Source organism: Hibiscus syriacus, unplaced genomic scaffold (assembly GCF_006381635.1).
Source record: "Hibiscus syriacus cultivar Baekdansim isolate YM2019G1 unplaced genomic scaffold, ASM638163v2 tig00110332_pilon, whole genome shotgun sequence".
Classification (NCBI taxonomy): Eukaryota; Viridiplantae; Streptophyta; class Magnoliopsida; order Malvales; family Malvaceae; genus Hibiscus; species Hibiscus syriacus.
Window position 1 is genome coordinate 6,622,044 of NW_024062688.1, and position 61,181 is coordinate 6,683,224.

The 61,181-nt window shown below is 34.9% G+C and overlaps 5 protein-coding genes, 1 long non-coding RNA gene and 1 pseudogene across 8 annotated transcripts; 4 read left to right on the forward strand and 3 right to left on the reverse strand.

Annotated features, from left to right (window-relative positions):
• Positions 1–8,290: 8,290 nt before the first annotated feature.
• Positions 8,291–9,487, forward strand: LOC120120037 (probable CCR4-associated factor 1 homolog 6). The gene is made up of 2 exons (XM_039139792.1): positions 8,291–8,333; positions 8,574–9,487. Exons 1-2 carry the CDS (start codon positions 8,291–8,293, stop codon positions 9,404–9,406), a joined length of 876 nt encoding a protein of 291 aa, XP_038995723.1. The 3' UTR covers positions 9,407–9,487.
• Positions 9,488–10,812: 1,325 nt separating this feature from the next.
• On the reverse strand, positions 10,813–12,407 carry LOC120119168 (annotated as a pseudogene).
• A 4,510-nt stretch (positions 12,408–16,917) lies between these two features.
• Positions 16,918–19,180, forward strand: LOC120119193. Its single transcript, XM_039139056.1, has 2 exons — positions 16,918–17,212; positions 18,954–19,180. Exons 1-2 carry the CDS (start codon positions 17,050–17,052, stop codon positions 19,031–19,033), a joined length of 243 nt encoding a protein of 80 aa, XP_038994987.1. The 5' UTR covers positions 16,918–17,049; the 3' UTR covers positions 19,034–19,180.
• A 675-nt stretch (positions 19,181–19,855) lies between these two features.
• On the reverse strand, positions 19,856–25,840 carry LOC120119598 (magnesium transporter MRS2-1-like). 2 transcript variants are annotated; one of them, XM_039139410.1, is made up of 6 exons: positions 25,720–25,840; positions 24,632–25,236; positions 21,635–21,763; positions 21,226–21,546; positions 21,093–21,140; positions 19,856–20,455 (listed from the first exon to the last, which is right to left on the reverse strand). In XM_039139410.1, the coding sequence occupies exons 2-6, from the start codon at positions 25,217–25,219 to the stop codon at positions 20,225–20,227; spliced, it is 1,317 nt and encodes a 438-aa protein (XP_038995341.1). In that variant the 5' UTR covers positions 25,220–25,236; positions 25,720–25,840; the 3' UTR covers positions 19,856–20,224. The 2 variants fall into 2 exon arrangements, with proteins under 2 accessions (XP_038995341.1, XP_038995342.1); XM_039139411.1 differs by having other exon boundaries at positions 24,632–25,228; positions 25,720–25,832.
• On the forward strand, positions 22,499–42,181 carry LOC120119600. Its single transcript, XR_005515848.1, has 3 exons — positions 22,499–22,608; positions 36,195–36,197; positions 42,170–42,181. It is a non-coding gene; the product is annotated as an uncharacterized LOC120119600 (long non-coding RNA).
• On the forward strand, positions 28,792–35,521 carry LOC120119596. Of its 2 annotated transcripts, XM_039139408.1 has the most exons (8): positions 28,792–28,985; positions 29,667–30,967; positions 32,537–32,635; positions 32,947–33,036; positions 33,564–33,647; positions 34,115–34,186; positions 34,273–34,569; positions 35,070–35,521. In XM_039139408.1, exons 2-8 carry the CDS (start codon positions 29,674–29,676, stop codon positions 35,285–35,287), a joined length of 2,154 nt encoding a protein of 717 aa, XP_038995339.1. In that variant the 5' UTR covers positions 28,792–28,985; positions 29,667–29,673; the 3' UTR covers positions 35,288–35,521. The 2 variants fall into 2 exon arrangements, with proteins under 2 accessions (XP_038995339.1, XP_038995340.1); XM_039139409.1 differs by lacking the exon at positions 32,947–33,036.
• LOC120119599 (protein MANNAN SYNTHESIS-RELATED 2-like) lies at positions 37,053–40,060 on the reverse strand. The gene is made up of 6 exons (XM_039139412.1): positions 39,900–40,060; positions 39,193–39,343; positions 38,961–39,031; positions 38,334–38,419; positions 37,594–38,173; positions 37,053–37,332 (listed from the first exon to the last, which is right to left on the reverse strand). Exons 1-6 carry the CDS (start codon positions 39,999–40,001, stop codon positions 37,054–37,056), a joined length of 1,269 nt encoding a protein of 422 aa, XP_038995343.1. The 5' UTR covers positions 40,002–40,060; the 3' UTR covers position 37,053.
• Positions 42,182–61,181: the final 19,000 nt, after the last annotated feature.

A 61,181-nucleotide genomic window follows, 5' to 3' on the forward strand; every position in this document is an offset into this window, starting at 1 on the left:
ATAAGGAATTTGGATAAGAGAAAATAACCTCAGTGACCAAAAATGCCTTATAATATACGATTTTAACCAACTTTTTTTGGATTTGCCAAAATGACCAACTAAATCGCAATGCGATCGATAATTCGCAACGCGATCTCCGGTATCGCAAATCAGTTTCCAGATTCGCAACGCGATTCTGATTATCGCATTGCGATTACGTAAATCGCAATGCGAATACGTAAATCGCAATGCGAATCTGACTATCACAATGCGAATTTGACTATCGCAATGAGATTCTGACTATCGCAACGAGATTCTGACTATCGCAATACTGAATTTCAAATTTGCAACTCGATTTCTGAATTCGCAACAGGTTTTAGTTTCGCAACACAAATGTTTTTGGTATATAACTACGCAGCAGCAACAACTCATAACCTAAATCTCTAAATCGCAACTCATTCCATCTCCATCTATCACTCTCTCTGGCGACATCCGTTCCTATATCCAACAACATCCTTCCCTATCCGGCAACAGGTTTTAGTTTCGCAGCTCGTTTGTTTAGTAAATTAATTTACAATAATGAAATCATCTAATGTTGATCATGTTTGGACAGATTTGTGTTTTGGAGGGTCATGGGAGAATGTTCATGGTGTTTTACAATATATGTCTTTACCCATGAATCTTCAACTAAACTGTCATTAAAAAAGTTAACTTATGAAACTCTAATGTTACGTGTTGCAAATAAATTGAATTTAGAGCCCCTAAGTGGATTTAGGCTATCTTATCAGAGAAATGGTAAAGTTTATTTGTTAACCGACAATGAAGATGTTGAACGATTCATTGTTTACATTAGTGTTTCAAGTGATGATGTTACATTGTATGTTGTTGAACCTAGAAGTAGTGAAGTTGGGTCAGTAGCGGGTAGTAATCAACTAAGTTTTTCAACCCTATTTTATGGTGCTCAAAATTTAATGGTTCCACCACAATTTCATCACCAAGCAAATATTGTTTCACCACATTTCCAATACCAAACACAATCTCAAAACCCACAACATTTCCCTAATCCAAATCCCAATCAACTTTCAGCACCAAATTCCAGTTTTCGTATTGACCAATTAGACGATGATGAGCCAACAGAAAAAATTATGAGTACTAGTCAGTATTCGAAATTTGATCTTGGTCAATACTCGGATTTTGATGATTTTTCAGAAGAAGAAACAGACCCTGCGTGTAGTGATTTTGATATTGGTCAATACCCAAATTTTGATGATGAAACAACCATTGCCAAGGAAGATGTTGTTGATGATAATGAGGAGGAAGTTACGACTGTAAATGAACATGTTGAACATCCATTCTGTAATTCATATAACCCTGAAGAAGAAGAAGAAGAAGAAGAAATCCCCAAAGAAAAGTCCCCGAAGAAAATGCCACGGGAGTATAACTGGAATATGCCAGAATTACTTCAGATACTGGAAGAAGAGTTGGTAAAGATAGCAGTTGATTGTTACACAAAAATTATTCGTATCAAGAAAGATGATTGTTTTGATACAAAGGAAGACTTGAAGATAGCTTTGTATACGAAATGTGTAGAAGATGGCTATCAACTAAAAGTTAACAAATCAAGCAAAGATCGTTTCGAAACAAGGTGTATGATTGACAAAAACTATACGTGGCGTATGATTGCAAAGAGGATAAAAGATTATGAAATGTTTCAAGTTAGGACTTTTATTGATAAACATACATGTTCAAGAACCCAAGTTTTTCCTCACCATAGACAGGCAAACAAAAAGGTGTTGGGTGGTTTTCTGGCTGAGTTAATGTTTTTGAATGGCAGGGTATATCGGGGACATGAAATTATGACTGACATGAATGCTCGGTTCAAGATTAGTATCTCATATTCTCAAGCTTGGAGAGCCAAATGTTATGGCTTGGAATTGTTGAGGGGGTCGCCAGAAGCATCGTTTGCCCAACTGCCGGCTTATTGTCACAATTTAAAGCTGAAAAATCCTGGGTCGGTAACTCATATCAAAACAGATAGAGATGGACGCTTTGAGTTGTTGTTTATCGCCATTGGTGCTGTGGTTAGTAAATCAATATAATTTTGTTAACTTATTTTTGTTAGTTACATGCATTTCACATTTAAATGATTATATTTCTTGTGTATATGATTTTGTAGATTCGTTCGTTTTTTACTTGCATGCGCCCAGTTATTATAGTTGACGGAGCACATTTAAAAGGTCGATACCTTGGAGTAAACTTATTAGCAGTAGCCATGGATGCTAACAATGGGATACTGCCAATAGCTTACGGGGTTGGCAAATCTGAAACCTCTGATTCATGGACATGGTTTATGGGGCATCTTAGGGATTGCATAGGTCCTATTAGCAATCTGACAATCATATCTGATAGGGCAAACTCAATTGACAACGCTGTTAGAAGGTGTTTTCCATATGCTTTTCATGGACTTTGTGGTGTTCATTTGTATAGAAATCTAAAATCAAGGTCTGTTGGTATAAAAAATCACAAATGGACATACTGGAAGGCTGTAAAAGCTTATCGGGAAGTGGATTTTAATAAGCATATAAACTGTTTAAGACGTGTTTTGCCTCAGTGTGCTCAAACACTAGAAGATGTCGGGTTTGAAAGATGGTCAAGAGTACATCAACTTGGAGCAAGATATGGTTTCATGACGTCTAATAGTGCAGAATCAATCAACGCTCTAAGTCGTCATTCCCGGAAATTACCCATTACTATGTTAATGGAGTTTTTTTGAGCCTCTATTCAACAGTGGTACTACAAGAAAAGAAACCATGCAGGTATTATTTCATTAAATTCGTAACTTATCATATATTTTACTAAGCATTATTTATTTAAATTTACAGGAACATTGGAACATCGTGTTACACCATGGACTGGAAAAAAGATAACGAAACGTGTTGTGAAGTCAACGTCATGGAGAGTTGAACCATGTTCAAACACTTTGTTTGAAGTATTGGATAATAACTTAAATGGGCTTGTCGATCTAAATGTAAAGACGTGTAGTTGTATGAAATGGCAAACATCTGGTTATCCGTGTGGCCATGTTATAAAAGTTTCTCTTCATCTAAACCAAGATGATTCAAGCGCATACGCTATGGATTGCTACACTACAGAAGTATATCGACAGACTTATGTCGAGATTGTCTACCCTATTCCACATCCTTCTGAGTGGGACATACCAGATGACTTACAAACAGTTTTTCCACCAGCCATGGACAGAAGGCTACCTGGCCGACCAAAAAGTCACGATCGTATACCGTCTAAGGGTGAAGAGAAGAAGAGATTGACATGTAGTCGGTGCAAGGAAAGTGGTCATACAAGGTTGACATGTGGATCACCAGTGCCATCACAATCATCTTTTCCTCTACCAAAATATGGATCCTCATCAAAATCCCAATCACAACCGGCTTCACCTTTTGGGACTGTTAACTTAGGTGATTTTTAAATGCAAACGTTGTATTATGTGTATATTATGTGTGAACTTTTAACATTTTCAGTTAGGCATGTATTAGTAACTTGAGTTTGAACATTGCTATGATATGTTCAGTTGTTATCAATTATTGAATTCATACTGTCATATACTATTGTCTTTAGGGATGGGAGCTGAAGCTCGACGAGAAGCCAATGAGTACGGTCCAAAACAGGGATAAACACCTGCATAGAAATTTAATAATTCAAATTGCGCACTTATTTATGAACACCTTTAAAATATTTAAACAAATATACTAACCTTATCGACCTGCCACCATGCAGGATAAAGTTTAGCTTGTCCATTAGCCAACACATATGATTCCTGTCGTTGATTCTTCAAGTGAACTACGTGAAAAGACGTCGGCATAATTGTATATCGCGTTTTTTTTAATATTTTTCTTCAATTTCCTTACAATTAGAAGACGTGTCACCCATGCATCAATATGCTGTTTTACAAAAAAAGACATATATTAGTGAATTACATAAATTTTAAAAAAAATTAATCAAACTGAAATATAAGAAGAAATATAAGACTTACCCCCCATCGAAATAGCTGTTGTCTTTAACCCCTAATAATACACCCCACCAAGACCGTTCAATCAACAAATGCATATCATTGTTGAGTTTGTATATGTCAGCGTAACACCCTTGGCTCCGCTCATGTAGATAAAAATCAACTGCGGTCTTAGCCCAAAGAGTATTATCCAGAATTGTTTCCGGTAGTTGTTTCCTCTCCACTTCATCTGCCGGAATGGTACTGGCCGGTAACTTATACGAAAGCCAACAGTCATCCATCATGTCCGGCACGTGAGGGGGCTTCTCAATAATTCGATATATTGCGCCATGTGAATCGGGCTCTAGAATGTTGGGAGGGACCTCTTCAACGATGACAGTGGCCTCTTGAACGGTGGGAGGGGACTCTTGAGGGATGATAGGGGCCTCTTGAACGATAGGGGAGGCCTCTTGAACGATGACAGGTGAGTCGGGTTTTTTCTTACGGATTCTTTGCACTATTGGGGTGAACAGAGACGTAATGGCAAGTGCATGCCGTCTGATGCGTGAACTCCGTCTTGCAAGAAAAACCCGACGTAGAGCATCCACCTTAGCAGGCCGCTAAAAATAAATTAATACATAAATCAGTAAATAAACAGACATGATATTAAACAGTGAAAACAAAGACAAATATATTTCAAACTTGCACGGTATTCACCCAAGTCATTATTATATCATTGTTCATAAAATGCATCAGATAACATTCTAGAAGTAAGCACTTATATAAACATTTAAAAGGACAACATATAGGTTTAGTGCAGGTTCAATGACAACATAAAGAGTAGTAGTTTATTCTTGAAACTTAAATTTTCAACACTGTGAAGTTAGTATTTATCTTTTGGTTGAAGTAATGCAATTCATTCAAGTTTCAATTTGCAGAAGAAGAATAGAATCTGAAACTTAAAATCGCAACGCAAAAATGACTATCGCAACGCGAAAATGACTATCGCAATGCAAAAATGACTATCGCAATGCGAATTTGACTATCGCAATGCGAATTTAACTATCGCAATGCGATTTTCATTTCGCATTGCGATTCTTTCGTTGCGATAATCAAATTCGCATTGCGATAGTCATTTTCGCATTACGATAGTCATTTTCGCATTACGATAGTCATTTTCGCAATGCGATTTTGTTGTTGCGATTTTCATTTCGCATTGCGATTCTCTCGTTGCGATAGTCATTTTCGCGTTGCGATAGTCATTTTCGAATTACGATAATAAACTATTCTTCTTCTGCAAATTGAAACTTGAATGGATTGCATTACTTCAACCAAAAGACAACCAAAAACAAATACTAACTTCACAGTGTTAAAGAATAAACAGTTAAACAGTATTGGCAGCAACCGAATGAATTTACTAAGCAATCTAAGTGAAATTACGAGTAAATTTATCATCAAGTTAAATATGAAAAATATTAAACTTATCTCGTTGCGTAGAGTATGAACCTCGTTCTGCAACGATGCTACAATCTCACGTAGAGCTACTACCTCACCACGTAAAGTAGACACCTTAACACGCCATGCATCATTGCCATCGCGTAAAGTACCTACCTCCTCACGCAAGGCATTGATCTCATTACGTAACTCCCCTAACTCATCCCGTGGAGGTGGAGGTGGAGAACAGGGAGATAAACATCGTGGCATCTTTGCCGGTCGCCTATCATGAGGTGATGGTGGAGAAGAGGCTCGATGATGTGACAGAATAGGTGATGACTCTCGTTGTGAAGGTTTATATTCGGGTCGATCAGGTGATGGCTCTGGGTGAGGTGATGGCTCTCGAAGTGGTGACTGCTCATCATCCGTGCCATAAAAAAAAGCTTACTAGCTTGCCACCAATCAGTGGCAAGCTCAGCTTCCATGGGTGTCAGCCTCTGTAATAGAGTGTTGGCCTCCTAACAATATAAAACCTCAAACAAAGTTAAACGTATACTAGTAATAACTTGTTTATAAACATATGGTAGTATTTGTGTTAACTTACATTATTTATTGTAGTATACGGTAGTAAATCTTCCCATTGCTGCAAGGACTGTTTCCTCTTCCAGGAAATAGCCCTAGGAATATCATTAGAAGTTTTTAATACATATGTCTGCATGGCGGGAAAGGCCTCAAATATCCAAATCTACAAATAATATAATAACAAACATTAGTAATTGTTAAAGAATTAATTATAATTTTGGAAACATTATATAAAAATTATTACCTTAAAGGCCCAAATAAAGCCTGACAAAGTGTATTTGGAACCATCGCCACGCAAACTTTTCCGATCATTAAAGGCAGACGACAACTTATTCCATGTAGCTCTCCATAGATACGAACCCCACGGAAACAAGTTCCATGCATTTAGGTCCTCTACCAATTTAATTAGATCATTAGGAATAGGTTGTCGGGCCTCTCTGCCTAAAAAGTCGGCTTGCAAAAGTATTAGAAGGCATACTCGGACAACATCGACGTCATTCATCCGAGTAAAACCATCTTTCTTATTCAATAATCTCGTCAAGTCGTACACGTGTAAATTTGACTTCTCCGTTGACAGCTCAGGAAAAACCCAGGAAAACCATGATAGGCGGGTAATATGTCTAGTGTACCGATCTACATCATCGTGTCCGAAGCGTAAACTGGTGATTAAGCAAAACTCCTCCCGCCCAAAACACGTATACGCCGGTGGAAAATCAAACCATATATCTTCATCACGACGTTGTATAGTCTCTGGTAGATCGCTAGTCATGGTTTGAAGAAACAGATGGGTCAACATAGCATCTCCACCCGGATATTGTACTTTCAGCCATGGCCCGAAGCAAGTATCCTCAAATATTTTTCTTTGTGCAGGTGAAAGCTTCGACGCAATTGTTTTGGCCAGGCTTACTTTATTTCTTAAGGTCAATTGAGCCGAATAAAAGTTCTGTAAAAACAATAAACATACCAATTTAGATATACCAAAAACTACACTGTGAAGATATGAACAATAAACATAAAGAGTAGTAGTTTATTCTTCAAACTTAAATTTGCAACACTGTGAATTTAGTATTTGTTTTTTGGTTGAAGTAATGTAATTCATTCAAGTTTCAATTTGTAGAAGAAGAATAGTTTCTGAAACTTTAAATCGCAACACGAAAATGAAAATCGCAACACGAAAATGACTATCGCAACGCGAATTTGACTATCGCAACGCAAGAATCGCAACGCGAAATGAAAATCGCAACGACAGAATCGCATTGCGATAGTCATTCTCGGTTTCAAATACTAAAATTGAAAGAAACTTAAATGGATTGCATTACTTCAACCAAAAGACAAAACAAAGACAAATACTAACTTCACAGGGTTAAAGACTAAACAGTTTAGCAGTATTGGCAGCAATCGAATGAATATAATAAGCAATCTAAGTGAAATGGTTAATCTATTATTGAAAACACCAATAAACTTATCATCAATTTCAATATGAAAAACCTAATAATAATGCAAAAATTTCAAAATAAAAATAATTAAAAAAACTAACCCTCGGTGGTTGATTTGGTTGATTTTCCATTTCTGACCGTGAATGATTTCGCCGGAGATGGAGACTGATATCGTCGGAGATGGGGACGGATGTCGCCTTAGAGAGTGAGAGATGGAGATGAGACTGAGTTGTGATTTAGGGTTTTAGGTTATGAGTTGCGATTACGGGATATACTGTGGACGGTTCAGTGTTCTGATATATTAATATATTCGTGTTTGGAATTTGAAAAAAAAATACGCGTTGGATACGAATGGCGCTATGTAAATCGCATTGCGATAGTCAGATTCGCATTGCGATTTACGTATTCGCATTGCGATTTACATATTCGCATTGCGATTTTTCAAATTCGCGTTGCGATTTACGTATTCGCATTGCGAATTAGGAAAATCGCAACGCAAATTTGGAAAATCGCAATGCGATAGTCAGAATCGCGTTGCGAATCTGGAAACTGATTTGCGATACCGGAGATCGCGTTGCGAATTATCGATCGCATTGCAATTTAGTTGGTCATTTTGACAAATCCAAAAAAAATTAATTAAAATCGTATATTATAAGGTATTTTTGATCACTGAAATTATTTTCTATTTGGATAAAAGAATCCAACAACGTTTGACTAATTATACGAGGGATAAAGATTAAAAAAAGTCGGTAAGAATCGGATCCCAACAGATATGTGGTGCAAAGCGAGGGGGCATAATCGCCTATAATTAAAAAATCTGCAATTAAAATGAGAGATTCTCTCTCTCTTTCTGTTGATGAGGAGAGGAGAGGAGAGGAGAGGAGGTGCGGTGACCAAAGGCAAAGCTTACAAGCCACCTCCCTCTCTCTCCGTTTAGATGATCTGTAAAAATGTCGAATTGATAAACAATCGATTCATCTCATAACTGAAACCCACCCTCTTTATCCCAGGAAACAAACAAACGAACAGAAGATACCTTTAAACCATAACCCAACCACCCCATCTTAAGAATAAAGGGGGGGGAAATTCAATCCCTGTTTTAGGCCCTCCACCCATTCCCAATCCAAAACCGTGTTGAGAGAGAGAGAGAGAGAGAGAGAGAGAGAGAGAGAGTGTGAGAGAGAGCGATTTAATACAAATCCATGAGGTGTGGAACGATAACCTCGAGGAAGATTTCGCTTTGATTCGTGAAATCGTCGATGATTACCCGTACATTGTCATGGACACCGAGTTTCCGGGCGTTGTATTACGTCCTGTGGGCAATTTCAAGAGCTGCTATGACTATCACTACCAAACTTTGAAAAACAATGTTGATACGTTGAAGTTGATTCAATTGGGTCTTACCTTTTCAGACGAAAAAGGGAACTTGCCTACTTGTGGAACTGATAAATATTGCATTTGGCAGTTTCATTTTTGCGAGTTTAATGTCGATGAGGATGTCTTTGCTCGTGATTCTATTGAGCTTTCGAGGCAAAGTGGGATTGATTTCAAGAAGAACAATGAGAAGGGTATTGATGCGATGAGATTTGGTGAGCTTTTAATATCTTCAGGGATTGTTTTGAATGATAGCGTGCATTGGATTACTTTCCAGAGCGGTTACGATTTCAGTTACCTGCTTAAGGTGTTGACTTGCCAGAATTTACCAGATACACAAGCCGGGTTCTTTAAATTGATCAATATTTACTTTCCCACGCTCTATGATATCAAGCATTTGATGAAGTTTTGTAATAGCCTGCATGGTGGATTGAACAAGCTCGCAGAGTTGTTGGAAGTTGAAAGAGTCGGGATTTGTCATCAAGCGGGTTCGGATAGTTTGCTCACAGCTTGTACATTTAGGAAACTCAAGGACAACTTCTTTAGTGGTACTCTGGAAGGTGTGTTGTATGGTTTTGGTGTTGAGAATTCTCATTGATAATGAGAAGTAATAGGGGGACAAAATTGGATAACCTTTTGTTGTCAGTATGAGTGTGCCTCATACTAACACTTCAATATACTCTTCTGGCAACAATTTTCGTAATTTTTTAATATTTTCGTATGCTTATTATATTCATTCTTCTTTCACTGCACCACAGCTTCTATAGTTTATACAGCTACTAATGATGCGTTTATGTGAACATATCTTGTGAGAGCAAATTAAGTGAATGATGGAATATAATCTTTATTTAAACAGTTTTAGCTATGTATTAGCACAATATTTATGCCATTATCTATGAGCTGCTTTTGTTGTTGCATAAACCTAAAGGCTAAAATAATACCTTTTGATTCAGTTTAATGTGAGAATGTTTCGGTTCTTGTCTCAAGGTCCCTGTATTCGTATATATCATATTGTCCTGAACGAGATTACTTCTCATGTTGTTTTGCTTTAAATGCCCTCATCTCTGCATCCCTCCCCTCACTTTCCTTTCCATCTATCTGCATCTTCTTCTCCACTTTTCCTGGATTGTCTATACATTGCATAGGCCTTGTATGTTTTCCGCAACTTGCCTGTAGACACATCTATCCATAAAGAATTGGTATACAGTCTGATAAATAAGTAAAAAGAGCCACCATTTGATGAAGATTTATTTGGAAGGGGTCATGTCATCTCTTTGATACGTGTATTGACATTTTCTTTACTTTCGTACATGCAGTGCCAGCTAAATCACAGGTTTTCTTTTGTTAATATCAGATTGTGAAGTGATAATTTATGCAGTTTTTGACCTTTAATAACAAATTATTCACTGTCTTCATTTTCTCGGAGTTTAAGAAATAGTTGTTATCATCAGCCTCTTATTCTTATCCTGATGTGCCTGCTAGTTTTATGCTTGTGAGTGGTGATGAAGCCTTGATCTAAGTATAAGGTTGATCTGTATAGGTAAGATCCATTTAGTAGGTTCTTTTCTCAAGGGATGAGATTATGGACCTTGCGGTTTTGGAAAAATGGATCCAATCTGACATCTGCTTGAATGCTTTCTGTTGTAACTTGTCAATTCGATCGGAAACATTAGTGACAAAATTTAAAGTATTTATAATTTGATGACAAAAAATTTCAATTTTTTTAATATATTTTTAGGTATTTTTGTATTTTATATTAGTGATCTATTATCATCTCTAAAATCTTAGAATTTTAACATAAATTCTGAAAAGTTTACACCCTGATATAAAATCATACTCCGTCCCTGTGTACTGGTCTATTGATATCAAACCATCAAAGGATTCAAAAACAAGCAAAGTTGTAGAGTTTACATTTTATGGATTATGAAAATGCAAACAGATTAACAACTGTGAAAGGAAAAAGTCGTGCCAGTTCATGTTTCAGCGATGCCTTTGATCTTATTCTGGTGCAGTTGCTGAGTCTTACAAATATAGTTAATCAGAAAACAAATACAGTCAAAGAAGCTCACCAGCATTTACATTTAGCCTACAGTATCTTGATAAACATGATTCATTTCCAAAAGGGTGAGCTTATTCAGAATCACAACAGAATGTCTGTCATTAGCTAATTGTCTCCATGAACCTGGTGCAATTAGGATAACGGTTTTGCACGTGTAGCCAGATTTTCAGTCGATTCGATGTGGATCATAAATAGATATCCTAGTGACCAGAGGAGAATGTATTGTAAGGGTACCCAAGACAGGCATGCAACAAGACTCATGCTGCTCCCAACATATTGGGGATCTTTAATATACCCGAAAGGGAATTCCGTCACCCATGGAATATTCTTTCCAAAGCGTACGCTAGTAAGTTCCCGATTCACCAAGCAACTGGTACACCCTATAAAACAGAATTCAAGTTCACTTCTTCTACACTCGAAGCAACATAGCACCAAATCAATCCAACTCATTCCAAATGAAGCCAATATACCCACACAATTGACATTCCAGAACAATATGATATACAGAGAAATACAAAGTGACAAACAATATAAACTAGTTTTGCTTCCATGCTAAGAATAATAGTTTGGATTTTGGACATCAAATAACCAGTGCTCTACATCCCACCCGGGTCAATCAAATTGTCACTACTCCCTGCATCTTAAGGATCATGTTTAAGATGTTTATCCAAAGAAGCAAATCAGGCACCATAATAATAGAAGGCAAACAACTCTTACAGCGATGCCTCGACATCTAAAGTGACAGTTCAATAAACTTTCTCCCCCCAGATTTCAAGATAAGAGAGTTCTGGATGATCAAATAGTCAGATCAACAATATTATATACATCCACAATCATTTGCCAGTACAAAAGAAATCAAAATCTTAATCCTATAGGAAAACATAGTAAGACACTAGAAGCCCCATCATATATAGAAAAACAAGCATGCAATAACTTAGGGCTTTCCACCTAGAGAAACCTTCACCGTACATTTTCGAATTCGGGAACACTAGCCATCCAATTGAGTAAAACTAGCACCCTTAACATATGGTTAATCGAAAATTATCGAGTAAAACAAATAATTAACAAGCTTTAGAATCTATTTATTTAAACTTATGTGTTTGTATGATTTCTTTAAGCACCTCACCTTCAGCTATTTGCTCCTTGGACTTGGAAAATCATATTGCAAATTCCAGAACCCATTGATAACAATAATAGAAAACACCCAATGATACATAAACAGAGAGAGATTAGGTGACGGACCTGAAGTTGAGGAACTGACCGAAGGCAAAGAGGGGACAAAAGTAGAGAGGGAGAGGCCAAGAGAGGGAGGAAACTGAGAAGAGAGAAATGAACTGAATGAGCTTCATGAAATGGGAAACAAGAGCCATTACCTTTGATGGGTCTCTTCCTTTCCCACAAAGGTTCACCCATGACTGTGGGTATGTCCATAACATGTAGTAAAATGGGAATGGCACCAACACCCCTATGCCTGCCGAAACGCCCATCTTTTCTTTTTCTCCTCTGGGGGAAAGAAATGTGATTTTCTGCTTTGTTGCCTGCTAGGTTATACGTTTTGATGTCTGTTTATTGGGTTTTAAAGGTTTGTTTTTGGGCCTTTGTGGAACTTTACTTCTTCTTCTTATTCTTCCATAAAAATCGAATTCAATTCTCTGCATATGTTCTTCTGAAAATTTGATACTTTCCCCAGCCATGGAAAAGATTTTTGATGAAATTGGCACATATGAAACTTAAGGACTGATGAAATCCTTCAAATTGTCAATGATTCCAGCTGCTAAGTTCTCATCTTAGATTATGAACAACAGACTTGAGGATTATCAAATTCTCTGGCAGACGACGGACATTAAATTATTATTTTATGAATAAATTATTTTATTTGTTTTATAGGTTTGGTTGAGTTGGGATTCTAAGAGCATATAGCTAAGAATATAGCCAACTAATATTTCATTTTTACAAAGGATTAAGCAAATGATTAAATATATCAATATTGTCATTCAAATTTCATTTGAATTTTATCCCGCACTGAATCGAGATTATAAAATTTAAGTTGAATTAAATATAATTATTTGAAATTATGTTTAAATTATATTTAAAATGTTATGGTATCAATTGTTTTTAATTAAAATAATTTTTTTAATCATATATATATATATATATATCATATTTTGTCATACATATAAATAAATTTTATAAAGTTATTTAACAAATAGACTAAACTTATATGATATATTTGTAATGTTATTTTTCTGAAAAAATGAATTTTGAGTAAAAAGTATTGATACGGTACATAGGAATTAAATGAAAGAAATTATAAAAGAGTTATATTTGAAAGGTCAAATTGAATAAATAAAAATGAAAATAGAGAGATTAGAATATAAAAATAGAAAGAATATTGTAAATAACAAAATTAAATTTACACGTATATTTTGTAATTGTTGAAGAGTATATGCTTTCTGATTTGATAAAAAGATTTTTGTATAAAACTATTTATAGTTGATAACTTAAACATATCTGCAGTTTATGAGATTACGACAAATAATTATCTTTTTTCTACGTGGGAGTAATTCTAAAGTAAAAATATAAAAAGATGTTTGAGTAAATCTCTTTTAATTAATGTTTTAAAAAGTAATTATTTAATCATAAATATTATTAATTTATAATAAATTGATCATCATTCTGTTAACTGTACGTAATAAATCACGGATATGACATGTTAGTGTGTCTCTTTTGACATCATTTATTAACGTAAACCCATGTTGACCGATTTCACCAACTCATGTTCTCTTCGTCTTCTCCATCTCCTCCGATCAAAAGTCCAACGACAACCCTTTGCGCCTCTATTCATGGCCACCAAAACGTCACCTCTATATATCGGATTTGGTATTTAAGACCAAACCGCTCCTTTTTTTCTTCAGAGAACCGTTTCTTCTTTTGAAACTTTGTAAATGCTCGATTTTGTCGGTTTTATTTCATTTTAGTTTGGATGTAAGTTCAAATCTTACAATTAGAAGTCCAGCCTATAGAGCCCAATCGTTTCTACAAAAATTTTTGTGTTGTGGGGATGGCACGGACGGAGAGAGGCAACGTTTAAGTGGCAATGAACAAAGGTGGAGAGGGTAAAGAGATGAAAAAAAGTGAAAATGTTTAAGAATTTGGGAAAGATAAGCTTAGAAAAAAAATGGTGAATTAAAGAGAAAAAAAATGGTCTCTCGGCGTTCCCCACAAATGAGGCTATTCCTATGGCTGTTTTACAAATAGAAACTTATGACCAACCATGGGAGATTTCGAAGATCCATTGGCCATCTTCCCTGCTGTCCGATTTGTCATGATCGCCAGGAAACCATTATCCATGTGTTGCGTGATTGCATATCTACCCGTGTTGTTTGGACCATTATGATTCCTCAGTCCATGGCTGATGGCTTCTTGCATTTGAATCTGCAGGATTGGCTCTCGGTTAACCTATATTCTCACACAACAGTAACGCAATGGAGCTTAAATTGGCATATTTTTTTTTTGTCTCGACCCTCTGGCAAATTTGGAAGAATCGTAATAATAAGGTTTTTTCTAATATCTCCCCCAGACTAATGTTGTTTGTAACATGAGCATAACCTGGGCTCGTTTCTATACTGAAAGAAATGTTTTTCCCGTCTCTGAAAGTGTTCCTACTACTGCCCATGCTCACTGGAATGGTCTGGATCAAGGCTGGATATGCTTGAACGTAGATGGCGCAGTTTCCAATCAATCAGGTCTGGGAACGATTGCAGGAGTGTTCCGAGACTATGAGGGATCCTGGATGCTTGATTTCAACAAAAAGATTGATGTCACGCGACCCCTTCAAGGGGCGATCTATATCAGCCTTCAGGTTTATTGGGAGAAAGGCTTTGAAGTTCTCTCGATCCAAACTGATTCTCTCGAGGCAGTTCACTCACCTCCTAGAAGTAACAGATGTTATGTCTAGCTCCCTCTCTCTTGTTCGAACCATTACCAACCTCCGTCGGAAAGCTTGGGTAACAAATATTCAATGGACTCCTCGTCGGAATAATGCCCAAACAAACGCCTTAACTAAGCTTGCTGACTCCGGTGACTATAGTACTATTAAGTTTACTTAATATTGATAAGTCCAACTGCGTTTGATCATTGATGCAAGGCTTTCCTTATGTTTTCATCTTTCTTAATTCAAAAAAGGCAAAAAAATGGTCAGAGTAGGCTAAAATAATCTCACGTGATCAAATAATGTTAAAAAAGTCGGACAAACATACTAAATCAATATTCCGTTACTCCAATTGCAGCTAAGAGTGCAATTTATTCTAAATCGATAATATTAATAATCATTTTTTTACTTTTAAAATATAAGTGGTGAAAAGAAAATTTTATTTAAATATTAATGACCATTTATATTGTTTATTCAAACTAGCAACTGATTGAACTGACACACGTATACATGCAACATATATTAATCTCAGTCTTTGATTTCCCCTCATCCAATGATCTTAAAGTGGTGTAAAAATTTGGTGTAAGTGGATCCTAACCACATATATGTGTGTGTGTGTGATAGGATTCTGTTACATAATGTAAAACTCTTTTAATTTTACACAAATTTAAGACCATTAAATAAGTGAAAACATATGACTGAGATTAAAAAGTAGGAAATGTGAAGATATTTACTGAAAAAAATAAAGAGTCAATGTCATCTATCTATTTTCAATCATCCTACGATTATAAATTTGTGTAAAATTAAAGAATTTTACATTGTGTAAGTAAATCTTAACCCTATATATATATTTAGTGCTTTTTTTAATATATCGTAGACTAAAATGAAATCAAAGAAGTAGGTGAACAAAACTTGTTGATGGGAACAAATGGTTAATCGCAACTATAGATGATTTAACCTTTTTTATTTGGATTAAGAGTCATAATCAGTGGTTAGACGACCGTTGGTTGATGTCGAAGTTTTTTTTTTATCTCCACAAGGAAATAGGTAAGATATGAATGAAAAGGAGATGGTTTCATCCCTTCTCTCGATCTTGGTCGAGAGGTTTTACAATGATTCCTAGTGTTGGTGTTAGACATAAAGTCATAATAGTAACTCGTAGGTTATTAGCCTAAGTGTATTTCATTAACTGACAATATATTTGGTTTTGGTAGATCATGTAAGTTTGTCAAATATCATGTTAGTGATTATGACTTTTTGAGGAGCATTAGGTATTTGAGATTCTTTTTTCGGAGGCTTTAAATTGATGGTACATATATGGTATACACAGAGATCATTCGACAAATGAGCAATATTTGTCACTCGTTAATCGAAAAAATGTCATAAAGTGATTTCACTTGAGATTTTGATGTTGAATCATTATGAAATTTAATAAGTCGCAATGATTATTTTTTAAACAACTCAAAGACTTAAAATAAAATAAAAATTATAGTTGAGATATTAAATATGTAATCTACCTATTAATTGGGGTCATGGGGAAATGCCTCTCATGTCCAAGCGTAGGGACGTCCCTTTGTATTGTCCATGCTCCAATTTCATCTAAAGAGGTAGAAAGAGAACATACGAGTCCGTTAAAAGAAAACTTATTCAAATTCTTAGGTTTTTGTATAATGGTTACTTTTAACTTTCATTTTTCTTTTCAATAAATTGTTGAGTAATTTTCTCACAATTTTCTTATTTAAATGTGATCTTTTAAAAATTTATGTGTATGAGTTATTATGATCGTAGTCATATGAATATATTGATTTTGATTATAATTATATTTTAATAGAATATAAAATAAAAATATTTTTATTCGATAATCATATGCATACAGTATTTTTATTCGATAATTTATTTTTCATAAATAATTTTAATCTATCACAATATCTATTAACGAATATTTAAATAAACACTTGTACATAGAGAGGAAAAAATAAAGAGGAAAAACTCCACCATATAAAAATAACTATACTATGAACAGGCATGTGAGTTAGAAATTCTGAATACAAAATAAAACTTGTCCAGGATAAGGTTAGAGTAGAATAAGGTATCCCGACATAACAACCAAACACTCCTAGAGAATTACCTAAGCAGCGGCAAAGCCTTATTAAGATCTGCAAACACCGAAGCAGAGACCTAAAGAGAAATCAAAGTAAGCATAAACGAGAACAGCTAACCCAAGTAGTTAATTGCTTGGTTTAGGGGCGAAATGGGAAACGAAGCAAAAACCGCAAACACCGCCGCCAACTTAGGAGGAGGATTCCGGGCGAGAATGGAGCACTACATATACAGCGGTGAAAAGAAGCACGTTATGGCTGGCATCGCCATCATCGCCTTCGTTTTTGGTGCCCCTTGGTTTCTCATGAATCGAGGTGCATTTTTATCTCCCCTTAATTATTTTTCTTTCAGCTTTGCTTTCACTTTTTGGGTTTTGAATGAAACATTGAACTATATATATTTGCAACCTTGAGACGGTTTTATGGTTACTGTAGACTTGATACACGAAAGCAAAGTTTATATATAGCATCATTGGTTTCTTTTTCTTGTTTGCTTCCCCCCCCCCAATTCCTGTATCGGGTTTACATAAAAGTTAGCAGTTGATTATGAAATTATTGATGGGTTAAATTTCCTGCATGATTTGAGTAAATGAATCTGCTTTTTTTCTTCTTTTTGGAAATGGTTCTAAAATTTCTCTGATGCTAAAGAATCTTTTTGTAGCCTATGGAAACTGGGATCTCATACGTTGTGCAAGTAATGTGATAGAACACATAAATGTAGCATTCATTTTGTTTTCAAATTCATGGTATTTTGGATGTCTATTTCGTAGTAGGTTTAAAATTCATACAGATATTTGTGAATATAAAATCATATGTGCTTTTCAGATGTATATGTATAGTTCTATTCAATCTTAACTAATTTATATATAGTGTATGCATTTCATTCTCACTGTTGATATAGTAAATTGGAATCCAAATCAAATCTTCAAATTTATGTTCTCAAACATGGTATTAAGGGATCAGTCAAATTGGAGGGCATTTGTTTGATGTTGTTTACCAGAGTTTATTTTTATACACAGCTCGTGTTTGGAAAATATGCTAATGAAAAGAAAATGGGACAAAAATGTAATTGCATCAAAAGTTAGGGTTGTTGAAGAACCGTATTAAAGCTAAATTCTTACATTTTTTAACTCATTTCTGTTAGCAACAGACTATCAATCATATTTATGATTGCAATGGTTCTTTTACAGGTTTTAAAATTCAATGTTTTTTATTGAACATAAAAATAATGTCCCAGTTTATGTGGACATGGATCAAGAAACTCATTTCAAAATAACAATAAGCTTGTCTTGATGGCTGTGGATGCTGGTTTATAAGTTGTCCTTTCCTAGGATGTTGTCATCATAAGAAAATTGAGAAATTTAGCAGGCAGTCAAGGCGAATTTTATTCAAAGAGTTTGGCTTATTTTTTTCTCTCCATCCCGTTATAGCAAACCTTAAAATTGCTTTTTTCAGCTAGGGATCATATATGCCCTAGGTTAAGTGTTTTCTGAAGGTAAAAACTTTTAGGTTGCCATGACTTGTGGAGGAAATAGATTTCTTTCTTTTTTTTCTTAAGAGATTATTTGATTTTTGGCTCAGCATACAAATAATGTATAGTTTAGGAGAACTGTAAAAAAAAAGTGTGTTTAAAATAATAGAACTTTAGACTTTTGAGGATAACAGAGTCACAAGCATTGTTTCCTTAGCTTTTTTGTTTGACATGGTTTTAACAGCAGAAGCCCAAATGTTTTATTCATTTAGCAATTAGCATTGGTTTTTCTGTGTAGGGAAGAGCTCATCATCTAAAATCTTGTGTCAACAGCAATGCTAACCGGGTTCTGGATATTAACCTCATCAAGGGGGTCCTATTGAAATGTTTTTGATTGACAATCGTAGGAAAGTTATGCGAGGATAACAAATTTACCCAACTTCCAAGATGTCATGTTGCATTCTAAGTGTTTAATACTCTAGCTGCTTGTGGATATTTGCGGTTACTTTTTCATTTTCTTAGAGATTCTTTGTTAATACATTGATCACTTAAACTGATCAAACAAATGATTGATTTTCCTTGTAGGAGCAAAGCATCAGTCACACCAAGATTACATGGAAAAGGCTGACAAAGCAAGGAGTCAACGACTTTCTTCTTCAAAATAAGTCAAGTTCTTCGATCCTTAAGCAACTTTTTGAGAGCTGGAATGGAAGCTTATACTTCATGATAATCTGTTTTATGTCCTAGACAGTTGAAAACCTTGATTGCTGAAAAAAGGGGGAAATGGCAAAAATAATAATATACTTGCTAGATGTTGTTTGAAAAAAGAAGTCATAGAACAATCTGATCACTTTCAAGGTCAACATTTGTTTCGTATTTGTGGTTATAATTTTGCTTAGAAATGAGAATGTTGCCCCCTGATGTTTTGACCAAATTCACTTTATTGAGGAATAAATTATCAATCAAACTTGAGGCTGATTTAGCTTTATATTATAAGTATACTTCGTTTTTTTTTCCTTTCTAATACAATAACTAGACTTTGCTGATCCTTCTTCTCCCTTAAATCGGAGGATTTTGAACGCTTAAGCATGTTCAATTGAATGTGCTTTTGTATGTTGCACCGGTAAAGATACCAATCGAGTTAAACTCATTTATCCTTAAGCTTTCTTGTTTAAGTAATTATTATTTATTGTGTCATGTTTAGTATTTTACTTTAATGGGTTATGATGTATTCGAGTTTAATATATTTATTCAATTGCGCAATTGGTTTAGACGACATTAATTCCATACGCAAAGGATACTCTTCACCGTGTGTTTAATTGAAAAGAAAGATGATGTGGAATATTTTTGATAATTTTCCAGTTAAAATCCTTTCGGTTTATCGATATACTGATTCAAGAGACTGTTTCACGCAAGTTGATTTCTAAATCTGATGACTTGGACCATCAACCAGAGTTCCAAGTAATCAGTCTAAAACAAATAACATCTTTTTTTTTTTTTGAATCATCAGAACTCGTCACCTCGCATATTCCCTGATAAAGGACCAATATGAGACCCCTTTAAGTGACCAAAAAGGACAATATCGGATGCCTGTCGGAAATGAGAATAACCAGTTAGCTGGAGGTGATAAGTCCCATGTTCTACTACCAGATCCAGTCATGCTCGGCAATGGCATCGTTTTCTTCCTCCAACTTACATTTGCAGTGAAAGATGACCATGCAATTGTACAAAAGAATGGACTCCAAAATGAGAGCTTTCTGTTTTGGTTTTCTCAAGTTTCCCTATACATCTCAGGGTACATAAAACAATTATGCCAAAATTACTGCTCTCTTCTTCATAGTTTTCTTTTTCTTTTCTCATAGGGGCATCAGTCTTCTGTACTTGAAGAACCAAATAAATGCACAAAATATGATGATCCCAGAAACCCCAGTAATTATGAGGACCCACTTAAATGCACCAGGCTCATCAAACATTGGTATCAGAAAGTTCATGCCAAATATTCCTGCTACAACCCCAAATATAGCAACAACAAAGGTCGCAGTTGTCAGCAGCAGTTCGAACTGGATCAGCTGGTTTCGAACATTATCCTGCAACCCAAAGTTTGTCCTTAGATATATATAAAAAAAATCCAATGCTTTTTTTGGCAATTTGTCACAATCCCAAATCATGGCATCAGGAAATATGAGAGAAAGAAGGCAGACTAGATTTTTAGAATATAGTAAAATTATAGGCCCTACAATCATGTTTACAAGGTCATTATAAACATATTATAAACATAGAAGGACGCATGATTTTATGTTGGGGGGCGAAATTTTAAAATTTTAGGAGACAAACTTATAAAATTTCAGGGGGTACGAAAACAGATTATCAATAGAAAATACAAAGAAAATATATAAAATACATAATAATTTGAAATCTTAAGTGGTGACTGCCCCCAGCCACCACCCTACTATCCATCCCTGATTATAGACCTGGCAAAGATACAATTTTTTTCATCCTATTAAGGTTTCCATTCTAAGAAATTTTCAAGAAATGAATTAAGGTAATCGGAAAATTAATATATCAGTTGGAACCATTTGGATTCAGGGTTCCAGTTGGGTAGGTGTAACCTCAAAGCCACCGTGCATCCAAAGAGAGCTTTACAGTTTTATCTTCTCCACTTTAGGGTCGTGGAAAATAATACTTCAATAAAAAATTTTCTATCAATGAAATTAAATAGCATACCAGCTGAATGTTGATGAAATCCTCTGTGTCATCAATGTATTCTTTCAACTGAAACAAGAAGAAAATAGTATTATATCCGCCCAAGAAATGGGGAGATGAAAAGGATATAGATCACAATAAATGCTTTACATACCGAAGTCAACTTATTTAGGGTGCTGTCAATGAGAACGAAGTATGCTTCCAGTAACATCTCAAGCTCTTCAATATTCTCTTTAGTGCTCTCTGAACTCCTCATGCTCCCATGGCGGCTCCTTGCTATGCTGAGGCTTCTCTCCAGCCTGCGAAATTCGGAGGCTGAAGAAACAGGCGAAACTGGAGCAGAAGAAGAAAGGCCATCATTTGATCTCATTTGATCACCATTGAATGATGATTCCATCCTGCTCTTCTTCTCGGTAAGATACATTTCCGCCATATCTCCATCATCATCCATTAGCTGCTCTATCTCATCTCTAACCTAAATAAATACCCAAAGGGTGGGGAAGTATCAAAAGATGCAAGGCTGCCATTCACCTGCCAAAGAGAGAGATGCAAATACTTTATACCTTCTGAACTCTTCGAGTCAATGCAACGAGTCTGCTCTTCAATCGGCGGACACGCTCCAAGTTTAACGTACTGATCTTTGATGTAAGCTCATCCAGTAGTGGATATGCTTCAATTTCCAATTCTGCTGCCTTCGGAACATCAGATGACTTATCAACTTGCTCAAAAGTAATCAAATGTAACCAACAGTACCAATTGATAATAAGAAAGGTGATAATTCCTAAAAAAGCGCGCTGTCGAACAACTAGAACATTGACATGGTTAAAATATAATAACAATGTTCCAATTGATTGAGCAATACGAGTGCTACATATAGCTTTCAAAACCAGTAGGTGGTTGGTAGGATCTCTCATATGGGTTGAATCATAAAATTGACTCGTACAGCTTTGAGCGGTGAAGGATTAGTTGTTAAATTTGATAGTTCAACTATCAGAGAAAATCCACACATTTTCATCTGATAATTCCACTGATCCGTCAAGATTGCTAAAATCCTTTCTCCTCTTCGAACATAATAAATACTTGGGAGGGCTTAAAAGAAAGTTAAAAAAACTAGATATCCTAGAGGACTTCTATAAAAACAGGTGACAGCACAACAAACTATGATAATAGCATTAAAAGTAAGGATACAGAATTGTAAAAATATTCTCACTACAAAATGATAGGCAGTTTTGTGACAGAGTTATGGCATTTTGGCTGGGACAAACAACCAACTTTATTTTAAGAGAAACAAGAAAATGAAGCTATCCAAGTCATCCAAGATTCAAGAGGAGGATGAAGGGGAAGGGGGGGGGGCAAAATATAGGCTGGTGCATATTTCGATTATTTGAATTAATTCTTTTTAAACCTACATAAATTTCAAAACTCAAGGTTCTGACTGCTGTTTATTCAACAACTAAAGAGGTTTTTGAGTTTTGACAATCCAACTTCACAGCACCGCTTCTGGAATCCACCATCACAGGTGATCATGATCTCTCCAGTAGGGGTTCATTGAGTTGTTGTCCCCACACAAAAGAAATGCTAAATTCTAAAATTTTCAATATTCATGATAGACTATCAATCTGCAGTCTCATCAAGTAATTTCCACTTCGATATGTTGTCACTACAGTAGAATATAAGGTTCATCTAGATACAAAGTTAAAGAAAGCTGGTGAAAAATCTACAATTGTCTCATCCCACTTTCAAGATATCTCTTTCCCCAGACAGTTAATATTTATTGTGACTTCAACAGAAAACAAAATTCCTCCACATAAACGTTCTGAGAATGGGTGAAAATGTCAAACATACCATCTTTAGACATACAAATATATTTTTCCAATGGTTAGTGAATGATGTCCGTGATGTCACAGCTGTTATAATCCAATAATCCAATATCCCAATGAACGCATTTGATCTCATAGATTATCACTTAAGCAATGGGCAGTTAAAAACAATAGGCATTGCATAACAGATAATGCACCAATTCCTACATTGTTTGGCAGAAGAATGCACACAGATATGTGGAGTTACCAAAAAATAATTCAATTTGATTAGATAATGCATAGGAATTCCTATTCACTTTACATTAAAAGGTCAGAGGTACAGATCAATAAGCATTGAAAAACAGCTGAGAAATTATTCCCAGATAACATGATGTTAGAGAGCTTAAATAAGATGAAAGGATTCAATTCTTGAACTTGTGGAGAAATTACTTCCTATTTCTTCACCTCCCCTATCTCTCAAGAGCTTTTGAAGGAAATGATATTAAGGTTCAAAGCTTGGAACTCGAAGAAAAGAGTTGTCCATGATTGCCTTTCCTCTAACCTACGAAACTAGAGGTGGATGAAAAAATTCACCTTGCCTACTTGGCCCGCAAGACACAGCAGAAGCCCAAATCAATTAGCCAACATTGACCCAAAGTCCTTAGACCAAAAACTGAAATGGCTAGGATTCAAACAGTTCTCTAATGGAAATCTTAATCTGTAACAGGGAGCACACGAAAATTCGATTTTAAAAAATCCTTCTAGATAGAAAAAGGAAATATATTTTATACTACAGTAAGGCTAATGTGAGACTTTGCTCAACAATCATGTGTGTGTATGAAGAAAAGAGCTTTGGCTTAATGCAAAAGTAAGTGCCCAAACTATATTCAAAATTAACTTTAGGTGCCTAAAGAATTTTTCGTTAAAAGTAGGTGCCTAATGTTTCCGACGTTACACTTTTACGTGTCTACTGTTAACGGTCGAATTTAACGGTGATAACGGTCCAGGCACCTAAAAGTGTAATATTGGAAACGTTAGGAATCTATTTTTAACAAAAAATTCTTTAGGCACCTAAAATTAATTTTAGGTGTAGTTTGGACACTTATTTTTACATTAAGCCATGAGCATATTTGATTATAGCAGCTAGATACGGAAAAAGAAAACGTTCTTCTCCCAGTCAGTTATATTAGATTATAAGTTATTATGATCAAACAGAATAATGATGAAAAACCCAGCCAAAGGTAACAACATGCAACATTTTTCATGACCTGCTCTTAGATACCTTATTTATTTTCCTTAATTTTTACATAGCTCGACATCCCCTGCAATCAAAAAGCAAATCTGCATTCGATACATATTCCAACCAATTGCCTCTTTTTTTTATTATTTTTTTAAAATGCCAGCAAGAGAAATTTGATAGTTAACCACAAAAAGGAAAAGAAACTTTATGTTATGGTTATGAAGAGGGGTGGGAAGATGAGGGGACAGAGAGAGAATGATGTTGAGTCTAAAAATTATAAATGTATAAAACATTAATCAATTTGAAAACCCTAAGACTTGTTCATGCTATACTACTGCTATTTTATGGTTCAGTCTCCAATTCGTGAATTAAATAAAAAAAAATCAGTCCCACCGTTTTTCAGCATGATATATTCTCAGTTGAGATTCTAGGTCTACAAGTTCATAATTAGAAATACCATTCTTTTATCGTCCCTCATTTAATTGAAACGCAATAAGACTTTTTAGGCTACTGTCACATACCTGTGAGTCAAGGAACGTACAGGCAGCTTCCAAAGCGACTTCAAGAGCCCTAAACTCGAAGGGCAAATAATCAGGGGACGTGCTCCCATATGCATTGTCAAAACCCCTACTGCTCCTTCTTCTGCTCAACTCAGGACCCTTCGATTGCCAAACCTCACCTACTCCACTTGTTAACCGCCTTTGTAGCTCCACAACATACTGCAAAACATAGCTATCAAGGGAATTCAAGAGTAGAACCTCATCGGCAGTGATTATACACCGTATCTGCTCTAAATTTACAACAATAGCCTTTTCTCTACCAAGGATTGTCGAGGGGTAAACAAAAAGAGGATCAAGAAGCCGTAGGTCCCGTGCCGGTAGATCACATCGACGCATCATAGTGAACTTGTCAACCTCAATTATCTGTGAACTCCCAGATGTATCAACACGGATCCAAGATCGAAGTCCTTGGCCACGCTTCTTTAACCCTGATAAATCCATGCCTTGGAAAGGTTGGTGTCCAGAGGCAGATGGCCGATAAGAAGCATCTCTAATGTTTATAGCTGATTGAGGTCTCGGTGGAAGCAATCGCTCTTTTAGGTTCGCCATCACAATATACTGAAACAAACAACAAAACAAGTTAACCACAAGACTGTATAAACAAGTTCTGAGGGAAACAAAAGGATAAAAAAATGGCTTTAGGTCTCAAGAAGCTCACACTTCCAACAAAAGTCTAAAGAGTAATTATTTTTATCCTACTATCAAACCCAAGGGCCTTTTTGCTTCATGCCCTGAATACAATTTCAGAACTAGATTAACCACGTTCATTAATCCATCATACAACACATCAATTTTGTTTTGAAACCTGAGATAAAAATCTATTAAACCATGAATAATTAAGCATAAGATACAACTGACAGAGTTCAGCATTGGATATAACCAGTAAATTAGCTTAGTTCCCTCCATAGCCTTATAATTAAACGGAATAGGATCATAATAATATAAATAAAACTGTAGGGCAAAATCCATTAAATTCCAACTCAATGTCAAGTATAATAAAGAAAAAAAAAGAAACAAAAGAACATATCATTCAAGGAGACTAAGTTTACCTCGAACAAATGAAACTGAGATTTTACTCCCAGATAAGCGTGAAGAAGATTTAATCACAGTCCCTAATTGAACAATGTAATATCAACACAATAACAACTGCGAAAAACAATCGGATTGATAAATTAAATTGCAAACAACATGGGGAAAGATTCAGAGAAGTACCTTGACAACAGCGGATGATTGAGTAAGAAGAAGTAAGTCCTGGATGAACTACGAAATTTTCATGAACTATTGATGCTTCAAGTTAATTTAATGAAAACTGTTAAAAGGTAGATGAAAGGCGGTGTGATTTTCACTCAATTAGCTAAGACAATAATCTTAATTAAGAATCTACGATTGAAAGTTTTGGTTTTAATTGGGGAAAAAGGGATTTTTCGATGCCAAGAGCGTTTTGTCGGTGTGTGAGTGAGGTGAGTTTGCGGGCAGTCGTTTTCCTTTCATTTAGTTCTTCCCAAAACTTATCAAACCTCAATAGCCAAATGAATCTGGTCAAGAATCACCTATGAATTGATAAGATCAAAATATAAAACACTCAACCAAAGATTTTATTAATATTAACGGTATAAATGAGTTATTCCCTTATAAGTTTATTAAACCCAGATACTTCTAACTTAAATTAATATCATATAAATGCAATTTCAAAATCATAATTGATCAAAATCGTTTCACACATCCAATATTTTCTAAAATTAATATTTTAACAAACTGATTCATATCCAATTTATATAAGTTATACATGTAAAGTTTCAAATAAATTTATAATGTCTTCTATTTAATTATTATGAAGAAATTTTAATATAATAATAAAAATAATATTATGGATCAACATTTATTAGATTGATTTAAAATCACACTAACATAAAATACAATTATTTATGGGTTCAATTATGAAATCTCTAAAATACTAAAATTTAATTGAGGCAGATAGTTGTGAAGAGTTTAATGAGTGGTATCTAATCGAAACATGTATGTAGTTACAGTCGTGTTTATAGAGGAATCCTTCAAGATGGGACAATCATTGATATTGCATTTTCAGTCAGAGATAAATTGAGGGAGGTGCCATGAAAATATTAATAATCATACATTTTAGATAATTTTTGGTATTTTATATTGATAATCTATTTTATCTTTTTAAAATTTGAAGTTCATCCTAAACATAAAATCATACATTCGTTCTCATTTAATGTGTCAACAAAAAGTTTAAACATAGAATCTGTAAGTTCTGAATAGGAAAGAAAAGGAAGAATACTCGATACAGTGGAGAAATATTAAAAGGAGACCCTGTAACTATCTTTGTATCTGATTCACACGCCAAAGTCTTCGAAACATGCATAAGTGAAGATAAGTAGATAACCCAATAACCTTATCATATTACGAGGCTAGTTCCGCTGTGCTTTTACAAGTAGTATTATATGAAATATACATAATGTACGATTTGAAATTTTCAAGTGGGATCCATACTTAAAGAAAGTATTGCTTAGAGATTATGAATTTTGAGTCTTTGTATTTCTAAATTATATGTGCGTTATGACACATTCTTATGTGGTAGATATACGACAATGTAGATATTCTCATGTCGCTCTTATCTGATTTGTGACTATCGATGGCTTTTTGGTGGTTAATTTTTTGTTTGTGGGGAAGTTTGTCGATATATTCAAACATTTTTAGGAAATAGTATGAAATTTTAGTTCTCTAGCCACTTAACTTCGACTATTATTGCATCTTTGAATTTTCTTTTATGTTTGTTTTGTGCAAATATTCTTTATAATTTTCTCTTTTTATTGATTACATTGTTAAAAGTATATCTTCTTTTATTTTAATAAAATTCAATAACATTTCCAAATTAAAACTAATAAGTTTTACATTAATTTATAGCCATTAGATTTGAATAAATAAATGGCTTAATTTTAATTAAAATTTATAAATCATACATTAATACCTTTTAACTCGCAATAAAATAATATCTCTTATTATGTAAATCTCAAACCCTGAATCTTAAACCTCAAAACTATAAACTCTAAAAACCCCATAATAAAACCTAGACCATAGATCACATATCTTAAACACTAAACCCAAATTATAAACCCTAAACTTAAACTATATTTCTTAAATCCTAAATATTAAACCCCATATTTAATTATTAAACTCTAAGGAGCTGTCTGCTTACTTTAGAATGATTAAGCGCTGAATGATTCAAATGTTGAATGATTCAGAGATTATGTATGAATTAGCTCTGAATGTGACATGTTGTTTGATAATGGTTCTGAATCATTCAGAATGTACTTCTGTGCTGACTAGTTCAGCGAATCATTCAGCATTGTTTTGCTGAACTAGTCAGCACTGAATAATTCAGAGGTACGAAACAAACGCGCTGAAAGTTGAACGGTTCAGCATTCAACGCTGAATGGTTCCATTAAGAGTCAAACAAACAGCCCCTAATTCCTAATTCTTATTCTTAAAAAGAAAAAAATATTATTTAAACGTGTGTTAAATAAATATTTATTTATGAGTTATAGTTTTTAATCAAATATAAGTCAATTATTTATTTAAATCTAATAATTATAAATTAGTATAAAATTTATTAATTTTATATATCTCTACATATAAAACTCATTATATACGAGCTAGTACTAACATAAATATATTTATGTTGAAAGCAAAGATTTAAATAGTGATTCACAATCGTAAGAGTATCTTTTATACAATAATAAAATTATCTTTCACGATTATTATTATATAACCGCGATACTCACAATCACAATAATACCACACACTATATTTGCAATCGGGATGATACACGATGGTAATTGTAATTTAAATCCTTGGTTGAAAGTAGAAACCTAGTATGAAGCTAAGCCGAGCCGAGCTGCTTTCCACCCTTCACAGAAAATTAAGAAGGCGGGAAAATCTACGTGTGCGCGAGCGGAAGTTCAACCACATCCGACCCTGTTACTATTCGCGTTCTTAGGACGCCTGATTAAGCCACTTGTTCAGATACCTTAGGTCTTTTTAATAAGAAAACTTTTATTATAACAACGATGGTACACTCCCAGGCCCAATGACGTGTCGCTTCTCGACTGGGGATTCGAGAGTGAGCTCATCAAATGGGCGGTGCATGGGAAGGCGGGCCCCACATAAGGGGACGTGGTGAGTTCAAAGAAGACACGTAGGACCCACGCCGAACCCTTTAAAAACCCCTGAAGAGCCCTAAGGCCTAATCCACCCAAACCAAAAGAAAGAGAAAAAAAGCGCTGTGTACTGACTGGTAAGAGTCCTTTCGAGTTCAAGGCTCTCTACTGTTTGCTTCAAATTCAATTTCATCAATCTATCGCATATTCGATTGTTTTGATCTTTTTTGTTATTGCATCTTAATTCTTTTTTCCTTTAATTTCCTCCATGATTTGTGAATACTGATATTTTTTAAATTTGAATTGATAAAAATTTGCGTTTGTATGTGTGTGTTTTCTTTAATGGGGTTTACAGTGTTTGGATTGCTGATATCAAATCTCTGATCATATCTAAATTTGTAATAAAAACGAGTATACAAATTTAGCGTAGCCTTTTAATCCCTTAGCATTAAGATATTGATGGCTGAGTTTTTCAATTTATAGAAATTAATTTTCATTTAGAATGGTTTTCTGGTTTTATAGGCTCAAGTTTCCGAAAGTTTACAATTTTTATACTTAATTGGTATTATAACTACATTGTCAAGTTTTACTTTAGTATTTTTCATTTGCAAAATGCTATAGAAACCCTGAGATGAAACCAATTTTTTGCAAAGAAAACCAAATGCTTTTTTGGACTAGAAAGTAGAAGTGGCTGCAATGTGCTTGATTTGTTTGCTGAAGAGATATATAATCTGTTATTGCTTGCCTTATATGTAACAAGAAATACGAGTCATAAATTTAGTAGACAGCTGCTTATGTCTTGCCTTAATTTGGAACAGACTAAATATGGGAGACGAAAAGTCGAACAATGAAGATAAACTGCAAAAGTCTGAAGAAATTGGATACCAAAGTTTGAGTAACGAGAGTAATGAGCCCGTCTGCTCTACTGGGATAAGTGATGTTGGAACTGTTGATGTCCCCTTAAATGTTTTGTCAAACTACCCTTCTTTTTGTATGAGAGATATGTCATTAGTTGGTGTTGATGGGATGAGGAGTGCCCCCCATCTTGACAGCTATCAAAATTTCGCAGTTTATCCGCATTTGTTGAACAGGATTGATCATATGCCTTCCCAATATTCACCTCTTGAAAATATGGATGCGAATACTGAATATTTACAAACCGACATTTGGGATATCAAAATGGATGACGGTAATTCCCAATCACTTGAAAATTCCATGAGATGTGGAAATAAGGAACATTTGTTACGGGGTGCTCAAGATGGCAGCGAAATGGGAAGTAATGATACTTTGGTTGACTGTGTGGTTCAATCTAATTACCCTGAAAGTCTAGATGGGAGTTTTCTGACTCTAGGTATTGGAGTTGATAGGGAGGCCAGGTCAAATTATAATAATGGGGCTATCAATATGCAGTTAAATCAATCCCATAGCCGAAGTGATTATGGAAGTTTCTTCTCTTCTGATTTTAAAATGGCAGCAGGTTTATCAGATTTCCAAACCTACGCCGCTGGACTTTCAGGCATAGAAGAAAATGCAGTTGGATTGTCCAGTTTAAAACATACTTTTGGTGGACTTCCAAGTATTGTGCAGAATGCAAGTGAATCATCCAATGTGAGTGCATTAACTGGTTCATCACCAAATGTTGATAGTTGCACCTTTTCTACATATGATTTCAGATTTGCTGCTAGTACTATCTCCAACCTTAGTTCAACTTCATCACAAATGCTACCAATTCCCCAAAGCCATGTTCAACATCCTTTCCTGTCATCGGGCAATCGAAAATTTAATGCTGGATTTGCAAATATGGATCCAAACAAAGCACTTCATGGCCTTTCTGGCATGTCTTCAAATGGAGAGCATATTAAAAGCCATTCTGAATTGCTTCCTAATCAAAGCTTTCCTACTGTTTCTGGTTCATCATCAATAGTGCATAGTTGCGGCCAATCTGGACAACCTTTTCAAGCTTCCTTGCCTTCTTTATCTTCTTTTGTGAGAAGCAAATATGCTGCAGTGAACTCTGATCAACTACAAAAGTGTGATATTGGAAGTATACCGAGCTTACAGAGGGGAACATCTGTATCTTCTGTTCTTGGAAACATTGAAAACACTAGCAGCCGGTCAGGTGAGTTATAAATATTTCAACACTCCTTTTATTGCACAAAATTGTGCGCAATATATCAGTAGATCAGCTGATACTTGAATTTAATTTAATTTTTCAGAAACGAAAAAGATAAAAAAATCATAAATACTGAGAAAGTAGTTCATTTAGAAAGCTATATGCAGTTGGCATAGTGATTGTTTTGGTTACTTCTAAATTTTTAATGTTTTATAATGTCCAAGTCTAAATGTTTATATATTTGCAGTCAGCATCTATTTTAAGTTTTAATGAAATTTCTTAAGGTCTCTTTCAAATCCAAACAGATTTCTCTGATGCTGCCTATTCTAGTTTATATTGGCTAAAACTGCATGTGTGATTCTGCTCTATTAAATGTAAAAGAAATTACAAGTGCCTGCTTTATTGAGATAGTGAATCAACTTATTTTCATCATAACTGCTGAAAAGCATGATGGTGATAATAGCTCCCTCTAGTTGTGCTCAGGAATTTACATTTCTAAGAGGCTGGATAGATTGGTAATAGTGTAAGAAATCTTAATATATGAATAAAAAGTAAAAACAAATAATTGCAAATAATGTCATTAAAACTGAAAAGGTTTTCCTTTTCTGATTAATAAACTTTCCAGCACTGAAAATGACAAATTGAATTGGTGGACTTGAGCTTTATCCTTATTTTGGCCAAAATCTGTCTTGAGGTTATAAGCTTAAATGATGGCAGAAAAGTGTCAAGGTCTAAAACAGAAGTAATTTGGTGGTATTCCGGTCTTAGTGCGCACAAGTAGGCAATCTAGCATTGCGTTTGAAGTTTTGAAGGTAAAAGAGTTTAACAAACCAGTGGAAAGGTGAGGAAAGCAGAATAGACTGGAAAGTTAGCATACTTCAGAGAGCTTATACATGATTACCACTATGCCTTAATTTGAAACATTATGAAATTAAAATGTGAATGTTAAAAGAAGGATCACACCAATATCATTAATGCGGAGTACTCTACCATCAAACACAGATGTAAGAGAATCGAAAGAGTGATATTTTGGGTGGATCTGCTAGACCCTGTACCTTCCCTTTTGACATGGACTCCTAAAGTAGGGTAGATCAGAACATTTATTATATTTTTATCAATTCGCCTTTTCTCATAAAGTAGATTGAAAAATGACTGGATGTCTTATGATCAGATTTTGCTGATGGTAGCAAGAGAAGTATTGCTCAATTGAAAAATGGTAGGGAGCAACAAAATTGAGCAAAAATTTTCTTTGACCTATGTTGATCACTTAGAACTGAAAAAGATGTGCAAAGAATATGATTTAATGCTTTATTGAGATCCTATATTTCAAAAGGTTGAAATTGAACAAGCCTTTTCTCTTAGCACTAACCTTTTTGCTTCATGCTTACGGTATAAGAATACTAATGGTATTTTGGCGGACTGATGTTGAGAAAAATGCAAATGACCAGATGCTTGTTAGTACACAGCAATAAACTTCTGCTGCACTGATTACTAAATGTGTAGAATCACAATTTTTTTTGTTCTGCTTACGGTCCATTAGTGACTAAGCTCTTTGTATTTTGATTAAATTTTAAGATGTGTGGCAAGATTATCCTGCTCACCAGGATGCTGCTATTCAAACTGTTGAAAAAGCTCTTTTCTCAAAGAGGATACAAAACCAGTTAGCTGGTAAAGGTATTTCCTCCCAATTCTTGCTGACTATACCCCACTAAATCTATCTGTCAATTTTATATGGCATTTCTCTTGCGGTCTCTGCATTCTTTTAAAGATGGTAATCTGGTCATATTTCTGAGCGGACTTTTTGGTGGCTACCCTTTGAATGATATATAGTTTGTTTTGATATTTGACTCGAGTGTCCAATACCTCTGCTAGGAATTCTATGTCTTAGTATTAGAAACTTTTATTTAGTTTGATTTCTAAACTAAGCATCTTCTAATCTAGTCCTAGAGACTCTGTGCTGAATAACACCTGCTCTTCCACTGCAGATCAGCTTTCTGCTTGTGATAGAAGTGCCTCTCAAGTTGCTAGCATTTCTCCCTTATCCAAGAATTTTTCTGTTCAAACAGCTAGGAAAAGTACCCATCATGCATCTATATTAGCACTACAACTTGAATTTGAATCTATTGTAATTGATTTTCCCCTCTTTTACTATTGGCAACAGTATAATACAGTATAATCACCCAGAAGTGTAGCTTATTCTTCACCACTGGCAGAGTACAATGATTGTCAATAACTAAAAATAATGCACTTTTCTCTTTACTTCTTTTAATCCAATGATGTTCTTTGGCAACTAAAACTACTTTTTTTAAATATTTTATCTACCCATGTATCCTCATCTCCTCCTCATGGCTTAAGATTCATACTGAGTACTGACTTCAATGATTTTTTCCCCTTGTAATTGTTATTTTCACAAGTTAATGTCATGTTTCTGAATTGGTCTCTAAAGTTCTTACACTGGAACATCTTAAATGGAACTGTTTTTTTTTTCTTTTTTTCTTTTGAAGTCTTTTAGTTATAGGATTAGTAATTATTACTGTAATTAGGTATATCTTTTCTTTTCTGTAGTGCAGCCATTCTGAATTGTACCTGACACTCTTTGCAGATAAGCTTTCTACCACTGATGGAAATGCTGCTGAAGTTGTTAGCATTCTTCCATCTTCTAACAATGTCGGATTTCAAGAAGCAAGTAAGAGCAAATCATCATGCTTCTGCATGAATAACTTATCATAAGTGCTGATCTTTATGTGGTTGCCCATACCAATTTGGTTGCATTGTTGGTTTAGACTGGGTCTCTTTACAGAATAAAATTCTCAACTATGTTAGGAATAAGATAAGAATGATATTGTTAAGTACACAGACTGCAATTAAGTTTCACAATATTAACAGGTTATGATCAAGATCCAGTCAATAAGAAAACAAGGAACTATTTTCATTTTTCCTTTATTTTATTCCCTTGGAAGCATATCAATTATTGTCTAGACTGCAACAATAATATTTGGGTATATATAACTTATCCATTCTGAATTTTATAGTTGTTGCAACTGTGAAAGGTGGAATAAGTCCGGGAAAGCTTTGGCTGGTTTGAGTCATTGACCAAACCGTGGTGTTTAATGATTGGGATATGTTTGTAATAGCTTTGATGATTGCTTGCAGCCTCTCTTGGTCAACCTCGAAATAATACTTCCATTCAGGCCTCCAATAATCTTGTTCCTGCTTATACATATGGTAATGAATATAAGTTGTTCAGAATTTCCCCCCGTTTTTTTTTGTTGGAGGGGATTGCTAAAACATCGAACTTCAACCATTTACAGGGCAAAATGGTCCTGCTGCCACCCCTAACAATCGAACCAGATCATCTCTCAAGAGGAAACCAGCCCAATCACCAGCTGCTATTCCTCAGGTTCAAATAAAAAGGACAGCAAAGTTTTTCGCCCGATCACCTGCAGTAAACATGGCACAAAATGCTCCTTATATTTCACATGTTCCATCCATGGCCCACCCCATATCTTCTGTTCCACCTCTAAGAGTAACACCACAACCATCAGTACAAGCTACTACCATCTCTCTCTCAGCTAGGAGGTCTCTATCTCCCCACGTAAAATGGCAAGGTACTTCTTGGCCTGTATTTTATCTGATTTCAAGTTCTTGCATTTTGTTTTTAAAGGCCTTTCGATTCATTTAATTTATAAAAGTTTCACTTATAACTTGTGAAGCCATATTTTCCATTTAAATTATACATCATTGAGGTCCTTTATTTAACATCTCAAACATAATGCTGTTTCCATTCTAAGCTGTGGACTACATAATGTAGAGATTGGTCTTAATTTTCTCGTTTCTAATGTAGTATCATTCTTTGATTTCTCTTTGTTTAATGGTGTACACTATAAAAGTCCTGCTTGGTCAGCAAATTTGAATTGCCTCAACTTGTGGGCTCTATTCCATTCATGTACCAACTTATTTGTGCATCTAATTCCTAAGCACACTGGAGCAACATATAATATAGAGTTACTGACTCGATGTTTCACTATGTTTTGACATTTAATCACGATATAGTATGATGAAAACTTACCAATGACAAGAAGTAACAATCAGGAGCATTTCTTTGCAGATAGAGATTCTCTTGAACCAAGTGGGTACAAGTGTTTGTTATGCAAGAGGGATCTTTCCTACAGACCAGAAGGCCCTATTCTCCCGCTAACCGCTCCACCTCCCGTTGCGGTTTTGTCATGTGGTCACTGCTTTCATGAACTCTGCTTACAACGAATGACCCCTGAAGATGAAGCCAACAGTCCACCTTGTATTCCGTGTGTGATTGGTGAGGGCTAACTAGCTCATGCTCAATCATTTGCTTTTGCATCAAACTTTACTTTGCTCGGAGTTTTGGATATAGCAGTTTGAATGCTAGGAAGATGGAATATAGATTTTGTACAATTTACAACAAATGATATTATCAATATCCTACATAGCCTGTGTTCGTTTTGAATCGGATAGATTACTGGTGTCATCACTTGGTCAACAAAGCATGTCTATTTTGCAGTTGTTGAGAAAGTAACCATTTTAGTGGCTGTTATGATGCTATTCTGGTAAATTTTGGCTTCCATACGCATATGCATTCATGGGTAATAAATAAAAGTTGATTGGATGTCCAGATCTTACTTTTCTCCACTTCCGCTTATTTTGAACCTTACCCCTTCCTGCTTTTAGTGCCTCTCTTCAAATCATTTTATAAGTTAGTCAAGGATTTGCTTCTTTATCAACTTTCTTTTGTAAAAAAAGGAATTTATCTTGGTTTCTTTGTAATAAATTAATAGCTCAAAAGCCTCCTTAAATATTGTGTCGTTTTATGCTTTTAATGTGTGTGTATATACAAACACACACGAATGTTTAAAACTTGGGTAAACTACATGTTTAGTACCCAATTATCACTTTTGTTCCATTTGGGTCAACTAGCTATTTTTTGTTTCAAAATAATACTTAGCATTACATTTTGCTCACTTATAGTTAAAAGTTAATAGTGATGCTAATGTATCACTACAAGTTAATGTCATGTAATCATTGAAAAAATTTAAAAAAATGTCAGCAATTTTGTTAATTTTTTAACAGTGTGTATCAAAAATGAAACTAAAACGTAAAATTAAATATGATTTTTTTAAATAATAGTTGGTAAACCAAAACGAAATAAAAGTGATAGTTAAGGTATTAAACATGTAGATTATTTTTCACCACAAGTTAGGAAGTGAAGTTGATCGACTCGAAAAGGAGATCCAAGAACTTGTTCCCGGCATTCGTAATGTTGATATTGAAGCCCACAACCCCATAGACTTATCATCGTCATGATCCCAAATATTATTTTTCAAGCATTATCTCTTTCTTTCTTTTTTATGTTACTGTTCTACTTATCTAATGGACAAGAAAAAATGCAATTAATTAAAATTTATGCTATATCATTCAATGATAAATTCTTAGCTGTGAATAGGGAGTTTGAAAAGCAATGCAATTCTTAGAAAGCTGATTTTACCCGAGGATCTGTAATTTGGTGGGTGAGTATCATTAAATGTTCACATTCCTGATATTCTTAATACTCGAACTCAAAATCACAAAGAATAATAATAATTCATTTACCACTAAGATTGATTGATTCATATTTGATATGATATTAAATTTTAGTATAATTTGCTTATTGTTTTGCATGAAACACCATATAGTTAAACTGACAAATTTGATAGGATGAATTTATTAATTTGATAGTATTTTTATTGAGTTGTTAAATTATAATTAAAAAAACATAACTTGTTTATAACCGAACTAATAATTGAATGATTCGAATTATAAATTACCCTAAAATTTAATTTAACCATTTTTTCATTTTATAGTTAAAGATTTCAAAATTGATAAAACCCCATATAACAATGAAGAATTATAAAAATGAAGTTTTGCATCACATGATGACTTAAACCCTATAACATTGCTGCTCGATTGAAATCATTTTAAAGAGAGAAAAACCCCATCTTAAACAAATAATTTTACAGAGAACTTGACACCCAAATGAAGGCCTCAACCACTTACTTGTTAAGAATGGATTCAAAAGGAGGTTAGCAAAAGCATGAGTAAGCCATATGGTTCTTCTTGGCAACATAAGGAGAGAGGTAGTTGGTGACCACAGCAGCAGTACCCGGTATATCTGCCGGAACAAGGATTTGAGGCTTCCCCAAAGCTATTCGTTTTCCGGCTACATTGGCATAAAACAGGCCGGATATGGCAGGAACAAAGACATCACTCTTGGAACATATGTAGAAGTCTATTACCTTTTCTAGTTCTGAATCTTCGGATTCGAGAAACTTCCCCTTTTTCTCCTCTGGCATTATGTTTTCCTACAATAATTCCCAATAGCAAACGCATTTTCAGATTTGTAGGAATTGCATGTTTCGAAAACTGAGCTGTTAGTAACCATTGGTTATCAGCAAGCATTGTACCAAATTCGCAAATTAATCTATCATGTGCAAAGGATTTTTCCGGAGAAAACTTTCGGAACTACATAGAGATTATGCAAGCATTCCACATAATGGTTCGAGTAGCACATTGAAAACATAAATTGGGAGAATTATTATCCGATGAAAGAAGAAGTAACTCACCTTTGTGTATGTTTTGGGGAAGATATCCTTGAGGACACTAAGGCTGTTATCCCACCTCGATTGAGTCAGGTATATAGTGGTATCAGTATCAAATCCGACCTTCCTCAAAAATAAAGCAATCTCCTGTGCATTATAACAACTTTTTGCTGCGGTAGAACCACTTCCACGGCAATTCTTATTCTCAATTATATCAACCCTCAAGTCCACTGCTATAAACTGACTGTCTGATTTGCGACTCAAAGTTCTAAGCCGTTCAATCATTGAATCGACAACTTCATTGACCTCCGGTTGCAACTCTAAAGTTCCAAACATTCCCAAACAGCCGACTGAATCAGCACTACTCTTTTGTGCGGTTTTTCTCATATTTACAGTAGGGAAGTAGGTAGCAAGCCGTATGTTTCCCTTCGATTTAAAAATTGGTTCTACGTTTTCCTCAATGTGATCTTCCATGACCCGATTTGGAACCTTCACGGCAGCAAGATCCCGAATTGATATTTCATTGGGCAATTCTTTCGCTACTTTGACAGCCCCATCCAGGCTTTTCATGAACTTCTCAACATCATAAATATCTTCGAAGTTTCTGAAGATTTTCAATCACCATAGAAACATTCAGATTTTGCAGTTACATTAACTCACACTTGTACTACTTGATATTCTTCATTGAAATAACAAGATAAAAATTTTACTATAGGGGAAAAGAGAGGAGAGAATACATATTCAAAATTAATAAGAACACTAACCTTTCATCACCAGGTTTGCTTCCTCTTATGTTCGGAAGCACAAGTGTTGCGGCTAGGTACCTTGCTACTACCACAGCATCAGCTAGCTGAAGAGGTACTCGCCAATCAACACGGGTTGAATAATAATTAGATGGAAAACAAGCAAAAGGTTCTGAATAAATTACCACTCATAAACTGCTATCACTGTGTGCCATTTCGTAAAATAATCTACTTAATATCCAAGATTATACCTAAGCAGCTACGCTAGGTATTTAGCAAAACAAGAATTTCCAGAAAAAACAAGCAGTAAACATCAATACAAGCTATGCTACTAGGACTTAGGTGTGAATGTCGGATACAAGTATGTGTCCGACAAGTCAAATTCCAATTTTTACTAAAGTTTTTTGCATGCATTTAGAGGATATTTGAAGGATCGTATGCCTGAACCCATATATGAAATTATATTGGGCATGGGTACTTCAAGAAAAGTAAAGATCCAGAAAGTGAGAAAACACCTTATAGGATGCAATGGATTAGAGACTTTCGAATGCATTAGACCTAGGCCCTTTCTTTGTAAGAAAAAGAAAAGGCAACAGCAAAGCTATTCTATTTCAATAAAGTTATAACCAAAATAGATATTTTGTATACCTGAGAGACATGGTATTCCGGGCCATTAGTCAATGAGAAAGTAACATACCCTCTTGCCTGCTCTATCTCATCTGTTAGCCAAGTAAGAACTCCAATTAAAAAGAAACATTTACATATGCGTCTGCCTGTTAAGTCACAGTAAGAAATGCAGACATCGGGATAACGATACATGCATTCGCGAACTTATAAAACAATCGATCATTTTTCAGGACGATAAGAGAAGTCAACGAACCCAAAGTGGTCCTGCTCCAGCATGGTCTTAGCTCACGACTGTCCTCCATCCAAGGTCCTCTGCTCCTCTTTGAAAGCTGAACGAGACCGTCCTTCTCGACAACATTGGTACTATCAAATTGAACATCCTCAGCTTCTCCGGGAAGTTTTTCCTATACGAAAAGGACAAGAAAAGAAAATCAAATTTAGAGAATACTTAGAGAATACATCCCCAAGTTGTAAAAGGAATTGAAAGAAAAAAAAATTGCTGACATTTAATCATTATAAGTAAATATTTACAATTTCCTCTAGTTGGTCACAAAGGCTTGAGAAGTTGAATTAAGAACTAGGACTCAAATTATAAATCTGAAATAACAAGTATTTAACTCTCCTAAACTCCAAATGGGTTGTTTTCTATACCTTATTTAATCTAGTTTTCCATATACTTCACCTGGAAAACAACCTTAAAAAATCCCAAACAAGTAGACCACATTTGTAGATCAGGGTCAGTATATATTCTCCTGTTACTTGAAGTTGCAGATTTGAAGCTTAACAAACTGAGATGATGATAACAGATAAAGTGGAAACTGAAGCAGCTACATTTTGATTTAGTATCATAAAGTCAGAGATTAATCAAATAAAACGCATAAAAATACAATCTTTACAAAACATAGATTAAGAAGTAGAGAGTTATAGATGAAAGAAGAAAGCAAAGAGAGAGGGGATTACTTGGAGAGAATCAAAATGGTCTCTCTTGATCATTTGACCAAGCATCACAAACATGGCGATTGTGAGTATGCCCGCCACCACTTGCCTCAAATCGAATCCCATTTCTTTTCTTTTTTTCTGTCTCAAAATTCTGTGATGAAAAAGGAAAAAAAAATCAAAGCTCAAAAGAAGAGAAAAGACGAAGTTTGCTTAACAAGAAGCTGAAAAAGAGTGTAAGAGTAGTAAAGTGTGTAAGAGTCATACACTAACACCACCGACACTTTGCGCTGAAAATGACGTGCTGCCTGTTTTCTTATCTCCAGCCCGGATTTTCTATAGAAAATATTAGGATAAATTATACTTTTAGTTCCTAAACTATTAATTTTGTTCTTTTTCGGTCACTCAATTATTGTTTTTCAAAATCATGCCAAATATTTAGTTTTAGATTCATTTGGTCACATACCTTTAAAAAAATTAATAGTGATGCTGATATAATAATGATAAATCATCTTTGAATTTTTTTTAAAAAATACCACGTTAGTAGTTTTGTTAATATTTTAACAATGTGTGGTCAAAATGAAACAAATACTAAATATTGGGTGTGATTTTGAAAAATAATAATCAAATGACCAAAACAGAAGAAATGTGGTAATTAATGTATTAATCATGTAGTTTACCCTAAAAAGTAACTTACCCAACGCTTAGGAGAAGGGACAGCAAATAACATCCTCTGGATCAGTATTAGATAGGGAAAATATTTATATTTAAAGAGAATTCTAATTATAAAAATAAAATATTCCTTTTGTCTCGTTAAAATCATTATTTATTTAACGTTATTTACAATTTTTTAAATATTTAAGAAATAATTGATTAAAAATCTAAACCATATTTACTTAAATTTCTATCAATAATAAATTTTAAATAATAAAAAGTTAAAATTATAAAATTTTAACTATCAAAAGTCAATAAATATATTTATTATAAAAGGATATTATATTTATGATTTTACTCTCAAAATTCTAATATTATTTTAAAATAATAATGAAGTAATTATTGATTGATATTTATAAAAACCTGTAATTGAATGTTTTGGCAGTGATGTTAAAATGCCAAATCACTCCTCAAAAATTAATGCTCATTAAAATTGATTTCTATTATTAGGCCTATTTTTGAAAAATATTAAATTATTAACCAATATTAGAACATTTTTAATATTATTATATGGACGTGAGTTATATTTTGTTGGATAATTCTATTTCCATTACCCAAGAAAGCAGGAAACTTGCTACAATAGTACATTACATAAACAGAAATAACATAGTAATCCATCAAGAAGGAAATAGGAGAAATATCTAGCATGAAATACCCCAACTTGCACAGAGGGTCATATTTCTAGAGTCAGTCATGTTGCTAGTCTATCCTCGTACACGAATCTGAATGGTTTCCCGTATGTCGTTCAGAAGCTCATCCACACATTTGCCTCTGCCTCTGAATAGCCTGTTGTTCCTTTCTCTCCAAATGCCATACACATGGCTTGCAAGAGCCATCTTCACAACTTGTACAATGAAGGACTTTCCTTTAAGGAGACGGGTAGCCCATAATAGCTCCCTGCCCCAAGAACTCACATTGCGAACTAGACCACATAAGGAGAGGATTCTGCCCCAAAGGTCTTTCGCAAAATCACACCCGAAGAAGAGATGACTTCTAGACTCAGGCACAGAGCCACAAAAAAGGCATTTGTCATTGTCAATTCTCAGTCCCATTCACAACAATCTGGTGCGAGTTGGGAGCCTGTCACACCCCAATTTAGGGGTTATGTTTCTTCTATATTAAATATGGAAATTAAATAACTTTTTAATTAAAGTATTGGGTTCAAAAGAATTTTGGAGAAAATTCATGGACTTTAGTTATAATTTTCTCCTCCTTTGTTATTATAAATTTAAGAGATTTCTAGAATAAATTATTTTGTTATTGTGAAGTGATATGAAGTTTGGTTGGCAAATAATTTTTTTTATCAGACCAGTATTTTATTAAATAAATTGAGGATAATGAATTAGGTAGGATACGGATAAATTGTTGGGTGAGATAGGAAATAAAATAAGGATTACTTATCCACTTGCATTGAAAACTTTCCTCAAGTGTCTGCCCCAACACCCTATCCTTATCCATATCTCTATGTCACCGCCTTTGATCTCACCAGAGGTATTCTACTAAAGAGAGACAGCCTTCATTTGTTGACCTCAACTCTCTTGAATATTCCATTTCCAAGAAAGACAGTGATGCCGTGAAAGAGGCACTTGATTCAACTTACTGAAACTGGATGGGCCAAGAAATGGAGTTCACAGTCGTTTGTCTCTCGTCGTACGATTAGTCTCCGATATCGAGTCTGAAGTTTTGGAAAAAGTGATCACTCAAATGTTAGCCTGCATACGCATAAGCATACATACATCTCTTCGGGAGTTGACTAGCCTCAGTATTAAAAATACAGAAAATCTTGCAATTCCAAGTGTTTGAAATGATGCAACATTTCTTTTCATAGTAGTTGGGATAACATGGTTTTTGGGAGTTCTTGCTGACCAGCTTCTTGGGGATTGGGGTTTCTTTGTACCATATTAAATCGAAAACATTTCGTTGATAGTGTTGGCAGTGTGGAGCATTTCGCCTGGGTTCGTCTCTCTCTTACCTCAAAAAAAAATAAATGAATGAAGAGCGGAGATCACTCAGCCATTAATGTCCCGGAGTTGAGTGCCGTTGAAAAAGGCAAAGCGCCTCTCATTTTTACTGCCAGGTAGCAAAAGAGCGGATTCAAGAAAGGGTTGGGTATTTCTGACTTCCTTCTAATACTAGGAGCCATTATTGCAGCTTTAGCTACAGTTGCCACCATGAGAACTAGTGATGAAACGCTTCCTTTCTTCACCCAATTCTTACAGTTCGAAGCCAGTTATGATGATCTCCCCACATTCATGTTTTGTGTGATTACAATGGCACTAGTTGGTGGATATCTCGTCCTTTCCCTACCTTTCTCCATAGTCACTATCGTTCGCCCTCATGCGGTTGCGCCTAGACTCCTTATCTTTATTTTAGACACTATATTAGAAGATGTAAAGAACCCTGAACGCATGCATGAATTGATGAGTGAAAGAAGGAAGGAAATAAGAAAACTATGAATAGAAAAGAGAGAGCACGTGGGCTGTTTGAAGAAGTTAATAAAGGATGAAGGGTAAATCACAACACGAGTCATCCAAGTTTGGTGAGAATTCAACTTTGTCTTCTATTTTCTATAAAGTTATGAATGTTGTCTAATGGTTTGAATAAGATTATTTTGGTCACTCACCTTGGTAGATAAGTATTAAATTGGCTCTTTGAGTTCTTAATTTGGTCAGTTATGTGCCTCTATTATAAAAAGGATTTTTAATAATTTATTTTATGGCGAGGAAATTTATTTTATATTTGGGTTCGTATATTTGAAGGTTTGGGTTCTTGAGATAAAGATTGGAAGTTAGAAATTGAGATTGATGAGCTTGAATTCAAGAGTTATTGTTTGGGTTTTATCGACGTCTTGAGTCCAAATCCGAAGTTCGTTTTGCCAAATTCGTACCCGGTGAGTTGTTTTCAATGATTTATTTTCGGATTCAATATGGTTTCTTAATTAAGTTCCGTTTCTGACGTAAATTCGGTTTCCTTGTATCCGAGGAATTATTCGACATTAACTTCAAGATCGAGGGCGTTCGGATGGAATTTAAATGGTCGATCAGTATGACATGGAAAACGAGGTAATACTTTACTACCTCTTTATGCTTTATAGAATATGTTGGTATTGGTAAATGCATGAATGAAAATGTTTGGGCTCATACGTGTAATTAATGAAGTTCTACCTCGATACGAATGCGGTAGAAAGTAGGTAACTGAATTTGACTCAGATGATTATTATAAGAATTGGAGGACAGTTGGAATTAAATTACATGTTCTGAAATTAAGTGATAAATGAATCAACCATGGATATGTAGATTATAATTTATCTCATTAAAGGTAATTGGATGATAAATTATGAGAATATATTGATTAGGTAAAATTATGAAAATACCCATAGATTGTAAAATGATAAGAATTGTCCCTGGGAGTTGATTAATAACTTTGAAAAGACTTATTGATCTGATAAAACTACATATGTGTATAAGGAATGCTAGTTTGCTTAGAAAATTTGGATAATCAGTTTTAACTCCAAGAGGGTTTGTGCAATATACTAGAAGTCTGTTAAGGGAATCATTTCAAGATCAGAGAATGTTCAAGAAAGCAATAAATCATAGGATCTCTAAATTATATTATTTTTTTAAGAGTTAATACCGAAATTATCTGGTTAAGAAATTACGAAAATGCCTTTGAGAGATAAAATAGTCTGAATTGACCCTGTATGAAAAAGTACTTTGAGGATTTGTACTTAACTCGATTAAGTACGAATTTAATTGTTAAGATCCTGTCTTTGTACAGAAAAAATTATAATATTCCGTTTGTAAAATCTGAGAAGACAATTGACCCGAAAATATTCAAATAAGGAGTAAATACTTGAAGAGTAATTTATCGGAGGTATTCTGCTGTCAGAATTGTTCGAAATGACTGAAGACCGGATGGAAGGAAATGATTGAAATATTCTAGAATTATAAAATGACCAAAATACCCCTGTGTTGAAAACATTTTGATATTTCGATATAACAAATTAAGTTAAATGAATTTTAAGATTTTCCAAAATGATTTTCTAAGTATATACGATATAATTATTCGAATATCAAAACATTACTCAAAATATTTCAAAAATCATTTTTAATCCTTACTTAAGTGTAAAATTAAGTTTTAATCTTAAAATAATTTCAAAATAATCTTTCAAAGTATTTCGAACCATTTCAAAGCCAAAAATTCCAGATTGCTCAGAGGGAACTGATTCCCCCCCAAGGGGTACCGATTCCCCCTGAAGGGTTTGGCTTCGAGATTTCCAGAATGCTCGGAGGGAACCGATTCCCCCATAGGGGGTACCGATTCCCCCCTGTTCAACGGTCGAAATATTTGAATTTTACACTTAGGGAACCGATTCCCCATAGGGGGTACCGATTCCCCCCACGCTCCAAACTGTTTTATTAATTGTTTTCACACTAAAACGGCTATATGATCTTCACTAATCATCCCCAACGCTCAGAAGAGATTCAAGGTGTATTTAAACAAGTTCTGAAGCCCTTGATCAACAAGAAATTATAGAGAAACAAGAGAGAAAGCATCAAACACCAAGTTTGTGCAAATCAAGCCAATTTTCCTTTCAATATTCATTTTGCTTTCAAGAACACCATTTGTGCTCATTTGTAATTATCTTTGAGTGTTCTTTTCTTGTTCTAGAATTGTGCAAACATCTTACCTTGTGAGGTTTTCTTGTAAGTTTGCAAATTTGTAATCTTCTCTTTGGGAAAAAGAGTGTTCTCAAGAGTTGGGGTATACTCTTGAGGGATTTTGTAAGGTTATCTCTTTGGCCTTAAAAGAAAGAACAAATTAGTGAATTTGTTGGAAAATCCTTAGTGTGGATAGCTAAGGTAGTGGACGTAGACTTTGTTTGAGAAAGTCGAACCACTGTAAATCGCTGTGCAATTACTTTCAATTTTTCTGCAAAAGCTTCTACGAAATTTTTAATTGCCAATTCACCCCCTCTTGGCCGATTCCGTCGATCGATTAACTCAACAATTGGTATCAGAGCCTAACTCATTTGAAGGTTTAATCACCTCTTGAGTCGATTCGGGAAGAGTTACATCGATTATTAAATTCATCAATGGCCTCCGCTTCAAACTTCAACTCCGGTCTCGATTCGATGCCCGTCAACAAGCCTCCTTTCTTCAATGGAGCTAACTATGCCTATTGGAAGAATAGAATGATGTACTTCATTCAAGCAAGTGACATGGGAGCATGGAATGCTGTAGAACAAGGATACATCAAACCTCTCACTCATCCAAGGTTGTGGAGTGAAGGAGAGACAAGAATGTTCCAGCTCAACTCCAAAGCCATCCATATTATTTTTTGTGCTCTTGGACCAGATGAATACGGAAGAGTTTCATCGTGTACAACCGCCAAAGAAATATGGGACAAACTTCAAGTCACACATGAAGGTACAGATGAGGTAAAGAAATCAAAAATTAGTATTCTAACGCATAGCTATGAAAATTTCAGGATGAAACCAAATGAAGACATTAAAGCTATGACAGATAGATTTTCAACGATTGTCAATGGTCTCAAATCATATGGAGAGATCATCTCAAATGAAAAGCTTGTGAGGAAGTTAGTCTACTCCCTCCCAAAATCATGGCAATCAAAGAAGACGACAATCATCAAGTCTAAGGACCTATCGTCCTTAACTCTTGAAGAACTTATCGGTTCACTCCTCACTCATGAGATGATGCTTGAAGATGAGGTGGACCTTGATAAAGTTGAAGAGACACCAAAGGAAAAGGAGAAGAAGAAAAATATTGGAGTTGCTCTCAAATCCACAAAAGATGAGAGTGATTCTAATAATGATGATGATGACGAGGAAATGGCATTGTTTGCCAAACGGTTCAGAAAAATGATGAGACCTTACCAAGGAAGAAAATTCAAACGAAACGAAGGCCTAAAAAATGAACCAAAAGAGAATGACCCAATTATTTGCTATGAATACAAAAAGCCGGGGCATGTCAAATATGATTGCCCACAATTGAAGAAAAAGGGTCAATCAAAGAATAAGCACAAGGCTCATGTGGCTACATGGAGCGATGAAGAAAGTTCCGATGAAGAGGAACAAGAAGTAGCAAACTTGTGCTTGATGGCATTCGGGGAAGATTCTAAGGTAACCTCTAACTCATCCAATTTTGATGATTTATCTTATGATGAGTTATTTGAGGAGTACAATGGGTTGGCTTCGGATTATGAGAAATTGTTTTTAAAATATAAAAATGATGTTTCAAAATTGAAAAATGAAAACAAACTCATATCCAAAACCAACAACGATCTTGAAAGTAAAATCAAAGATTTGCAAATCAAACTAGAAGAGTTTGAAAAGAAAAATTTAGATTTGCAAAATTTACTTTCAAAGATCAATGATGATCATCAAAAGAAAATTGATGATCTTAAAACTTCTTTTGATCAAGTTGGAACAAAACATCTTGAAAAAGGTGGAAATTCAAAATCCAACTTTGTTAGAAAAAGTTTTAGAAACTACAGGCATAGAGGTCCCCAAAGAACCTCTAATGGAAAAATCATTAGAAGTATGTGGGTTCCTAAAGAACTCATTACTACTAAAGATAAAAATATCCTACACAAATAGATACCTAAGGGGACTAGGATTTTGGAAACTAATGAATATGGACCCAAAAGAATTTGGGTACCAAAAATCAAAAATTAATCTATGTTTGTAGGGAAAGGAGCATTGCTACAAGGCACGGGAAACAAATTCAAATTCATGGTACCTTGATAGTGGATGCTCAAGACATATGACCGGAGACAAAAGCCGGTTCATTGAGCTTAACGCCAAAAATGGAGGAGAAGTGACTTTTGGAGACAATTCAAAAGGTCACATTGAAGGTATTGGTACAATAGGTAATACCTCTTCCATACAAATTAAGAATGTTTTATATGTGAATGGATTAAAGCATAATCTATTGAGTATTAGTCAATTATGCGATAAAGGATTCAATGTCTTATTTGAAATTAATGGTTGTAAAGTCATTGACATTGCATCTAATCGGATTATGCTTGTTGGTCATAGAATAGGAAACATTTACATGGTGCATTTAGATTATATTGATATGACTAATTTATGCCTAGTTGCTAAGGATGAGCATGATAGTTGGTTATGGCATAGGAGACTAGGTCATGCTAGTATGAGTGTTTTGCAACGGTTAATTCAAGGAGACTTAGTAAGAGGGTTGCCTAAGCTTAAATTTGATAATGATAAAATCTGTGATGCATGTGCTAAAGGAAAACAAAAGCGAGTTTCTTTTAAATCTATTAATGATGTATCAACTAGTAGAGTATTACAATTGATCCATTTAGATCTTTTTGGGCCAACTAGAACTACTAGCTTGGGAGGAAAACAATATGCATTTGTCTTGGTAGATGACTATTCTAGATACACTTGGGTTCTATTCTTAAGTACTAAAGATGAAGCATTAGAAAATTTCATCACATTTTCGAAAATAATCCAAAATGAAAAAGGTTACTCTATCACTAGTGTTAGAAGTGATCATGGAACTGAATTTGAAAATCTTGGATTTATTGAGTTTTGTAATTCTAATGGTATTAGCCATAATTTTTCGGCACCTAGAACCCCTCAACAAAATGGAGTTGTTGAGAGGAAAAATCGAACTTTAGAAGAAATGACTAGAACCATGCTTTGTGAAAATAATTTGCCAAAATATTTTTTGGCGGAAGCCACAAATACCGCTTGTTATGTTGTAAATCGAGTAATGATTAGGCCAATTTTAAAGAAAACACCATATGAAATTCTCAAAAATAAAAAGCCTAACATTAGCTATTTTCATCCTTTTGGATGTAAATGTTTTGTTTTAAACAACGGCAAAGAAAACCTTGGCAAATTTGATGCTAAAAGTGATGAAGGAATTTTTCTGGGTTATTCCTTAAATTCTAAAGCATATCGTGTATTTAATAAAAGAACTTTAGTTGTAGAAGAGTCTATACATGTTGTTTTCGATGATAATCGCCTTCCGAGGAAGGATTCTTCTGTTAATGATGATGTAGGTATTGTACAAGCAAATGACGTTAAACATGACGTTGGAGAATCATCATCAAAGGAATAAACAAAAGATGAGGAAACTCATGATCCCCTCGAGAATCCAACCAGTGAACAAAGGGAAGTATCTTTTCCAAGAGAGTACAACTATGTCAAGGATGGTGAAATTATAGGTGATCCATCAAAAGGGGTAACTACTCGATCTTCTCTTAGAAATATCTGTAATTATGTTGCATTTATTTCATGCATAGAGCCTAAGAACATCAAAGAAGCATTAAAAGATGAACATTGGATTATGGCTATGCAAGAAGAATTAAATCAATTTGAGAGAAGTAAAGTATGGACATTAGTTGAAAGGCCTAGTAATAAATCTACTGTAGGTACTAGATGGGTTTTTAGAAATAAACTTGATGAAAGTGGTAATATAGTGAGGAACAAGGCTAGACTTGTTGCTCAAGGCTATACTCAAGAAGAGGGCATAGACTATGATGAAACATACGCTCCCGTAGCTAGGATGGAAGCAATTAGAATGTTATTAGCATTTGCATGTTTCAATGAATTTAAATTATATCAAATGGATGTTAAAAGTGCATTTTTAAATGGTTTTATAAAAGAAGAAGTGTACGTGGAACAACCTCCAGGTTTTGAAGATTCAAATTTTCCGGATCATGTTTTAAAATTGACAAAAGCTCTTTATGGTTTAAAACAAGCTCCTAGAGCTTGGTATGAAAGATTGTCAAATTTTTTAATTGAAAAAGGTTTTTAAAAGGAAAGGTTGACACTACATTGTTTTTAAAGAGAAAAGGTAAAGATTTATTAGTAGTTCAAATTTACGTTGATGATATAATATTTGGTTCTACTAATGATGTTCTTTGCCAAGAATTTTCTAAGCTAATGCAAAGTGAGTTTGAGATGAGCATGATGGGGGAGCTCTCATTTTTCTTAGGACTCCAAATCAAGCAAAGAAAAGATGGCATCTTCATTAATCAAGCTAAGTACGTCAAAGATATGCTCAAGAAGTTTGGACTGGAAAATGGGAAACCTCATAACACTCCAATGAGCTCTGCAACAAAGCTTGACTTAGATGAAGGAGGTAAATGTGTAGATGTTAAATTATATAGGTCAATGATTGGCTTTTTGCTTTATATAACCGCAAGTAGACCGGATATTATGTTTAGTGTTTGCTTGTGTGCTAGGTTTCAATCATGTCCTAAAGAATCACATTTACTAGCTGTTAAGAGAATCTTTAGATACCTTAAGGACACTCCTAGTTTAGGACTTTGGTATCCTAGAGACTCTAGCTTTAGCTTGCATGCCTTTTCTGATGCGGATTATGGAGGATGCAAATTAGATAGGAAAAGCACCTCCGGTACTTGCCAATTCCTTGGAAATATGTTGATTTCTTGGTTTTCAAAGAAACAAAATTGTGTGGCATTATCAACCACTGAAGCGGAATACATTTCAGGCGGTAGTTGTTGTGCACAAGTTTTATGGATGAAACAACAACTTTTTGATTATGGAATTGAAGTAGGTACCATTCCTATCAAGTGTGACAATACTAGTTCTATTTGTCTCACTAAAAATCCCATCCAACACTCTAGAACTAAGCACATTGAAATAAGACATCACTTCATTAGAGACCATGTCAATAAGGAAGATGTAGTTCTAGAATATGTTGATACTTTGCATCAATTAGCGGATATCTTTACAAAACCCTTAGACAAGGAAATGTTTTGGACACTTAGAAGAGAATTAGGTTTAACTAACCTATCTTCACTTAGTGTTTAAAATAATTTAGCACTTTTAATAAATACTGAAAAATGCTTATAATAATAATTTTTGATTGCATTCTTGCTATTAGTTAGGGGGAGTTTATGATTCTTAGTGAAAATTAATTTTATGTTCAAATAATGTTTAAAGATTAATTTAATTGTTTGAACATAATTATTTTTCAATATATGAGTTGCCTATACCACTAGAAAAGATTAATTTAGCATTTTATGTGCTTAAAAGTCGGATTTTAGCATTTTGGTGTAGAGGGAATCGATCCCCCCATGAGGGAACCGATTCCCCCTTTGAAGGGGAACCGATTCCCCCCACAGGGGAATCGATATCCCCTGGGGTTCGGTTAAATCGGGCAGAACACCCCCAAAAACCCCAAAACCCTCCTTTTCTTCTTCTTCCGCCGTTCTTCACCTCTAAATCTCTCAAATCTCCATTTTGCCTCAAATCAACGATATTAATCGGAATTTGCTTCAAATATCTTCTTCTAAACCTGTTGGAATCATTAAAATCGTGAAAACAACATCAAAATCCCCTCAATCTTCATCTTTCAAGGTAAATTTTTCTAAACTCTCTATTACATTGATTTTGAACATAGGATTAGTTTTAATTAGTTCTAGGTTAAAATAGTGATCGGGCATTGATTGTTTAGTGATTAAAAACTAGATGTTACAACTAATTTCATCAAAAACACAAGAATTTTCCAAAAAAAATTCGAAATAAAAAAATGTTAATTTTCAAATTATTGTGTTTTGATTAAATTATGTTGTTGTTATGAAAACTATACATATATTGTTTCTCAAAACTATATTTTTCAAAAGTTTTTCAAAAACTTTGCCCATTAGGATTGATTTAGAGAACCTTGAAATATTGAGGACTCAATTGAGTTTTGGGATTAATTGAATTGCATACATTTGTTTTTAAAATTGCAGGTTATCAATTCTATTCCGATTTCCTAAACCATGTCCAATCCTAAACGTGCTAGGTCTTCATCTAGTCGTTCTAGTCGTCAACCAAATCCTCCTCCTATTCCTCAAAATCCTATTCCAAATCTTGATCCTAACTTGACTATCCAAAATTCTTGTTTCAATCAACCGGGTCCTAAAGATTATCGTTATTGGTTTTACCAATATTTTGACTCGTATAAGATTAGGGAAGAACGTATCCCATCTCTTCAAACTATGGTTGATATTAACTTTAAATATCTCCCTATCTTGCACGAATGGAAATTTGATAAACTTTTCGAACTTGAACCCATTGTCTATCATCAACTTGTTCGTATCTTCTACTGTAATGCCGTTTGTATAAAAAATCGTGACAAAACCAAAACCATAGGAGTACGTTCCTACCTCCTAGGTCAATATTTCCATCTTGATCCGGATTACATAGCCAATGCCTTAGGCTTGGATAATGAAGGTTTATCAAACGAAAAACAAGTTTTAGGCTCACGATATAAACGGAATGATAGTGCAAGTGTTCTAGATCTTCATGAGCGTTTTCTTCATCTCATGATCACTTGGTGGTTTCGACCATCCGGGGGTCGTTATTCTACTCTTAGAGCTTTAGACCTTTGGTGGTTGTATTGTTTTGAACACAACATAAAAATAAACCTTTCCGAGATTATCTTTGCTGAGATCATTGAAACCGTTAACCTAGTGCCAAATAAGAAACTCTGTTCTTCACTAGTTTACGGTTGTATCCTTAGTAATCTCTTTTCTAAAGCCGAGCTTCGAGTTGGTCTAGATGCCGCTTTTCCTCTTAAGAAACAAATCAATCTTCTTTCTTTAACAAGAGCGGGATGGGTCAAAAATAAAGAAACCGGTGAATGGGTTCGATCTTCTGCAACTACTCCGGGAGCTAGTTCTTCACAAGCTCCACCCGAAGCTGACGAAGATCCAGAGTTTGACCAATTAATGAGGGATATCGATGAAGCTGAAGATGAGCCTGAGCAACCCGAGGAGCACGCACAACAATCGACTCAAATGCCTCCATATTTTCAATCTTTTATGGAGACATTTGATTACCGATATGTGACCATGGATTCGCGCTTTACTTCTATAGAGTCCCATCTATCCACAATGGGAGCTCAACAATTAGAAATTCTTCGGGAAATACGTGCAAATAATGAAGCAACCAATGCACGTATTAATGACCTCACTAACGAAATGGCCGCTATGCGAGCTCGATTTCTCCTCCTGATTCGGATATGTGATTAAATGTTTTACTTTGAACTCCAAACTTATTGTTTTAACATTTTGAATATTTTGGAATGTTTGATTTTGTGGATTGTTGGATTTTGGATTTATGGATGGTTTGAACTTATATGTTTGGTGTGTTTTATTCGTTATTGCATCATTTACATCATTATTAGCAATATGACCAATTTTGCCATATCATATTATTTATGAATATTGATTACGGAACTAATGGCTAACGTTTCTCTTAATTGTGATCTTAGCAGCTTATGCATACATATACCTAATCAATTGGCTTAATATTTTTCACGATCATTTGAATCTTTTTGATTTAACAAAAAGGGGGAGAAGTGTGTTTTAAGTGTGTGTTTTTAAAAATGATAAATGGGAGAAGTGTTAAAGTAAGGGGGAGTAATTTCAAAACTTGATTTCAAAATCTTAAAAATTACTAAAATGTTTTGTTATATCAAAAAGGGGGAGATTGTTGAAAACATTTTGATATTTCGATATAACAAATTAAGTTAAATGAATTTTAAGATTTTCCAAAATGATTTTCTAAGTATATTCGATATAATTATTCGAATATCAAAACATTACTCAAAATATTTCAAAAATCATTTTTAATCCTTACTTAAGTGTAAAATTAAGTTTTAATCTTAAAACAATTTCAAAATAATCTTTCAAAGTATTTCGAACCATTTCAAAGCCAAAAATTCCAGATTGCTCAAAGGGAACCGATTCCCCCCCAAGGGGGTACCGATTCCCCCTGAAGGGTTTGGCTCCGAGATTTCCAGAATGCTCGGAGGGAACCGATTCCCCCATAGGGGGTACCGATTCCCCCATGTTCAACGGTCGAAATATTTGAATTTTACACTTAGGGAACCGATTCCCCATAGGGGGTACCGATTCCCCCCACGCTCCAAACTGTTTTATTAATTGTTTTCACACTAAAACGGCTATATGATCTTCACTAATCATCCCCAACGTTCAGAAGAGATTCAAGGTGTATTTAAACAAGTTCTGAAGCCCTTGATCAACAAGAAATTATAGAGAAACAAGAGAGAAAGCATCAAACACCAAGTTTGTGCAAATCAAGCCAATTTTCCTTTCAATATTCATTTTGCTTTCAAGAACACCATTTGTGCTCATTTGTAATTATCTTTGAGTGTTCTTTTCTTGTTCTAGAATTGTGCAAACATCTTACCTTGTGAGGTTTTCTTGTAAGTTTGCAAATTTGTAATCTTCTCTTTGGGAAAAAGAGTGTTCTCAAGAGTTGGGGTATACTCTTGAGGGATTTTGTAAGGTTATCTCTTTGGCCTCAAAAGAAAGAACAAATTAGTGAATTTGTTGGAAAATCCTTAGTGTGGATAGCTAAGGTAGTGGACGTAGACTTTGTTTGAGAAAGTCGAACCACTGTAAATCGCTGTGCAATTACTTTCAATTTTTCTGCAAAAGCTTCCACGAAATTTTTAATTGCCAATTCACCCCCCTCTTGGCCGATTCCGTCGATCGATTAACTCAACACCCTGGAATGGAAATGACTCAAGAATGTCACCAAGCTCAGGAATGAATGGATATACTCAAGCTTTGAAATTAATAGAAAAATATTGAGCACTAAAATGACCAAAATACCCTATTGGCCTAGAATAAGTAAATGTCTTGGATTAATTAAGGAATCCAAATAAACATGGATGTTGTACTACTCTTAAAGGTTATGGAACACAGTTTAAGTGATCAACCAACGTTATTGTTATATCATTACTTGAATGATATAAGTACCACTTGAATGTTTGTTCATCTTCTCAAATTTGGATCGATGATAATTCTGGAAGTACGTGGCTCAGCTCAACTCTAGAGCGCATACAGTACTAATAAGTGGGTATTCGTGAGTCAAATCAACCACGAATACCAGAAGGACTTTATTATATGAATAAATTGAACTGAAATGAAGTACAACGTGTATTTGAAATTCAGAAACGTTTGAATTATTCTGGAAAACTTTAAAGTAATCGGGATAGACTTGCTTACCAAACGAACTAAGTAACATCAATGACTAAAGATTAAATAGGTGATTTGATGAGTTTGGAAATATTGTTGAACTTACATTATGAATTGTCATTATGGGTTATGAGCCATGGATCAAGTACGTCAGTATTTCCTGACATTGTTGAAACGTGGAAATGAAATAAAGACCGTTGGAAGATTTATTCAGTGATGATTATGGGGATGATCTATGGATCTGCATTATGGTATTAAAGAGTGAATACATTGGAAGGATAATGAATTGACTTGTTGACATGCATCGGTTTGAGAGTTGTGTAACTCGAGTTGTTTGATAATATGATCGATAGTCGTAGATTGTAAATGACTTGAATCTTCAATTCTATATTTCATCTAAAATCACTTCGGTCATGTTTGAAAAAAAAACAAGTAACGCAGAAGGAAAAGATTCTGAATATCTCATTTGGTTCAATTGGGCTGAAATCCTATGAATTCAAAGTATATTCCTGAATACCCCTGATTGTTTGGGTAATGGAATCACTCGTAGTAAATCTGAATTTATAATTATTATGTATAAAGGTTCCTGAACGTTTTCCTAATGCACACGAAAATATAGTGGGATTCTAATGTATCAACCTTAAATGTCTGGCTAGATCGGTTAGTAATCGATTCTCCTCAATAGGACCTTATTCCTGGAATTTGATCAAATTTCATAAGTTTCATGTTATCCAAAATGATAACTACAATGGCCTCTGAAAATACTTGGATTCTCTAGTGTGTTCCCTACTTATTACTGAACTGTTTTATTGGTTTTAATATGTGGTACACCGAATTCATTGGTTATTGTTTTATGGATGCACCAATTTAATGTGACAATTTATGGAATATGGTTGCTATCTAATTTTTGTTTTGAAATGGTATATGATTACCATGTTTTTGGATTTATGGAATTTATGTCACGGTGCAATTGAATTTTGGAATTGAATTTCGATGGAATAGCTCTGATCAAGCTAAATGGGCCTAATGTGACTCTTGAGGGCCCCAAGATGTTTCATTAGGTCGGCTTTCCTTTGATGTGTGCTTAGGGTAAGCTATATGGACTTATTGACTTGGGCTTAAGGATACAAGCTTCATAGCCTATCCTTAAGTCGGTTTTCTTTTTGCTATGTGCATAAAGTAAGCTATATGGAAAATAATTTTGGGAACTACTAATGGTGTATCAGAAAAGGGTTTAAACTATAATTTTCAAAAGTTAAACTCTTTTACGAATTTGTGAGATTTACTGGACTATGATTTGTTTAATGTACCTATTATGATTTTATTATATTGTTGGAACACACTAGACATCCTATTCGATCTCCTGAAAATATCATACTTTGAAAGGTTTCTTATGAATTGAGATTCAAGGCTTCTACTCGATGAACTTCTAAGGGAACCCCAAATTATTTTGCAAACTAGTATACGTATGATTCAATAAGGAAATTATATGGCTTTCCATTTATCTACATGTCATGTAGCATTATCTGGTAGTTCTGTATTACTGAGCTTTCCGAAGCTCACTCTATTACTCAACATTGCAGGTTAAAAGAATTGTACCAGTACAACTATCGACATTAGTAAGGTAGTTCTTCCGACGTTGTTTTCAGAGTATGATACATGTGATTAGGGGGCATGTAGATTGTATTTTGTTTTATATACGAGTCTGAAAATATGTTTTATTTCTGAATGCTGATAAAGTAATTATGAGTTACATGTTTTAATAAAAGTTTTAAATTTTCTGCTATTTTTACAATGGGTCGCTACGGTGACCCTAATGTGACACTCCAGATCGGATCGGGATATCCGCATCGGTCTGAGAGGGTTACAGAGCCTATCAAGGACGGCCATCCACAAGATGATACTATGCTTGGGGATGCGCCCTGGAAACCAAACCAGCCTGTGCCAGGGGACCTTAGGGCTTTGGGTGCAAAGTTTCATCCATAAATTCCTTGTGCTAAGGTCATTAACAGAGCCAGAGGGTAGCTGAGACACAACATGTCTCATTTTCAGAATTTTCTTGAGACTTCAGCTAGCGTTTACAGGGACACTCATCTGCCAAAAGTCTAGGTCCTTGATCACGTAAGAGATCACCCAGGCCACCCAGATGGAGCCATCATTGCCCATCAGTTTTTTGATCAAAAGTCCAATGCAGACTCTATTCCAATCTTTTAAGTCAATAACACCTATGCCTCCCTCCGATTTCAACAGATAGATATGTTTTCAGTTGACTCGTGCACCCTTTGCAGCCATGTCATCTCATTTCCAGAAGAAGCGAGAGCATAACTGCTATATTTCCTTGATTGTAGCTTGAGGAATGATCATTTGTCTGCACCAGACATTAGCTATGCTAAAAAGAATAGATCGGATTAATTGCAGTCTACCAGCAAAGCTTAGATGCCTGTTAGCCCACAAATTCAATCTTGCCTTTATCTTTTCAACCAGAGATTGACAGTCATTCACGGAGATTTTCCTTGTCACCAGGGGCACGCCAAGATATCTCACAGGGAGAATCCCATGTTTAAAACCAGTAATCTCATGAATAATAGCACACTGAGCAGGGGAGATTCCAGCAGCGAACATCTCACATTTGTTGGCATTGAGCTTTAACCCAGATAGGGAATAAAATTTATCAAGGACATACTACACATCAATAATTGAGTCAATGGTGCCTTTGCAGAAAATTAGAAGATTATCAGCAAAACACAGGTGGGTTAGCTTTATCTTCTTGCATTTGGGATGAAATTTGAAGATACCATTCATAGAAGGCAAATTCAACAAGTTGGACAATACATTCATGGCTAAAACAAAGAGACAGGGGAGAGGGGGTCTCCTTGCCTAACACCCCTGGCACCCTTAAAATAGCCCACAAGGCTCTCATTCAACATAATAGAATATTTAGGATTGGTGAAGCAGACCTAAATCCACCTAATAAACCTCTCAGGTAACCCCAAAGAATAAAGGATGACACTAACAAAATCTCAATTTAAGCAATCAAATGCTTTATGCAAGTCAATTTTCAAAGCACAGTGGGGGGAGTTATGTTTCCTAGAATATCCCCGAACAATTTCTTGGGCTAAAAGGGTGTTATCAACTATGTTCCTCCCTTTGCAAATGCAGTTTGATTAAATGAGATCATCCCAGAAAAAACAGTAGCCAATCGATTAACTAAAATTTTTGTTATTGTCTTATAAATCACTGAACAAAGTGAGATAGGCCTAAAGTCTTTAACAGTCATGGGATTAGGGATTTTAGGCACAAGGACAATGGCAATAGCATTGAAAAAAGACAGAATAAAGGAATTGGAGAAACATAACCTGATGGCATTCTTGAAATCTTCACCAACAATTGACCAAGTTGTCTTGAAAAAATAGGGGTTATAACCATCTGGGCCAGGGGAATTATCATTCCCTTGTCCCCAGATGGCATCCTTGATCTCCAAGTCAGATACTTCATTGCATAAAGAGTCAGCAACCTCCACAGGAAGAGAGTAGCCAAGTAAGTCTCTAATGATATTGACATTAGAACTTTCAACATTAGGATCAATTATCCCCAACTACCTTTTAAAGAATCTAACTATCTCATTAGCCATGTCTTCAAAAGAATCTAACTTAACACCATTATGATCATGGAGGACTCTAATAGTGTTACTCTTCTTCTTAAAAGACACCATGGAGTGAAAAAATTTGGTCCCTTAGAAACCTTCATTGAGCCAGGTAACCTTAGCTTTCTACTTGTAAATAAACAGCTCAACACCCTCAAGGGCTTTCAGTTCTTTCTCAGTCTCTAGCTCCAAGTTAACAGCATAACCAACAAAACCAGAGTCAAGGTTGGCCAATTGGATATTTTGGAGCTCTTCCCTCTTTAACTTGACCAAGCCAGAAATGTCATTAAAATGGGAACTGTTTAGCTCTTTGAGGAAAGTTTTCAATCTCTTGAGCTTTAGGAATAAAATCTTAGTAAGGTTACCAATAACAGGAGATTGCCAAGACTCCTCTACAGTGGCCATGAACCGAGAGTGTAAAGTCCAAAAATTAAAAAATCTAAAAGGTTTCGGTCTAGAGACTAGAGCAGACTTACAGAGCCAAACAAAGGTTGGGCAGTGGTCAGAATTACCTGGGGCTAAAAATTCAACCTCTGAATCAGCAAAATCTCCAAACCAAGCCGAATTAATAAGGACACTGTCTAGTTTTCAAGCCAGAAAACTATCTTGCTGCTTGTTTGACCATGTGAATAAAAGGCCTATAAAAGAGTGATTAGTAAGACCAAGATCTTCCACACAACTCTGGAATTCAGAAACATCCACTCTCAAACTAGTATTAATAGGGGCAGAACTTTCTTGGGGTTGAGGATGACATTAAAGTCACCTCCTAAATCATTACCAATAGTGTTCTCAATAAGTCTTAGTTGAGACCATAGCTGCCTGCGAAGACTACTGTCATTGGAGCCATAAATTACAGAAATAAAGAAATCCTTTCCTCCATAGTTGGTTCTGAAAGTAACACTTTGATCATAGACTGAAATAATGGCACAACTAAGGCTTTTATTCCATAGAATCCAAATGCGACCATTTGCAACATGATTATAATTGCAACAAGAGTCTCAATCTGCAAATTTCTGATTTAAAATAGCCCCAGAGTTATTCTCTTTAACTCTCGTTTCAAGGAGGCACAAAACACTAATCTGACAATTAACCGCCCATCATAAAACCTTAATTTGTTTTAGGGGGTTGTTGAATCCCCTAATATTTTAAAAGCATATTAACATAAAAGAGGGACAGAGGAATAAGCATTATCGTATTCTTCCAGATTTTTTGCTTTACTCACATGCTCTTTCTTCTTTAGTTTTAAGTCTTGCATTAGCTTGTTAACACCAAGGGAGGTTGCTCTTTGTTTTTTTAGCAAAATCCATAGATGGTAACAGAGTTTCAGGATCAATAGAGCTAAGCACCTCATATTTATTCTTTGAGCCACCCGCAGCCAATTTCCCCCTTCCCTTAGGGGGTCTGCCTCTTCCTTTTTTCAACTGAGGATTGCTGCCCTGACCAGAAGATACAACAACAATAAGATTGGGAAGTTGATTGTTTTCCAAGGACTTCTCATTACCAGTATATGAATGTGAAATATCCTGAGCTACCTCCTGTCCAGTATCATCCTTAGCATTTGCCTTGCCAGCACTTTTCAAGACATTATTAGTAACACAAGGTAGATGAGCAGAGGAATTAATAGTATCACCATTACCAGAAACAACCTCATCTTTCCCAAGCTCAGGACAATTGGTTCCTTGCATCGCCCCTTTAGCCCTTCATACCTGAACAACTTTCTTCACTTGAGGACAGAGCTTCTCCGAATGTCCAAAACGATCACAATCACTACAAGAGGCAGGCATCCATGGAACCTTAACTCTGATGCTAACAATTGACTCATCACAAAGCATCACGTCAATATGATCTGGAATTCTAGAACCAGTAGTGATCTCGATACAAACTCGTGCGTACTCGAGCCTCTCTCGAGAGTTCGTAATCGAGTCCATTAAAATAGGCTTGCCAATTGCCCTGGCAATATAGCTCAAACCCTTCTTGGAAAACAGTTCCAAAGGCACGTTAAACAACTGAAACCAGACTGGCATACGAACTAAGTCAAACTGTAATTCTCTTAAGTTTGGCTTTTATTTGCGAAGAAAAAGTGGTTATGCTGAACGTGCCAGGGACCATTTTCTAAAACTCAGTCCCTGGCAAAAGAACTAACAAATGAAAAAACAAATAGGTTGTGTTCCGCCAAACTGACCTTAATCGGAGCAACATTTCCCCACATTAGATCAACGATCTTCTGAAGTGAACTGAAATTCGGAATAACTCCAACGAACTGACCCACCAGGGCAAACCTCCAATCCATAATACCTTCTTCAAACACGTCTTTTGGGGGTTTAACCACACACGAACCTTCCATCTCTGTCAGAGGAAAAAATGAAAGTTCTTGCTCATTTCCCGCAGCAAAAAGCTTCCTCCAATCAGTGGAAGACTCACTAGACATAGTCAAAGAAAACCCCTAAAACAATTACTAGCAATCGGTACAAGAATCAGAGAATCAAAGAATCAGATCGAAGAAGAAAATGGTTGCGTCTTCAATCGCTGTTAGCCCAACTAACATGCACCGAGAGAAAACATAACGTGCGCCTATTTTTTTTTTACCAATTTTATTAAAAATAATAGACGTGAGTTATATTTAGAAGTGTTCAAAATTATTAAAATTGATATACGGCGATGCATATAAAAATAATTTGATATTTTATTTGAACTCTCGGATCGAATATCTGACCCGCTAATTTATACGAGACGGACAATTTTTGACCCATTAGGTCAACAAATATTCAATTCTCTTTTTAATTTTATATTAGTTTTTTCATTCTCAATTCTCAAATTATTTCACCTAATTATATTATCATTAATATTGCATGTTTTAATAATTTTTTACATTTTAGGTTTTAATAGTCATTTTTTAAAAATTTTACTTATTATGTTAAATATATTATTGA

Excerpts from the sequence above, each read along its gene's own strand:
- LOC120120037 (XM_039139792.1), top strand. The coding sequence starts at position 8,291 with ATGAGGAGAGGAGAGGAGAGGAGAGGAGGTGCGGTGACCAAAG. Across the intron at positions 8,334-8,573 it reads AGGAGGTGCGGTGACCAAAG|AGAGAGAGAGAGAGAGAGAG; the intron begins GCAAAGCTTACA and ends AACCGTGTTGAG.
- LOC120119193 (XM_039139056.1), top strand. The coding sequence starts at position 17,050 with ATGGGAAACGAAGCAAAAACCGCAAACACCGCCGCCAACTTAGGAGGA. Across the intron at positions 17,213-18,953 it reads TTGGTTTCTCATGAATCGAG|GAGCAAAGCATCAGTCACAC; the intron begins GTGCATTTTTAT and ends TTTTCCTTGTAG.
- LOC120119598 (XM_039139410.1), bottom strand. The coding sequence starts at position 25,219 with ATGGCGAACCTAAAAGAGCGATTGCTTCCACCGAGACCTCAATCAGCT. Across the intron at positions 21,547-21,634 it reads TGACTCGAAGAGTTCAGAAG|GTTAGAGATGAGATAGAGCA; the intron begins GTATAAAGTATT and ends GTATTTATTTAG. Across the intron at positions 20,456-21,092 it reads ATTTCATCAACATTCAGCTG|GATAATGTTCGAAACCAGCT; the intron begins GTATGCTATTTA and ends TTTGGGTTGCAG.
- LOC120119596 (XM_039139408.1), top strand. The coding sequence starts at position 29,674 with ATGGGAGACGAAAAGTCGAACAATGAAGATAAACTGCAAAAGTCTGAA. Across the intron at positions 30,968-32,536 it reads AAACACTAGCAGCCGGTCAG|ATGTGTGGCAAGATTATCCT; the intron begins GTGAGTTATAAA and ends TTAAATTTTAAG. Across the intron at positions 33,037-33,563 it reads TGTTCAAACAGCTAGGAAAA|ATAAGCTTTCTACCACTGAT; the intron begins GTACCCATCATG and ends CACTCTTTGCAG.
- LOC120119599 (XM_039139412.1), bottom strand. The coding sequence starts at position 40,001 with ATGGGATTCGATTTGAGGCAAGTGGTGGCGGGCATACTCACAATCGCC. Across the intron at positions 38,174-38,333 it reads AGCAAACCTGGTGATGAAAG|AAACTTCGAAGATATTTATG; the intron begins GTTAGTGTTCTT and ends GAAAATCTTCAG. Across the intron at positions 37,333-37,593 it reads TCCCCAAAACATACACAAAG|GAAAACATAATGCCAGAGGA; the intron begins GTGAGTTACTTC and ends GAATTATTGTAG.